Genomic DNA, 70,064 nt, shown 5'->3' on the forward strand with positions numbered 1-70,064 from the left:
GCAGGAAGGTAAATCAATATGAAATTCAAAAGTGCACAGCAAGCTTATTTGCTTCATAATATACCTGTGTACCTTTTTTAAATTATAGCATTGTGATTTTTTAAATTAGCCATCATTCTATCCTGATTTGTCTTACATTACTACCAAAACATAATCAATCAGAAATGAACAGAGAACTTGTTCATTCAACATTTATAACCACCATTCAATAATTCATATCTAATGAACCAGAAAATATTCTCCCTCGTGTTATAATTATCTTTGTATATGTCTTCTATTACTCTATCTGTCATCAGCCAATACACCTAGTGTAATACATTGAACACAGATATGCACCTATTTGTTGATGGAAAGGTTGGAAGGAGAAGGAAGAAGGGAGAGAAGGAAAGAGGGATACCCACTTTTGGATGTTTTCACTAATTATACATTCTCAAAAATATAAGCTTAACTGTAACTGGGCAGGGATATTATAAAAGATTCTGATTTTTGCAGTTAGATCATTAAAATTATTTCAGTGCTTCTGGATAAAATTTGCTTTTAGAAAAGTTGAGACTATGAGGGTAAATACTTTATCTCAGGGATAAGTTAATGTTATAGAAATATTTTCTGGTTTTCACATTCTAATATTTTACAAAGATGTTTGATAACCTCTAAATTAGATATGTTTAAGTATAGTTACTGTTTATGAACAATTAGCAATTTTTCCTGGGATGTGAAACCATTCCATCACTATTCAAATACTTTTAATTTTAACTTAAAAAGAAATAATATAAAGACCAATATTTGTGCTAATGATGATCAAGTTCTTACTTGATCGATCATAATTAATGCATTTTCACAAGATTTTTTGGGAGGGGTTCCTAAGATTTCAGGTCATCAAAATAAAGAAAGTTTTCTTTTCCTTAACTTTGAGGTTTTCTATCTTTGTTTTGTCTCACAACTCCAGCTTTGGCAATGGCATCTTGTGGTTAACCTCAAAGTGAGCATCTTTCTTATAGTTTCAACTCAAATTACATTTATGTTGACCAATCCCAAATCTTAATTTCAAACACAGTTGTTTTCTCCAAGCTCCAAATACCTCCAACTGCCTAGTCAACATTACAATTCAAAAGTAGTGTTATTTTCACTTAAAAATGAATTTAAATGCCAGTATACTTTTTATTCCTTATCTTCCTGTTTAAATCAGTGATACCCCATGTGACACATGCTTCAAATAATTTTCGACCCACCTACATGGTAACAATCACCTTTTCTCTAATTTGTGATGGAACTGGAGACTTTTCGGGGAAGAATTGCAATCACAGACTGGAAGACTTGTGATGCTTTAAGATGTGAAACTTCTTCCTGATTTAATGATGTGAAATGCAGAGTCAGTAAAAAGAAGCATGCTATTTAAAAGCAGAGCTCATTCAATTAAAAAATAAATAAATTAAAAAAATAAAAGCAGAGCTCAAGAACTATAATATGACCTGTTATCTTGTGTATCGAGTGACCCTGAATATCCAGGTAACTATCACTCAGAAGTTGTACCATATTTAAGAGTCAGCAGCAAGGTGCCACAAAATCCTTTTGTGTCTCCATCAGGATTTACCTGTGTCTCTGACAAAAGGTGAAAGATGACATCATTTGAGATACCGCATAAGCTAGTGAAGATTCAACCCTCATGATATACTTTTTCTAACTTTCCTAGCCTTACTTATCTGCTGTTGATTGTTGACCAATGTACTCCAGCTGATCAAATACTTATCCCTGAACATAAACTATTCCAAATGGTTTGGATTTTCTATATTTTCCCAGTATTTCCTGGAAAGACTAGATTTCTAGGATTCTTGGCATCTCCAGAGTCCCTGATGTAACTGGAGATGTAACTCGTTCAGTGAACAAAACCGATAAGTGTGAGATGCTTATAACAAAGCAAACATTCAAATTCTTATTTTCATTAGGTTTCCTAGGGTCCTATTTTACCCTACTTTTGGATTAACCAAAAAAAAAAAAAAAAATCAGTCTCATTATTTTCTGAACTTTCTTAGGTAATACAGTATCCAGTGGTGACTTTTAAGACACAAAATACAAACTAAATTTTTTTAACAAATGTCTAGTTACATGAAATAATCAACACTTTGATCTTCATTCACAGATAGTCCTTCAGTCCTTTTCCTCTGCCATACAGCTAAGGGAAGGGAAATGACCAGCCTCTCCCCTTTATCCCTCCTCCTCCCTTTCTACTTGCTACTTCTGCTACTTGCTACTTCCCTTGCTACTTCTGGTCTTCCAGGTTTGGGGCAGGAAGGATTGGAGGGTAGGAAGAGGGATCTGGCAAATCTTTTTTGCTTTGGTGGGCAGGTTTCATTCTCTGAGCCTGGAAGTTTGAAGAAGGCTGTGCCCTCTTTGAATGTGATTAGGTTTTTCTGGAGCCACCCTTCCGTACTCCACCTTGCCCTCTGTTCATTAGAGGGGCTCTCTGACTTGTAATTTCCTCTATTCTGGCCCCTTAGTCCTTCTGTAGCTCTTCAGATTTCAGAGGTTGAACTCCAGCAATTCTCTTCATGTTTCTCAGGGCTATGGGGAATGGGGATGGGGCAGGAAGAAAAGTAATTAAACCCTCTATAATCTTATTCCCACCTTGTCCTAGTCAACAGTCAATTCAGCCTTTGAGCAGGGGTGAAAGAACTGTAGAAAGATATTTTGAGATGAGACATTGAGGAAGCAAGAATTATAAGGGAAGTTTCAATTGCCCCTATAGAGTTACTTCCACTCAACGTATTAAGAAGGAAATACTGTGATTCAATTTTTAAACTTAAGTGCATGCATGCTCGGTCACCCAGTCATGTCTGACTCTGAGATTCCATGGACTGCAGCCCTCCAGGGTCCTCTGTCCATGGAATTTTCCAGGCAAGAATCCTGGAGTGGTTTGCCATATCCTACTCCAGGGGATCTTCCCCACCCAGGGATTGAACCTTCATCTCCTGCATTAGCAGGCAAATTCTTTATCACTGGGCCACCTGGGAAGCCCCCACAAATTAATTAAACATCCACTGTATTTCCTAAAAACTCTGAGGATCTGTGAAGCTGTTAAAAAATTCTAGAATAATTTTTCTCCCAGCAATAGGAAGACAGATTCTGCCTTTTTTGCAGACTTAGAAAGTAATAGTGAAGTGGAAAAACCCAAAGGTTTCAGTTTTATCCGTATTCACCCATAGCTGTGCAGATCTGACCTAACTTGCTCACTGGCAGAATTCAGTCTCAACCTCCATTCTATCTGTTACATGGCATTGTAAAGCTGAAATTGCCTAAGACCTTTAATTTAAATTCCAAGCAATAGTTTGGAAAATCCCACAATGGTCAAAAATTTTGGCAGCGAGAATGGAAAAGTGAGCTTTGTCAGGACAAAAGGACAGCTCTAACCCCTGAAAGTAATCAAACGCCCTTCAAAGAAGGTTTCTGAAAGTCAAAGCATGTCCTGGCTGGTTAGAGACTCCATTCCAACCAGTTCTCTCAGAAGGTTAAAATTACACCAATTCAAGATCGGAGCTTTCAGTGCAGGGTTGATATTGAAGTGTGATATTTAATTCAGTGGGATAGGATTTTCAGTACAATTAAATCCAAAGCTATGGTTAATGTGACTATAAAAAGGACATTTGGTTATCCAAGTACTGTGATTGAGAGAATATGTTTGTTCATTTAAGACATTCAAGATACTGATAAGTAAATTTGATAAGTGATTTGTTAACTGCAGAGGGGAGGGGAAGAGCAGGAAGAGGACTAGCGAAAGGCAAGAAGATTAGAGGAAAATTAAAGTGGACTTTTCATCTCTTTCTATAATTTTTCTTTGCTTTTTCATTTAAAAAGCCTTACAATGTGCCTATTCATGGCCTTACCAGAAACAAATGCATGAAGAGAAAGAAATCCAATTGATTTTTAATTGTTGACACAAAATTGAAAATTCAGAACAGTTTCTAGGAGAAATGTAAAACTAGTCAGATACTAATGTGAGCGCATTTGTCCTCTAGAGCTTGAGACGCGACAACATAGCCCAGGGAAGCGGAGCACATTAATCAGGGCCAGCATGTAGCCAACCAAGACCCCTAAGCAGCATGAAGTGGGTCTAGAAGACTACATGTCTGACTGAAGGCTGCATATGCATCTGCCAGTGGTCTTCTGTTATTTGACTACTGCTGTGAATTTGAATTTGTATTTCCTTTCCACTGTCTTCACATTATCAAAGTATTTATATCCATGCTATACATACTGTGGAGTTGGTGAGGGACAGGGAGGCCTGGCATGCTGCGATTCATGGGGTCGCAGAGTCAGGCACGACTGACTGACTGAACTGAACTGAACTGATACATACTGTCAGCCTATCGCTGTCTACAGTACTTCTCGCAAAGTAAGCCATGTTATAAGTAACTTAATGAGTTATTTAATAATGATGATTGGCAAGTATTTATTTCAGGATGCTCACAACAAAAACTGAAATCCTCATTTTTCAAAAAACTAGGAAGCTTAGTTTGTTCAATGAACTCCCCCACGGCCATTTACCCAACTAGAAAATGTCAAAGTCAGAAATTGAATATATACATGTCTTACTTCACTCAGGATGCATGCTCAAAACACCATGGCTCTTTTTTTTTCTTCCTTTGGAGCTGGCTTCTCATCCTCAATGCTTCCATAGCTCTACCTGTCCAAAGGGGAGTGTTCTTTTAAACCAATACTCACTACACTTTCTGTTCTTAGTTTGGCCAACTTCTGCTGCCCAGCTAGTGAACTGCATTTTTAAAGAAGCTTCTAAATTTTTAGAAGGGCAAAGCCTAATTCTATCAAATAACTTTCTATCTGGATGCATTAGAGCCAATGGGCAGGTGAAATATTGGGAACTAGATCACCAAAGTGGAAGGGAAGACCAGCTTCTCTTGGGGTCCCTCTCCTGTCTCATAACTGCAATTTGCACAAAGATAAATATTTCTGGAGGGATGATGATGACAGTGATAGGCAACGACATTGAAGAGAAAACTCTTCCTACATAATTGTTGAACATTTTCATTTAACATCCTTATTAGTACATGCTGCTGCTGCTGCTGCTATATCACTTCAGTCGTGTCTGACTCTGTGCGACCCCAGGGACACCTGTCCCTGGGATTCTCCAGGCAAGAACACTGGAGTGGGTTGCCATTTCCTTCTCCAGTGCATAAAAGTGAAAAGTGAAAGTGAAATCACTAAGTCGTGCCCAACTCTTAGCTACCCCATGGACTGCAGCCTAGCAGACTCCTCTGTCCATGGGATTTTCCAGGCGAGAGTACTGGAGTGGGGTGCCATTGCCTTCTCTATTAGTATGTAAAACTCAACTAAAATCTTTTTTTAAATTATATAGAGAATAGCATATATATGTTTCAAGCCAGGCAAATCTCCTATTAACAAATTTAATTTCCAGCAATCAAATAAACCATCTTTCTCAAAGCATCATCAAAAAAATCCAGTTGTCTTGTCTCAGCCATTTCATTAGCTGATGTCCAGAAATGAACTGATACCTTTAGAACTCTTATAAATATTGTTTGCAAAATATATTTTACTTGAGTGATTTTTTCTCATGACCTCAAATAACTTAATGACTCAACTGTTTTTCTTCATATAATACTGACTGCCTTTCTGCCAAAGTCAGAAATCCTTTCACCCTGTGACATGCTGCCTTCTACCCCTTGCTACCAAAACCTCCAGGTTCCTAAAACATCAATGTATCTTTTACCTAAACTTGCCCTTTGAGGTAATGCACACTTTTGAGTCATCTGTCTTTAATTTCCTTTGTCAGTTTTTCTCCCACTCTAGTTTCAGTTAAATATCACCTGGCATTCATGACATTACTGTGATCGTGATATTGTGAATGCCATCTAAAGAGTTTCCATATTCTGCACCTCCCCTGGAGATTACCTCCCATCTCCGGGAAACACTTTGGCCTCTGAGTTCTAGTTTCTTATGTCACTAATAGCTGACACTCATCCTGATTGAGGGAGTCCTGCCTGCCAGAAGTAAATGATTCCATTTAGGATGGAATAAAATAACTGTGTTGCTAATTATACCCACTACTTATTGAGTACTTGGTACATGCAAAGCAACCTGCTGAGTTCATTTCTTCCTCATGGTGATCTTATGAGAATGTATTCTTGGGACTTTCCTGATGGTGCAGTGGCTAAGATTTCATGCTCCCAATACAGGGAGCCAGGGTTCGATCCCTGGTTTGAAAACTAGATCCCACATGCTGCAACACCTGGGATGGCCAAATAAATAATTTTTTTAAAAGAATATATTCTTTTCCTTAGAAATTGTCAAGGTGAGGAATTAGGCACCAAGACACAAAGTCATTTGCCTACCATCACCAGCAAATAACAAAGTGGAGATTTCAACCCAGGCAGCCTCACTCCGGTGCCTGCTTGCCCAGCAATATTAGAGTGTCCATGGTCATTTGCAGGGATAGTACTGAGAAGGCAGAGTGGTGGGCAGCAAAGCAAATGAGAATGGATGGGCTCCCTGGATGAGCAGTGGGCTTCCTGGATGAGCAGTGTTCAGAGTGTCCCAGACTCCACGGTTGTTTGAAAAGGAAAAAAATCAGTATGAAGGGGATATCAAGGATGAACGTTTTCAAGACTGTAAATTCATTTTACTCAATCTCAGTGTGTAAGAATACAGGTGGCTACATAATTTCAGCTGGTCTGTGTAAATGATTAGCAAAACAACTCAAACCCATGGCCTATGGGGAAATTGCCAGTGTGGTTCCAGATGTTCAGAAGGTGTGCTCCCTGGACTAAGCCAGGCAGGGTCCCTTAGGTGAGTTAGTGCCATTCTGTGAATCACCCCCCAAATGTGTAGGCTATGTACTGTATTTTTATTTATTAAGCAACCATGAAAGACAAAGCTGCAGAGGATTCCCAGAGCGCCAATAAACAATAAAAGAAAGCCCAACTGTTGTTTTGTTCACGTTTCAGTTTTCCCACATGCACCTCTCCTCAAACTGCAAAACTGCTGTTCATCCCCATGTTGACTTAAATGAAAAGCAGTAATCTGTTGGCATCAGTTTCTTTTAGGAGCAAATAGCAATGAAGCTTGCTATTTAAATCTTCCTTCCATTGATGCACATGAGTATTTAAATTGCACAGTTAAAAGTAATGAGCACTTAGTACGATTTTCTGCCAGCATCAAACTGCTCTCTCCCATTATCTAAGAGAAGGTATTCCATTCCGAGCTTCTCAGATGAAATAGGAGAGACTTCTTACCTGTTTTTCTTTTTTATTCTAGTAATTCCTTGGTCCTCCCAAGTCTTAGCCCAGCTGCTATTAATTCTCGCATGCTTTCTTTACATGCTAAAGACCTCCTTGAAGCTGTCTCAGCAATAATGCTTTCTTCTTGCTTTTAAAAGAGCGGTCAAGATTAGTCAGTCCACAACATACGTGTTTTCTCTATCATTCTTCCTCCAAATCAGTGATAGTAATTTCTTCTGCTGTGAAATCCTTTATAAAATAGTAAAAAAAAAAAAAAAAAAAAAATTAGCATATTTTACTTGTAGCTCAATATGTGACTTGCTGTTTTGCCAAGCAGTGATTTCCAGTCAGATGTGTCACAGTGAAAAAAAAAAAATAATGATGACTTAAAAATAAGCTTGCTGATGTTTGATGACCCAGGCTTTGCAGGGTGGCTTCACCCAACCACTAATTCTCCACATTAAGAAGGACTGAGCCTCAAAGATCTCAGTGTCTATTCTTCAGTTACTGTGCTTTGTCTTCCCTCTTTGAACCAGTGAAGTCGCTCAGTTGTGTCTGACTCTTTGCGACCCCATGGACTGTAGCATCTAGGCCTCTCCATCCATGGGATTTTCTAGGCAAGAATACTGGAGTGGGTTGCCATTTCCTTCTCCAGGGGATCTTCCCGACTCAGGGATTCAATGCAGGTCTCCCGCATATTACAGGCAGTTGCTTTACCAACTGAGCTACCAAGGAACCCTTGGTCTTTGGGCTGGATACATTGTAACACGAGGTGGGATAATGGCCCATCCAGACCGGTGCCTGGAGTCAGTGGTTCGGTTTATACTGAACAGTGTCCATCTGGCTGATGGTCTGCTCTCTGTCCTACCTCCCACCACCCCAGGCCGTCCGGAGTGGGTCTTCCTCACTGTTTCAAGGAGTAACAGAGAACCCACACATCTCACAAGTTTCCTCTGTGAACAGATCTTCACCTAACATACGCTAGGATCTGCTCATTCTCAGGAAGTCCAGCCACTAACCCACCACACACCTCTCACTTGCCCGAAACGACTTGGTATTACACTATGGTATGCTTTTTTTTAAATAAGAAAATATTTTTTAAAACAGGAAAACCAAGTGTAAGTCCAACAGTAACTCACTGTTTTTTGGGATATGCTAATATATAGCATTGAAATGACATAAAAAAAGAAATTTGTGAGTTTTTAACAAGCAGTCAAGGAAGCTTGAAAATGCAATATATAAGTAATTTAACCAAACAATATTTAAGTAATTAAACCGAGCATTAGTCTGTGTGTGTGTGTGTGTGTGTTAGTCGTTTAGTCGTGTTCAACTCTTTGCGATCCCATGGACTGCAGCCCACCAGGCTCCTCTGTCCATAGAATTTCCCAGGCTAGAATACTGGAGTGGGTAGCCATTCTCTTCTCTAGGGTATCTTCCCACCCAGGGATCAAACCCATGTCTCCCGCATTGCAGGCAGATTCTTTACCAGCTGAGCCACCAGGGAGGCCCTCATGAGTCTGTCTATAACATTAAACATTAAATACAGAGAGGAGAAAACTTCTCAACTCTCTCAATGTAACTTGCCAACAAAAGAATTCATGTTGTAGTTTCATAAATTTTTTAACATTATTTCATATTATTTTTAAATATATGTCAAAAATATATATGATATTTAAAGAATGGTAAGACACATATCTTGGAGAAGGAAATGGCAACCCACTCCAGTGTTCTTGCCTGGAGAATCCCAGGGATGGAGGAGCCTGGTGGGCCCACACATATCTACTTAGCTATCATTGTACATGATCAATAGCCTTGCTATTCTGTTGATTTTTTATAGTTATATAAAAATATGAATGTTACTAAATAGTATGCTATTTGGTTTGTCCTAATTCCCTTTTTATAATGATGGAATCACACTACAATATATGTGGAAATTTGTGTGATTTTCATGTGATTTTCTTTTATTTCTCAATATTAACCTTTTGAGCTGCATGCATAAATTTGGGAATCTAATTTGTTTATTCTGTTCTTAGAAGGCAAAGAGTTGCTTCCAGGTTATTGCTTTTGTGCAAACGCAGCCATGATCATTATTGTACATATCTTCTGGTGCATATAGCAAAAAAGTTTCTTTAAAGTATATTCCAAAGAGTGGAATTGCTGTTTTTAGGTAATATACATATATACTTTAACTAGGTAAAGTCAAAATTTTTCCCAAAGAACTACTGGTTAATGAGATTAATGAGATTAACAAGATTAATGAGAACCTAATTTTCTGAACACCTATAATCTTAGATTTAAAAAAATAAAATTTTAAAAAAAAAGTAAAAAATAAATAAATAAAAATTATTCCAGAAGGTTGGGTGTCAAATGGCAACTAATTGTGATTTTATCATTATTCATCTGATTCCTAAGTAACATTTTTTTGTATCCTCCAGGAGTTGGTGATGAACAGGGAGGCCTGGCATGCTGCAATTCATGGGGTCGCAAAGAGTCGGACACGACTGAGTGACTGAACTGAACTGAGCCATTAATGAGTCCTCTATCCTGAACTGCACTTTTACACATTGTTCTATTGGGTTGTTTGCTTATATATTCAATTTTATATGTTCTTTACACTTTTATTAGCTACAGTTTAATGTGTGGCTGATATTGTGTCCAGTTTGCGTGTTTTCTTGCTCTGTTTTAATCTTACATTTAAGTCATATTGGTTCCAAAGAACCATTTTGAAAATTTTACTGGGAATACCAAGAATCTCTGGACCAATCTGGGGGATAACTGACAGATTTATGATACTGAGCTCTCCCTATCAATATACAGGGTCTAACTTTTCATTTATTTAGGTTTTCTTTGATTTCTTTCAGCTAATATCATTCTATTCTTCATAAGAGACTTATGCATTGCTTTTAATTTTATTCTTATGACACATTTTTGCTGCATTTGTATGTGCTGTCTTTTATTTAGCAAATCCTAAGCATTATTTGCTAATATATAAAAATAAAATCAACTTTAATACCTTGAATCTTCTGTTCAGCAACCCTGTTAAATCTCTTATGAATCCCATTGATTTTGGGAAGACTTTGGGTTTTTTCTTCCCTTTAAGATAAGGATGGTATAGTGGTGGATCCTGGAAAAGGCTGGGAGAAAAGAATACCCCCTTTAGATTTGAGATGTACGTGATTAGCTGTATAACACTGATATAGAGGAAAACGTGAACAAGGCAAAAGCCAGTCAGGTACCCTCAAACTGCAGAGTCTCTGAGGATCTTGTGTAGAAGATGCCTAGGGATTTTTGTTGTTGTCCATTCATTGTTCAACTTTGAATCAAACCATTCAAGAACCTCCTCCACAGATTTGTTGTTCTCTGCTATCTTCTGGTTCAAAAATTGTTGACTAATTCATTAAAAATGTATTTTTTTACCTTTTAAAGAGTAAATTAAATATAGTAGTACATAAAATAGACAAAATGATAGCATTTTAGGTGAATACAGCATGTTTTGAAAACATCTCTATGTCAAGTTCAATTTTGTGCAACAAATATTGATTGAGGGCTTTCTATAGGCAAGACTCTGACCCATTAAGAAAAGTGTTTGTTTGGTTATCCTGTGCCAGGAAAAATTAAGAAGACAGTAAATTTTACTAATATAAGCCATCAATCTCAGAAATAGAAATAACGCTCACCCCCATCTTTACTCTATAATAGGTTTATCACCCTGATTTATTGGATAATTGACTAATCCATCTTGCATATGTAGACAAGAATTCATCAACCTGAGATACTTAAATGTATTCATCATTGAAAGAAAACTCCAACTAGTTAGCCATTACGTCCTAATTCATTAGCAATGGTTATCACTCAACACTTCCAAGAGTTAAGTCATATAAAAGAAATGCTTATGAGAATTCTTTTTCTGACTCAACGAAAATTCTAACATTTTCCAATTCATGTCTAAAACGTGGAAATACAATGGTAATATTTAGCCTGAAAAGTGTTAGTTGCTCAGTTGTGTCTGACTCTATGTGACCCCATGAACTGTAGCCCACCAGGCTCCTCTGTCCATGGGATTCTCCAGGCAAGAATACTGGAGTGAGTAACCATTCCCTTTTCCAGGGGATCTTCCCAGCTCAGGGACTGAACCTGGGTCTCTTGAATTGCAGGTAGATTCTTTACCGTCCAAGCCACCAGAGAAGCCTAATATTTAGCCTGTGTGTGTGTGTGCTAAGTAGCTTCAGTTGTGTCCAACTCTTTGCAACACTACAGACCTAGCCTGCCAGACTCCTCTGTCCATGAGATTCTCCAGGCATCAATATTGGAGCAGGCTGCCATAACCTCCTCCAGGGGATCTTTCCAACTCAGGGATCGAATCCACATCTCTTACATCTCCTGCAGTGGCAGGCAGGTTCCTTAACCTAAATAGTTTTAGGGACATAATTTCTAATAGCAAGGAAACAAACCTTTGTAAGCATAAGAAATTTCTGAACATGTTGTAGATTTTCAATAAATGTTATTTTCTCCTTTTCCTCCTTGTGGTGTGTGTTGTGGGGGAGTAGGGAAGTTATATCTTTCAGAGGAGGTAACACTTCGAAGACTCAATTAGGTGTTAAGTATTTAAAATATTTAAAAGATTTAATGCTCTTCCATTTAGTTCATTTATTTGAGCTACTCAAGTCTTCTATACTTGCTACATCTGCTAGCAATACAAAAATATATTTATTTAGAATCAATGCAAACAATACTGAAATATATTTGGTAAAATTCCAAACCCTCCACTATTGCTACCAATCTTATTTCCCTCCCCAGAAGGAATAAAAGCAGTGTACTTTGTAACTTTAGAATATTTCTTTATGCGTTTACATAGATGGATTCATTGGAAGGATTGTTGTTGAAGCTCCAATATTTTGGCCACCTGATGCAAAGAGCCAACTCACCAGAAATGACCGTGATCCTGGGAAAGATTGAAGGCAAAAGAAAGAAGTGGCAAAGGATGAGATGGTTAGATAGTATCACCAACTCAACGGATATGGAAGGACAGAGGAGCCTGGAGTGCTGCAGTCCATGGGGTTGCAAAGTTGGACTGAACAACAACAGATTCATTCATAAATGGATAAAATGTTACATAATTTAGAATAACTGTGTTTCAGTATAAATGGAATCAAATATTTATGCAAAATTATTTTTATCATAATAATAGGTCTTAAAATGTTTCCATGTTTTATTTGAAAAATATAAATATGGAAACATTGCTTTTTCAGCTGCCACAGAGTAGTTTTTTTTATATAGTTTAAGATATTATCTAACCATTCACTTACTGATGAAAAGTTATAATATTTACATCAATCTATGAAAATGTTTTAGATCATCCTGGTGTGAATATCCTTATAGATGCCTCCTGTAACAGAAGTGAGCAAGTATGTACTACAGATACTTGGACATTATATTTTCCCTAAGGGAAAGAAAGGCCTAGAAACTACATACACTGTCCTGCAATCTACAGAACGCATCCAGAAGATTCCTTTAAATTCAGTTATGTGTTTCTCAGTATGTCCCTCTAGTCAGTTCTCATGCCCATGCACTCCATCTCTTTCCAGTTCAGTTAGCTCTATCAGACTGTGGAAGATTTGTTTTCTAGATTAAAACTTTAGCCATGATTTCTAGTATCCCAGGCCTGCCTGATGCATGATACAATCAATAATGTAGCTGGTAGGAAAAAACTGCTTAAATTTGGCTGAATTCAGGTTAGCTGATAATAAGCTATTTAACTCAACAATTTGTGCAAAAATGAATACATATAAGAACTCTGTTAAATATTTTGTTAAATATTGTGCAACCACCTATTGACCTTTGTAATATTGTACAGATCGTTTTCTAAAATGCAGTGTATATTATATCATATATAAATATTGATGCTTTGTCAGTAGAATTTATATAGCATTGGTTTTTACCTTACCATATTTTATTTAGGCTATTTTGTTTCATCTTGCTAGAAGTTTGAATTTTTCCTGTGTGTTAGTTTCTAAGCAAAATCTTTCTCTAATTTTGCAATAGCAGTTATTAGGCATTATCTGCTTATTTCATTATTTTTTACTTATAGTTCTAATCCATTCTTAGATAATGCCCACTCTTTCAGCTTTCATGGAGAAACATTGTTGTTGTTTAGTCACTCAGCCATCTCTGAATCTTTTGAGACCCCATGGACTGTAGCCCACCAGGCTCCTGTGTCCATGGGATATCGCAAGCAAAAATACTGGAGTGGGTTGCCATTTTCTCCTCCAGGGGATCTTCCCAACCCAGGGATTGAACTCATGTCTCCTGCACTGGCAGGCAGATTCTTTACTGACATTAGATTAACTCAAATAGCAAACAAAAGTGGCTTACTTAAAAAAAAAAAAAAAGAAACTTCTTAATTTTTTTTCCGCTTGTACAAAAAGAAAAACAAAGTCAGATAAACAGAATAGGCATAATTGTCTTTAAATTATTATTTTCAAAGTAGAAAAATTCTATCCTTCAAATTTCAGTTTTTTTAAATTAATGATTCATTATTGGCTTATTTTCCTATTTTTCCATATTTAAAGAGAAATGTATATTTTATTTAAAATAGAAAAACATAATTTTCTATTTCAAAAATACAAGTTTTTAAGCATTTTAAAATAGAAAAATATAAAAGGGAGCACAGAGCTGTATAATCTTACCTATCCAAACTATCTATTAACCTTTTAATTATCTGTACAAATTGCTTTCTAAATACAAAGTATGTTTATTATATATTATTTAAATATTTGTATCTCAGTTGTTAGCAAAATGGGGATCATACCCTTATTTTGTAACCTACCATAATTTATTCAGGCAATTTACCAAATGATATTTACTTTATTCCAACATCTTCATAACTTAAACAGAGTGTGCAGAAATAATTTTATTATGAATTTGAAATATGAAAACAAAAAGATTGAGACTAAGGTGAATTGATTGGTTAAATATGAAAGAACATGACTGAAATGATATTAAATATTAAAAGACAAAAAAGTAGAAAAATACCTATCAATGGAAAAGAACATGTAATGATTTATTAAGGTCTACAAAATGTCCCAAGGTGCACCAAATATAACTAATACTAAAAAAAAAAAAAAGCAGTGTCTAGGAATTCTCATTTAAAGCCCATCATCATTTCAGCCAAAATGACCTGCTGACCAACTTGCTTTTAACTAAATTGCTTTCAGCAAAATTATGTTCTATAAAATTGCATTTGTCCACACTGCTTTTTCTAAGCTTTTTTTTAAATTATTTTTTAATGGTCAAATTATATGTTGCTGTTGGGACAGATTTGGGAATCTAGAAGCCATTTTTCCCCTATGCTTAGTTCTTTCCTCTATCTCTGCATCTCTCTGTCTCTCTGATCATCTTTATCCTCAGATTTCATCATTGATCAATTTCTATCCCTGGATCATGAGATTTTTCCTGTGAATATAAATGCCATTTGAAAATGACCTTCTTCATACCAGACTTTGAGAAATACCCTTGAGTTATGGCTTTTTAACCACAGAAAATCTTAACTCACCTAGTTTTAGGATGTTCCCTTCAGTCCTTTTTCAAACGAAATTTCATGCCTCATGTTGTTATCTCTCCTTATAAGATAAAGACCAGGGCTTCCCTGGTGGTCCAGTGGATGAGACTCTGCCTGCCAATGCAGGGGACACAGGTTTGATCCCTGGTCCAGGAAGATCCCTCATGCCGCAGAACAACCAAGCCTGTGCATCACCACTGCTGAAGCCCATGTGCTGCAGCTGCTGAAACCTGTGCACCCAGAGCCTGTGCTCTGCAACAAGAAGCCACTCCCGTGTGAAGCCAGGCACCTCCATGAAGAGAAGCCCCGCTGGCCGCAACTAGGGAAAGCCCACATGCAGCAATGAAGACTCGGTGCATCCATAAACAAATACATATTTTAAAAATCCTTTAAAAAAAAAAAAGGATGAAGACTAAATATTTTAAGTGAACTCCTGAATAAAACATGGTGCTGTATAACCAACAAACAAATCAACTAGGCTACTCCGTCACTCACTGGAGCATTTTATAATAGCACACGCTTTCCACGTATACCAGGAACCCTCTATTCCCCCCACCTTCTGGCTTCATCCTCCAGTCCCCAAAGCTGTCTGCACAATGTTACTGCCATAATAACAATGCAATAGGAAAAAAAAAAAATTATCACTGTGCCAGTATTCACAGCCTTTCTCTCCTGAATTCCAAAGATTCTTGTTTGAAAGGCCATCTCTTGACTTCTTCTCTGTAGCCCCAATCCAAACAGCAGGCCGCCTGTGAGACTGCACTTTCCCAGTAGCTGTACCAAGAGCAAGAGAATGCTGAAGAGTCACAGGGCAGAGGGTTTGGTGACTGAGGTGTGGTGGACATGGTGCATGAGAGTGTGAGTGAGGCTTATGAGGTAGGGGGGAAACAAGTTAAACAGAGGAGCAAAGTGGCATGAAGGAACAGGACATTTTTACTTTTGTGATGTGTGGTTTTCATGAATGTATAATATTGAAAGAGGAGATTATATTTGAAAGCATTTGTGATAAAACCTCCTATGTCATGGACAGAGTGAAATGGCCTGGCTGGATTTGTTAAGAAGGTGAAAAGCAAAAATCATGCCTCAGAGCTTCTGGAGTCAGATTAGTGTTTCCTTTCAACATGATTTTGAGAGACTGGATCATGTGTAGACATGGCTTATAAATATCATCACCTGGTCAAGAGCAGAATAACATGTCCTGACCACTCTCACACAGGTAAAACTAGAATTAAAAACCATCCTCCACTTGATGACAAATTCCCAGGGATCACTCTAATACCAAGGGGCAAATCTGGCTCCCTTGCCATGTGTTTTGCTTCAGCCATCTAACAGAAATTTGCACAACAATCACCAACTACATTCCAACTCAAGTTTCTCTCAGCTCTATAACCAACCCATATCCTATTTTGCATTAATCCCTTTCAGCCTAACCACATCACACTCAGCATCTCACTTAAGAAGGGAATACAAATCTGTCATCTGAGCAATACTGAAGTCTTGCTAGAACATGAAGAGCTGCAGTGTTTAGGAAATTGCATTGTTCTGGAGAGAAAAATCTGAAAAATCTACAAATCTCTCCATACCTTATGGCATCCTTTCATCGCTCCCACGCCAAAGGGGACCAGAGCTCACACTGGCAGTATCGGGAAGGGAATAGCCCTGTAAATATATTAGATGTTAGGTTCAAGTGCTGCAACAAGATTTTTGCACATATTTACAAAAGAAATCTACCATAGTATAAGGCTACCCTCGAGAACTCATCTGGACCTACTTTGTAAACTCCCCGTATCTCTCACTTTTCCTTGTTACTGCTGTCTGTTATCACTCCTCAGAAGCATATCTTTATGTTTGCCCTTATTATTTGATTTTCAATATCCTGTCATATGAAAGTTGTCCTTAAGTTCATGTTTCCCCTAAAAATGCCTGTTTTGTTCACTGCTACATTCCTGGCACATAGGACAGTGTTGGTACGTAGTACATGTGCCCATTTGAGAGTGCCTGTATCCTATCTCTTCTTTACTCCAAAAGCTCAAACAATACCTGCTATGGTAGCATAAAGGATCTGCACTGATTTTAATCATCAGAGGAAAATACTCATAAAAATTCATAGTAGTTAAGTTAAAGATAGGAGAAAGTGCAGAAAAATCCTCTGTTAAGATAAAGAACTACGGCCAAATGATGTTTTGCTGTTGTTTACAATGCTCTTAGAGCTGAAGTTTGGAAAGAAACCATAACTAGTAATTTCAAAGAATGCAGTTACCTGTGTTAGGGTGGTCAGGAAAGGACCCTCTGAGGATCTTATTTTCATTAAGAGAACCAAGTAACAAGAGCAGAGAGCCATGTGCAAACTTGAGAGAAGATCATTCCAGGTATAAAAAGAGCAAGTTCAAAGGTCCTGAGGCAGGGGGAAGCTCAGCAAATTCTAATGATAGGGCCAGCGAATCAAGTGAAGATAGACCTGTGGGGAGAAAAAGCATCGTTAGAATTTGCCAGTCTGAAGATTATTTTCCAAATATTTGCATAATAATGTCTATGCTGATCTCAGCATCTCTAATTTTTTTTTCTTTTAAGCTTGTTACTTTCACCCTTTAAAAAAATTGTTTAAAAAGACTTACAAAGTTGCTTAACATACTCCAAGTTATCTGAAAAATTTTTTTCAACTTGAGTAGCAAGAGGAGATAAACACAATCTGTGAATTACCTGCTTGCGAAGGGCACTTAGAGAAAAAATGTAAAGAACATCTATAAATAACATTTATATGAAGAAGTTTTAAAAATTATCATTTTCCCCAAACCATTATATCACTCAACTACACAATTTTTGTTGGAACATAAGGAAGTGGACAAGAACAGGGAAGCTTGGAGCTTGAAAGTTAAGTTATAACTTCTCATTGATTGTTTCTAAGAGGAAATTAATTATGTCTTTCTTAATAGAGGGATAATAAGGGAAGTGGAGGTCTACAGAAGAGAGAGAAAAAGGCTATAAAATGTTTGATACTTGAATAAAGTATTTTAATTCCCAACTGAGAGTCCAGTGACAACTACCATAAAATCAGGAGGACCCAGTAAAGACGTGGAATGAGCTAATTTTACTCAAGAATGAGAAAAAAAAAATCAGCATGAATAATAATTGAAGATTAGAGGGAAATGTATTTAATACACTTAACTTTGTAAAAAAAAAAATTCTGACCTAAATTATATATTATTCATTTAAATTCACTGTATTTAAGTGCACTAGATAGTAATTCTCATAGACACTAAATATAGCTCTGTTAAGCACTCTTCGTGTTTTAAAAGAGTGGAAAAGGGACTTTGGTTTAAATCTCTCAGTTAATCGCCCTTATAGGAAGTCTAGAGGTTAATATGAGGACTTAGCTATCTCCACACACCAGGTGAATAAATCTGGACATTTGAAGTGTAATGTCCAGAAGATAAAAAATTTTTAAATCCTTGCATTGTAGCCTACAAAATAAAAATATTTTTAAAATATTAGTGTAAATATATCCAAAGTCTTTATAAATTTTCAGCTAGATCAGTTTTGCCAGCTGGTAACTTCAGAAAATGTTGGGAAACCCATCTAATAGAGGAGAAGGAAATGGCAGCCCACTCGAGCATTCTTGCCTGGAGAATCCCATGAACAGAGGAGCCTGGTGGGCTACAGTCTATGGGATCACAGAGTTGGACACAGCTAAGCGACTAACACACACACACACACATCTAATAGAGGCTTTTATGACTATGATTCCTCATCTTTGAAGCATTCTTTCAGTGAAGAATATTCTAAGCTCTATATTAGGTTGGAGGAGAAAGTTAATTAAATGCGTGAACTTTCCTAGATGGACTCAGATGTCACAGTCTATTTTTTTCATTGTTGGGGCCAGAGAGAAAGTCAAAAATGTGCTCACCGTGATAGGAAAAAGATCTACTCCCTCGAATTAATATTTTTAATACTGTTTATTACTTCCACATAGTATCAGTAACTGGTCTCCCAGTTTGCTTCCACATATTGACATGAAATACATCCCCATTTTACAGCCATTCTTTTACAATGTTTCTACCAAAAAGTGATATTTCTAAAAGGGCTGTATCTGGATTCTAGTGTTGGCAACAATTTAATTCGCCTTGTGATGTTCCAACTTCTACAGAAGAATCAGTCCCCTCACAAAGCATATTGCATACATCCAACACTAAACCTGTGCTAATTTTGAAGAAGAGAATCTCCTACTCAGATAACCAGTACTTTTACTCCCACGTCTCATTTCAATTCCTGTATTCTCATACTGCTCTTGAGTGCTCTCATATTTACTGTTAGCTGTCTGGTTTATAAATTGTAATGTCAGGCACAAAAATACCAGGCATTTCTCATGCACTTTGGGCTCCATTTAGGATCTTAGGATGCTCTTTGTAGCTGAACTGTGAAAATACTATTTGTAGATTTATAATGAATTTTGAGTTTTGTGGAATCATAAAAATCAAAAGTATTTACTCCATGGCCTGACTATAAAATTTGGTGGGTATTAATTTTTATATTTTAACTCTACATTTGACAAAAGTATACATTTATTAACAAGTTTCCAACAGTAACAGTGATACGGTGCATTTAGAATCTTTTTTCTGGATTTTTTTCTAGTAATGTTTTTTTTTTCTAGCTGTACAACAAAATTCTAATCCAATCCCCATTTCTTCTATTTACTAACAGTCAAATTTTCAACATTACTTAAACCTGGCTTCCTTGATCTGAATAGTAAGCATCACTGTCATAGGCCATTATAAAGATTCAATAACTGAATATAAAATAGATAACTAGTAAAGACCTACTGTGTAGTACAGGAAACTCTACTCAATACTCTGTAATGACCTATATGGAAAAAGGATCTTAAAAAGAATGAATATATCTATAAGTATAACTGATTCACTTTATTGTATAGCAGAAACCAATACAACATTGTAAATTAACTATACTCCAATAAAAAATTGTTTAAAATTTTTTAAAAATCTTGAGAAAATAAATAAGATACAAAGATGTAATGAATAGCACATGGAATATAGTCAGTATTTTATAATACTTTTAAATGGAATATAACTGGTAAAGATACTGTATGTTGTATCCCTAAAACTAATATTGTAAAGTCAATAAAAAATAAAGATTAAAAAGATTCAATGAGACATTATGCTCAGTAAACATTATTTTCCTTAATCTAACTTGCTGAAACTTTTTTATAATTATAAAAATCTGAGATAACGGGATTCACATGGAGTTGTAAAAAATGATACAGAAATTTCTTCTTACTTTTAAACCCATTTCCCTCAGTAGAAGCATTTTTCAAAGCTACAGTACAGATCACAGCCAGGATATAACACTGATGGAATCTACACACAGGTCTTGTGTAGATTTCCCCAGTTTATCTGTACTCCTATGTGTAGGTAGTGTGTATACATGTTTAAATTTTTATTTTAAAGTAACTTTAAACTTAAAAAAAAAACTAAAAGAATAATAGCAGGGACATTTTTTCTTTTTCCTAAATAATTTTAAGTTGCCAACCTGACGCCCCAAATATATTAAGTATGAATTTCCAGCAAACAAGGACAGTTTCACATATACAGAATTACCATCAAAATCAGGAATTTAACATGGATACATTATTACCATCTAATCTCCAGACTTGATTCACATTTCATCATTTTCCAAAAATTTCCTTTCTAGGAAAGGATCCAGTTCTGTTTAGTTGGCATATCTGTTAAGTTCAGTTCACATTGGATCTGTTCCTCCATCATGACTTACATGACTTGACACTTACAGAAATTGTAGGTAAGTTATTTTATAGTATGTCCCTCAATTTGAGCTTGTGTGATTTTTCTTCATGACTAGATTCAAATTACATATTTTGGGTAGAAGTATGAGAAAAGTAATACTGAATTATTCTCATTGCATTCTATCAACTTATAAGTAAGTTCAGTGCATGCCATTACTGGGGATATTAAACGTAAGTGCTTGACAAAAGGCATTTTCTTTCAGTTTCCCCAGTTGTAAAGATTTTCTCTTTTACCTTTGTAATTGATAAGTATTTCATGCAGAAGTGCTTTGAATCTAATATTGAATAGTAATATTTTGTGCATCATTTAACTCTCCCCAAAATATTTTACATGCATTGATGTTTTGGGCTGAGTTACTTATTACTCTGATGATTGACAAATCATTATCTTATTCTGTAGTTCTCTGTTACTTGGCATTCCTCTGTTTTTAAAATCTTTCAACTCTTCCATTTAGTTATTCATTCATTTATTCATGCATTCATATCTGCATGAACTTGTAGATTTCCATTTTATTCGATCGATTCTAATATATTGCTAGTATTTCTTATTTTAATGCTCAGGTTGTTCCAGATTTGACTAGTGGGGATCTCAAAGTAGTTTGTGTATCCTTTTGACATGGCTCTGTCACTAGGGGAACATTTATTTTCTGGCACATCAAGCTGTTCCTGACTCACTTGTTTCTTCCCTTTTTCAGCCCAGGAAATCAGAAATTCCTCCAAGGAGCTCTGGTTCCTTTTAGTGGAGAATGGTGTTTACAAAGGAAGATCTGAGTGAACAATATGCTCACTATTGCTATTGGGGTATCTCTGCTCCCAAGCTCGAGAGATAGACAGACCTAGGGTATATAAGGACTATACTATATAGAATTACATCATTTATCCCCACATTCTCCTTTCCTTCCTTTGTTCCTTCCTTCATTTTTTTATTTCTAATCTATTGAAAATTAAATTCACATGAATATTTCCATATTTAACACATTAATATTTCTATATTTCCAGCATCCCAGGGTTTATTCTCATTTTCTTTTTCCATACTGTAACTCCCTTTTCCAACAGCAATAAATCAGACTCAGCTTTTCTCAATATAAATAACTATTTGATTATTTACCTGCTTAAGTACTCAACTCATATCAGGGCCACCATCACCCTCCTCTTTATCCTCCCCATCTCCTCACCACTGATGCAGACAAACTTCCCAAGTTGCTTGGTTTCTGAATACCAAGCAGTGGTCTCCTGCCAGTGCAGGAGACACAGGTTCCATTCCTGATCCAGGAAGACCCCACATGCTGTGGAGCAACTAAGCTGGGGCGCCCCAGCTATTGAGCCTGTGCTCTGGAGTCTCGCGGCCCAAACTACCGAGCCATGCGCCACAACTACTGAAGCCTGTGCCCTGAGCCTGTGCCCTGCAACGAGAGAAGCCTCGCAATGAGGAGCCTGCTCACCGCAACTGAGGAGGAGCCCTCACTCACCATAATACATATATATTTTAAAGCCATCTATCAGGTATTTCCCACCGGGAAGAGGAAAGCTGGGACCCTGAGACCTTCTTCCCAGACTCTTTCTTTGAAGCTGTCCCTGAGGTTTTGGGGTTGGGGTGGGTGGATGTGTGTGTGTGTGTGTATGTGTGTATGCAGTCAGTTGCTCAGTCATGTCCAACTCGTTGCCAACCCCATGGTCTGTAACCCACCCAGGCTCCTCTGTCCATGGAATTCTCCAGGCAAGAATACTGGAGGGGGTTGCCATTTCCTTCTCTAGGGGATCTTCCCAACCCAGCGATCAAAACCATGTGTCTTGCTTCTCCAGCACTGACAGGCAGATTCTTTACCGCTGCGCCACCTGGGAAGGCCTAAGGTTTTGGTGGTGGTGACAGAGTATGGTGCCTTGGGTAGCAGCCAGAGAGGGTGGCTGGAGACCTGGGCCTGCTTTGTCTGTCTCTAACCCCAGCTCCTGGCAGTTTCTGGCCCCACAGCACGTGTTCAGTAATATTTGTGTTCAGCGTTAGGCTGACTGGAGTCTATAAGTAAGAATTGTTAACTTACCCAAATACACAGAAAGAGAAACTTTGTCTCACTTTGTGAGATTTGAGGCTTTGAGGTTATTTAGCCTCAAGGACGGAGAAGGCAATGGCACCCAACTCCAGTACTTTTGCCTGGAAAATCCCATGGATGGAGGGGCCTGGTAGGCTGTAGTCCATGGGGTCGCCAAGAGTCGGACACGAATGAGCGACTTCGCTTTCACTTTAATTAAAATAGAGTCAGGAAGCCAGAAGGGGGCGCCCTCCAGCCTAAAAGATTGCAGATCTCAACAGGAAGAAGAAAGATTTCTTCTTGCCTGGCAAGAGCTCAGCCAGTGAGAGACTATGGCAGCTCAGCAGGTGAAAAGCCATTATACTTTAGAACTCTCAGTTCCTCCAATAGACTCTATTTAGTACAGCTCTCTCAAGTGGAGAATCCCATGGACAGAGGAGCCTGGTGGGCTGCAGTACACGGGGTTGCAAAGAGTCAGACACAACTGAGCGACTTCACTTTACTTCTGGTTGCTATGAGTAGACTTGTGAGTGGTTCACCATTGCAATTCCTTGCTGATTCTGATAAAAACCCATTTTTGTTTTTGTTGGAGAAGTAATTGGCAGTCGAAGGTCAACACTCCCCATTTTGTGCTTTTCTGTCTCACATGTCGTGGACACCTAGCACCCTCGTGGACTCTCCCAACCTATTCGACAAGGATCTGAAACTCATTCACATATTGTAAATAAATAAAAGCCAGGGTTTTTTTTTTTTTTTCTCCCTTAGATAATGAAGACACAGAGACTAGGTGCTAAGTATTCTTTACCTACCTGACATCTTTTTTATAAACTGATGGCTTTCCTAGGCACTACGTTTGCCCTGCTTCTCCATCATGCTTCAAGTTGAGGTCATGGCTCCATTTTTGACCTGTTTATCTCATATCTGGTTCTTCCCTGTCCACGCTAGACCATACTCTTGCTCTAGATTGTATTCATAGCTGGTTCTTGCTTGTTAATAAACAAAAAGATAGAAAGAAATGACTTCTCAACTGCCCTGGGGAAAAACTAATCGTGGACTGGATGGCTGAAGTTTGGAAAACTGAATAGACAATACAGCCTTTTGTGGTCTTTCTGATACAAGTTCCAGGAGGACAGTGCACCCACTCGTCTGGCGGTGGATCAGAGTGCACAGGTCAGCAGCCTTGATGCCCACAGACCAAGGAGAGACCCCAGGGAAACCGTGCTTGGAAGCCGGAACACAGGCTCCTGTTGCCTGTGCTCACGGTTGAGGTAATCTCACTCTCAGATCTTCCGTCAGATTTTCTTTAGATTTTCCTTCCCCTATGGTTTCTCGGTGGCGAGGTGTTTTATTGAACGTCTGGAGTAGCAGCATAGGAAAATGTCATAAAAACGGAGGAAATTAAACAAAACATGCCCGGTAGGAGCTGAGCATGAACGCGCCAGTTCCTGTTCTTCATTGCTGTTCTTTCCAGATGTGGAGAGTTTTCTTGAAATGGAAGAAATAAAAAAAAGAATGTTTAGTGGTGTCTAAAAATATATAATTGGATTCGATGACTATTGTGCTGGAAAGGTGTTTTTCAGAAGTACTTCCTGGAGAGAAAAGACATACAAGAAATTATATTTTGGCTGGCCTGGCAACATGATTTTCCACCCTGAGGACTGCGACTGTTTTATCTGGCTGTCACCTTTTTGGCTTTGCTGACAGTTAACCCTCTGAATGGATATTAAGAACCGAGTGCCAAGGTAGCTGTTCAGTGTCTCCACCTCACCAGTTGGCTGGTGTTGCTGCATTAAAAAAAAATAAGATATATTGCTGTGGAATACAGAGGAATGTTTTCCTTATGGGTAGAACCTTCATGGAAATGTGGAAAAGAGTCACTAATATCTTTAAAGATTTTTTTTTCTTTAAGTTGCCTGAAATCTTCTTACCCCTCACTCAGTGCTGTTGACTGCGGTTTTTACCTCCTGCTGTTGACAGGGTTTACCCTTTTGGAAAGAAAGTCATTGTCTCAATAATCTTCTCAGTGGTTCTATTTTAATACCATTCATGATGAGTGATGATATTTCACTTGGTCTTTTTCCTCTTTCTAATTCCACTCACCACACAGTTTTTTCCTTACCTGAAGGGGGAAAAAGTTTTACCTTGATCTTTGAAACTGCTATTTCATGGAGTTGCACATGCTCTCAACAAACCTCCCAACTTTGTATCCCTACTGTTTTCTTGATCCTGTCATTTTCCAGCCCAAAGTCTGAAATGAAAGAAAGAAGTTCGATCAAAGGGAAGGGAGACAGAAGCACCCTGCTGCCAAGAAGCCACTTGGACATTTTCCTCCTCTTCAGAATGTTCCATTCATTCTCCCATTCATTTAGTATCCGCCTATTGAAATGTACTGGCTACAAGGTAGAGAGTTACACAATGAGGTGTTATTACACATTTGAGGTGTAAGGATCTACTAGACACATTCTCTGTCTTCAAAAATTTAAATTTCAGTAGGTGAGAAATGATACTTTTAGAATAAGCTACAGGCTGCAAGAGAAGTCCCTGTTAAGTGCTAAAACTGAACAAATGAAAAGATCTATGGGAAGCCTGAATCAGGGAATTACTATATTAATTTTGTTTTATGAATCAGGGAGTTATTTTATGGGGAAGTTCCATTTGATTTGGGACAGGAACACTGGTTGAATTTTCACAGGTGGAGATGGGGTCAGAGGAAAGGGACTCAAACAAGGATGAATGGTATATGAACATGACTGTGTTCAGGTAGGGAAAACAACAAAAGTTTCCCATGCCTGTATTGCTCCCCTTGATGGTTATACCTTTCATTTCTCATGTTGTTCCTTCTAGTTCTCCACCTTGACAGGGTCCTATGGAGCCAAGGAGAATGTGAAAACTTCCATGTGCCCCCTACTCCCCCCAGCCCAAAGCTGTCTGCTTAAACTGAAGTTTACACCCAATCCACTGTCCACTGATGCTTTGAGAAGGCAGTCGGGCCCTCTGAAAGCTTTTACAGTTTTTCTTTTCTTTTCTGATTACTCTAGTTGCATGAGACTCACTACTCTTGGAGAGAGTCTATTTTTCCTTCTGAAAACGCTATTACAAATTTACTTGTTACATGTTCATTAGAAACCTGATCTTCTTCTGCCCTACAATTCTGTTCCCAAAAGCAGTCACGCAATGAGAAAATCCTCTTTTGCTAGAGATAAACTCTATTGTCCTTATGTAAATTAACAGCAGTTTTCTCTCTACAGGGTAACACATATACAGAATGCTTCCTACCCTTTGACCCATGATTTGAAACATTGGATGGATTATCTTGTGTATTTACTTCTAAATTCCAAAGACTTGAAAAATACTTACTACAATAAAGCTCTTACAATTAAGAACGAATTACATGAACAGAAAGGAATACAATCAATTCCCTTGGCAAAACAAATAATAATGGCTTTATGAACATCTTTTCTTTATGATCCCTTCTCTTATAGAACCAGATATCTTGGGTTTGTAGAGCCTTCCCTCTAGAATGTTTAAAAGATAACATTGCAGTAATCGAGGAGGCAAGAGTGGCATGAATATTGTGTTTTCAGGAATTATTTAACCACAGCCTAGCTTTGAGAGCCTATTTTGTGAAGGGAGATAATGTCAGTTAGGACACTGGGGGAAACCAGTGATTGTCAAAAGTACCGTCGAATCTTTCATAAAAACAAAAGAGTGAATCTAAACTCAGAGACCAAAATCCAAAGTGGATCCAAGTTTTGCTTTGGCTCAGGAGCTCGTCTGAATCTCTAAATAAAACAAAAATAAACTCAACAGTTGTGTATTTCTCAATGGCTTGCTGACTAATGCTTGTTTGTTACCAGATATTTAGTCAAGCTGAGCCCACCTATAGAACATCCAAAATGCTTTGGATTCCTTGTTTTGTTTTGTTTTGTTTGAGTATAATTGCTTTATAATCCCCTCCCTCCTGAATCTCCTTCCCACCTACCCCCATCCCACCCACCTAGGTCATCATGGAGCACTGAGCTGAACTCCCTGTAAAGCTATGTCCTCAGCTGGCTAAAGTTTCAGACAAGTTCCTGAATACCAAATCTACTGGCCTTTTCTAAACCAATTCTCCCTATTTTTACAGAGTTGGACACCCTCTCTTAGAAAATCTAACCTCCTCCTGGATGTAAACATTATCAGGAAGAGGTAGAGAAACAGAGAGCTTCAATTCAGAAGTTGGATGCTTTTGAAATTAGTTGATTGATGATTTTTAGAAATCTTTTTACAAAAACTGATAGTCATCTCTCTCATTAAAATTATAAATTTGCTCTTCAAATTTAGCTCTATAGACCATTTGGAGTTTATTTTGTAATATGCTTTGAGGTAGTCTCAAAGTCATTTTTCTCTACATAGTTTTTCTAATGTGATTTAATAAATATTCTTTCCTTTACCATTGAGTTTTCATGCCAGCTGAAGTGTGTACCAAATTCTCACATATATAAGGATTCGCTGAACAAATCTATTCTTAATTCAATATCTATTTCTATGCTCATACCATATTCTTTTAATTAATATACTTTTGTGATGTCTTAATAGCTTTATTGTTGTTTAGTCGCTACATTGTGTCCAACTCTTTGCAACCCCATGGAGGGAAGCCCGCCAGGCTCCTTCTGTCTATGGGATTTCCCAGGCAAGAATATTGAAGTGGATTCCCATTTCCTTCTCTGGGGATCTTCCCTCAGGGAATCAAACCCATGTCTCCTGCACTGCAGGCAGATTCTTTACCTCTGAGCCACCAGGGAAGCCTTATACAATAGCTTTCTATTATTAAAACTGCCTAATTGTGAGCCATTGATCTTCAATATAATTTTTAGAATCAGCTTTTCAAATTCCCCAGTAAAATCTTGTAAGAATTTTTTTTAGCAATATTGAATAATCAATATCTACATTAATTTGGAGAGAACTGACACAAAACAATGCTGCTTTCCACTTATTTAGGTCTTCTTTAAAGTTCTTTAGTAGAGCTTTTAAAGCATGTATGTGTACATATAAGTCTTATGCTTTCTCTGTTAAATTTAAGATGTTCACATGAATGCTGTTTAATTTTCTATGTGTTTTAACTTGTTTTTACTGATGTAAAGAAGTGCTAAAGATTTTTAGCTTGCTTTAATTCTTGGAAATTTGCTGAATTATTATTAACATGAATTATTTTGTGTTGATTTTTTATGTAAGTGACCAGAGCATCTTCTGACAAGAGTTTGTACCTCTTCCCTTCTACCCTTAACTCTCTTGGTCCCTTTTTAAAAGTTATTTTTTGCATTGGCCAGAATCTCCAGCATCACCTTACCTATTTCAACTCCTGTTCAAATATTACCTTTTTTATCCATTTATTTAAGCTTGTGACTCCCACCCAAGATTCTTTTACCCCCTTCTTGGGTTTTCTTCATAATACCACTACTTGGACTTCCCAGGTAGAACAGTGGTAAAGAATCTACCTGCCAATGCAGGAGAAGCAGGTTTGACCCCTAGGTCAGGAAGATCCCCTGGAGGAGGAAATGGCAACCCCCTCCAGTATTCTTACCTGGGAAATCCCATGGACAGAGGAGCCTGGAGGGCTACAGTCCATCGACTCGCAGAGAGTCAGATACAACTGAGCGACTAAGCACGCACACGCTATTACCCACCGTTAGACTCAAATGTAGACAATTATTTGATTTTCTACTTCTTGTTAGAATGTAAGTTCTGTGAGGATTGGATTGTGTTGTCTGTTTTCGTTCCAGTGGAATCCTCAGTGTCTAGGAGAATGCTGGGAGGACGGTGGGTGACAGACAGGTATCTGTTGAGGAATAAATGCTGGGCAGTTGGAATGGTAGCGGGTATTCTTTCTTATTCCTTAAATCTAAAAAAAATGTATAACATATGAAAATTTCTAGTGAACATAGCTTTTTATGTAAAAAAAATACTTTATTCTAGTCCTAGTGTTCTACTAGTATGTTTATACTAAATGTTTAACTTTATCTAATAGTTTTGTGCATAAATTACAAAAGAGGCAGCATAAATAAAAAGATATTCTTAGGATCCAGTGAAATGAATATGATAACAGGAAATGTAGGTAATTCTGCAAATTGTTTATCCAAAATGAAAGTGAAGTTAATTCTATCCTAGGTGGACCTCAAAATTAGAAGGCAGAGAGGGCTATTTATGCAAAAAGAAGGCTCTTGATCACTGGTATTTGATAAAAGCCACTTAAATCCATATAACAGAGTCTGATGTAACAGTTAATACTGAGGAGTGGGCTGAGGAATGGTTTTACTGAGACTTTCTCATGAAAAGTCAAAAAGTTGTAAATTATAAAATAAGTTAATTTTACTTTTAATAAAAATAAGATTATAATATGTTAGTTCTAAGAATCAAATTAATCAAATGTTAGTTAGATGAATTGGGCTTTTATTTTTTCTCATAATATTATGTTATAGAGATATAAGATTTCATACTTCATTTATTATTTAAAAGCAAAGTTAAACCATTTATTATTTTTTAAAGAATTCTTAGTTTTCATCAATTTTCCCCATGATCTTTTAAAATTATTTGATGATTAAGTCATTCTGTTTTACTTACCCATTATGCATCAACTTTGTCTCCTTTCCTGTTCTTCAGTTATTAGCTGGGATAGACGGATGGGCTTTCATTTGTCGTTGGGTCTGTTGTGATCTGCTCCGTTCTTTCATATCACTTTTATTCACTGCGCAAAATATTGCATCTTTTACAATGGTCACCCTTTCACTTTGCAAAAGCTTTCAGTTATTTTCCATGTATTACTGAATATCTAACAACTTGCAAAACTACTCCCTGTCTCATGGCAAAGTCAGATTGTAATATTAAACCTCAAATGTAAAATCTTCCAGAGCAAGGATTTTGTCTGCTTTGTCTATAAGAGTCTCTTCCAAGACCTTAATGTGAAAACCTCACTTCCTACTTTGAAATCTACCCTACCTTCTATTTCTAGCCTCATTTAACCACAATTTCCTATCCTTTCTAATTCTAGTTCTCTGGAAAAATATACATACGTTAAGTCCATGGGCTAGAGTTTCTTGTAGTACTTACGGTTGGGGAGGGATTACTTGGTACTTTCTCACAGTTTCAATCCATCTTACAGAGTGGTCTCTATGAACCAAGAGAGAAGGAAAAGCTTCAATACTTTAAGGGCTAACTAATATAACCAAGGAATATACGTTTATATCTATTTGTTGTCTTCTGAGGGTAATAGCTTTACCACATCCATAACTCTATCTACAAGATAATCGATATAATATAAATGTTGAGTATGAAGTTATTCTCCTTTCCTCTGCAATCATCCCCTTTGTCCATTTCCACATTCCCTGTCTTCTGGTATATGACACGATGCCTGGCACAAAATAGCTTCTTAACGAAGAGCTGTTGAGTTTGTTGTTGTTTTTAGTCGCTCAGTCATGTCCAATTCTTTGTGACCCATGGACTTTAACCCACCAGGCTCCTCTATCCATGGAGTTCTCCAGGCAAGACTACTGGAGTGGGTAGCCATTCCCTTCTCCAGGAGATCTTCCCAACCCAGGGATCGAACCTGGGCCCCCTGCATAGTAGGCAGATTCTTTACCATTTGAGCCACCAGGGAAAGTCAAATATACTCTCAAGCCAGAAAACAAGTAATAGTTTGTATGTTTTTACAGAATTATATATAAATATTAGCTGTAATCAATTTCTTCATGCCACCATGAACAAATGCAAGTTTAGGTGTAAAAAAATGTCATTGAAGAGAGGAAGGATTCCAGGGAAAGTTTTGCACTTTATACTATGTGTTGAAGGAGGTTAATATTGTATAACTCGGTGGGGTCCATTTACATCAAGCAAGTAAATGACAGGCATATATATACATGGAATCGGTGATTTTTTTTTTAATATGGGCATGAATAGACTTGATTTTCTTATGATCAAATATGAACAATAGTGGCAAACTTGATTACCACTGGCTCTGGGAAAATCCAAGTCTTCCTACTAGATAAATGTACGGTGTATATAGTTCATTAGTTTGGTTGATTAGAACACAGCAAGGCCCCAATCAGAAGCTGAATTCCTGTGGTGATCAAAGTATCTCCACTGTATACCATGGCCAGCTCTTAACTCTGGACAACAAATCTGAGTTGGTGGCCTCAAGATGATCTGAATGAGAACAGGGTGCAGTTTTAAACTTGTCGAATCAATCACAGCTGTAATAATTGTCATTCTGGGCTATAAAGACTTTTCTGCAATCATCGTTAATCCAAAAGAACAAACAAAACATTAAGTAACCTTTTAAGTAAGGTACTATGGTAGGATTTTTCTTTGTTACCATTGATCTGAAAATAATCTATCAGAGCAGAGTGACATCTTTGTTAAAGTCTAATTTCTAACCCATTAAATTTGCTGTTAGGGTAAGTAAAATCAAGTCAGTTTTCATGTGCAAAATGAAAATGGCAGCTACATTATTGACTAGAAAACAAAGAATAATTTAGATGAATAAATTGGATCCCAAGCCCAATGTATACAGAAAATTTCAATCCAAGAAAAGAGTTACAATATAACGAGTCTTTTTCTCTTTTGCCTTCATGTAACACTGAAATAATAATAATAATAACATCAGTATATTTCCTTTGCTTTTGTTCCTGTTGCTGCTGCTGTTTTTTCTTTTGTTTTTAGCTCAACTGCAACTAGATCATTCTCATCAAGTAACATGAATATGTTAAATCCTGGTTATTTTACTCAAATGAAGAACATCCTTGCTGCCATTGAAAGTTTAATATGCTACAAATTTAGTATTGCTAAGCCAAGAAAAAGCAATAATCTGACCAATTATTTGCCATTGTTAGATCACTACTGTTTTTTTCCTGGAATATTGACAGGGGCTATAAAGATTATTAAACTTTCTGAAAAATATAAAGCAACATAGGGTAACTTATTTCAGGCAATTTTGACTATAAAAAGATCAGAAAGCCCAAAGGAAAAATATAATAAAATCTTAGAATAAAATTAAAATTTTTATAATAAAAATACTGAAATTTAAAACTTTACCATTATAATCACTATTTACAAATTATACTTAAATACTGAATTTTTATGACAAAATATTTGATCATTAATAATTTTCTACATAAATGTTTTTTTATAAGTGAGTGTGAGTTAAAATTTCAATCATTTCTGTTTAGAAATGTGTTTTCTTTGAAATTAGCCAATGTATACCAATCCTAGTAGAGTCAGTTACAATTTTTTTTTTTCCTGGTCTAGGATCACACACTGCTTTTAGTTTTTTTTTTTTTTTAATGTCCCTTCAGTCTCTGCAATCTAGAACAGGGCTTCGTTCCTTCTTTGTCTTTCATGGCTTTGGTATTTCTGAAGAGTATAGGTCAGCTGTTTTGTATACTGGCCCTCATTTTGAGTGTGTCTAATGTTTTCTCATGATTAGAGTCAGTTTATGCATTTCTTGGGCTTTCCTGGTGGCTTAGAGGGTAAAGTGTCTGCCTGCAATGCGGGAGACCCAGGTTTAATCCCTGAGTCGGGAAGATCCCCTGGAGAAGGAAATGGCACCCCACTCCAGTACTCTTGCCTGGAAAATCCCATGGACAGAGGGGCCTGGGAGGCTGCAATCCCTGAGTCGGGAAGATCCCCTGGAGAAGGAAATGGCACCCCACTCCAGTACTCTTGCCTGGAAAATCCCATAGACGGAGGGGCCTGGGAGGCTGCAGTCCATGGTGTCGCAAAGAGTCGGACACGACTGAGCAACTTCACTTTGACTTTTGACGCATTTGATGCAAGGGTACTGCCATAAGTGATGGTGTACCCTTCTCAGTGCATTGTATCAGGAGACCCATAAATGGAAACATTTTAAAGAAGAAACTTAATAATTGTGCCATCTCAATGAATAAGCTAGTTTCTCTTTCTCTATGAACATTTCCATAATTTTTCATACCTGTAACACAGAATGATAGAATTTTTTATTCTGCTTCCTTTTCCTACATTGTAGCATTTTTATGTTTCTGTAGAACTTTATAATTTTCACATAATAATTGTATAGTATGCTGCTAAATTCATGTGCCATCATTTAACAGGTAATCCATTCATTGTTGGGCATTCAGGTTGTTTCAGATGCTTCTCTATATTCTTTATTAAGTGAACAAAAATGATACATGTTGCACTGCTGATGAAGCTATTAGGTTCAAGTGAACAAAAACTTATGACAAAACGTTATGCTAACGTAACTGAAATTCTCTGTTCAAGTCTTCAGCAACATCCCCCGTTTTCTCAACCCACAGACTTACAGAAACGAGAGCTTTACAACCAGCAGGATTTGGCAGAGAATAAGGGTGGAACCAACTTGCAGTCATTCCCAATCGTAGAAAATAATTTTAAATGTAGACTGTGTCATTTTTCTTGATGGACTACAGAATAGCTTGGTATGTAAATGTGCTTAGGGAAAATGTAATTTACATTGGCTTAAATATGCTTAAAATTATTCTTTTTTTAAAAAAAGAACATTAGAAAAAGCTTAGATGGGAATTTTGCTCATGCGTTTTCCAACTTTTATGCTAGAAAAGAAGATATCCAAGAGAAATCTCTGCATACCTACGCAAGTGGAAAGAGAATAATGTTTGACACGGGCCAGTTATTGTGAATTATTGTGAATGCACCCGGAATGCTGCCGGGTGATCAGAAAGAGCATGATGATGCTCTGTAATGAAGCTCTGCAGATCCTCCATCCAACATGGGTCCTTTGGAAGATCTCAGACATAAAACCTTAAATCAGAATGCCAACCATCTTTATGCCCTGCCAGACTCCCAGGAGAGGAAGTTAGAGGGAAAGGATGAGAGAAGAAGGCTATTGGTGATCCCTCTTTAGGCTGCACTCTTGCCTAGGTTCACAGCAATTAATTGACTAATTAATTTCCAAAACTGGTCCAACCACCAGCTTGCAGAAGAGCCTGTGAGAGAATCATCTGCTGAGTGGGAAGGAAAGAATTCATGTAACTCTTGCTGGTTATATCACTGCTTAATTTGACTTCGCTGTATCTAGTCAACTCATTATCTTCTGTAATGGGTCTCAGAGGGAGGGGTGGGAATGGGTAGCTGCGACGCAGATAATACTGAATAGCAAAGACGGCAGACTATTTTCTGTTAGGCTTTTGCATATATCATATGCTTAAGAAGGAAGTATGTTTATCTTTCTAATTATGTTTTGCTTAGACTAATTTTCTTTTTAATTCCCATGCCAATGAAAAAGCTATTTCGTATTACATGGATAGTAGGCGAAACAGCCTAGGCTTTAAAATCTTCAAGATAAAACTGACAAAATTGGTAAACTACAAACCTGAAATATATTTTTTCTGAAAATGTGGCCTCTCCAGTGCCTCCGTCTGAGCCTTCAGTAACCAGACTCTTCACCAGACTCCCCAGTATGGCCTTCTTTTGTCTTCCTCCTCTTCAACCCTGCAGCCAAAAGGGAGCCCAGTGGTTGCAGAAGGAAGTGACGCTGGGTTCACACTGTGGTCCTGACTCACCCATAGTTGAGGTGCTGGAGCTGGGGGAGGGCTCACTACCCTCGCTGCCACTAATTCCTCAAGGTTTTCCTACTCTGCATCCAAGGGCCTCTGAGTGTGTTAACCTACTGAAAGAAAAAGCCCAGAGAGCGCAGTGCAAGTGGCAAGTTTTGGTCCTGCCCTCCTCCAACATAGCAATGCATCCACGTCTCCTCTCCCAGGATACCTCATCTTATCAGAAGTGACCCTCACTGTGTGTGCCTGCTCTCTCCCCAGTTTAAAGTGTTTAAATAAACTTTAGTTCTTTCTTTATTAAGGTCCTGTTGTTGATTCTCAAGAAACTTATCTTCTTTCCATAAATCCATCTTTTGCAAAGGAACTTGTTTTGTCTTTCAAAAGTATTGATGGGAAGCTGGGTGAGCTTCAAGAAACTATTTTGGAGAAAACAAAACACCAATACTTACTTTTTTTCTCTTTACATTTCTGTATAGTGGCGCAACTCTCCTTTGGCAGGCAATTGGTTGTCGCTCATCATCTAGTAGATAGGAGATCACTTACAAGAAAGTTTAGAAAGAAAAGCATCGGTATAAAATGTAATCTGTCATTTCAGTAGAGGAATTGTTTGAAAGCACATCTCTCTATACTAGTCTCCTGTTTAAAACCCTCCAGTGATCTACCATTCATGGCATTAAAACTCTATGTCTTATAGTTGCAAAATTTCCAACTGGTCTTTCTAGTTTCATCTGTGTGATGCAACTAGCCTCCCCTGCTAGGCTAATGCAAAAGTCTATTTTCCATTCTCCTAAGGCGTCATGTGTTCAAGTCAATATAATTTAGGATAATGTCATTGTTGACAGAACATGGGCTCACAGCCTGAATATAGGCTGCAGTCCCACATCCATCAACACATTTTTTGGGAGTAGGGGGGCAAACCTTATTATCCTTGAAAAAACAATACTGAATGCTCCACTCACCCTGCCTTTTCGGTCCATTTCTTTATGAATTCAAAAATAGCATAAAACTAAAATGCTGCCCAAATGCTTCTTGGGTGTGCAGTTCCCTGGGCTTGTGGTCATAATTAACATGAGTGAGAAGACTAACTACATTTCTCCTCTCCATGTCCCTTCCCTATGCCAAAGAGAAGGCGATTTTATTACAGATAAATTCATCTTTTTCCCTTTTTATTAATTTTTTAATAAATTAAAATTTATTATTTTTAAAATTAATTGACCTATAATAGTATGTAAGGTTCAAGTTACTACATAGTGATTCAGTATTTTTATACATTACAAAATGATCACTGTGTTTGTCCCCTTGGTTGCAAATGGCAAGATTTTTTCTTTTTTTAAGGGCTGAGTAGTATTTCTTCCTTTTACTCCTCACATATTAGAAAATCCTGTTGGCTTCTCTCCAAACTATACTCAAAATTGACATCTCCACCACCTCTCCTCCAGTCCCCCAGACCCCACTAAAGCCCCCTAAAGGTGCTGCTTTTCACTCCATTGCTCCTTTAAGGTCTTCCTAACAAACGAGTCAGAGTGATCCAGTTCAAATGTGAGTTACATTCCATCCCTCGTCACTGAGCACCCTTTAATAGCTTCCTTCCATCAAATCCTATGCTGAAACTCATCCTACAATGTGCAACCTCATCTTTCCTGCCACCTCTTCCATCTCATCTGCTTCATTTCCTGCTACTTTCCCTGCTCATTGCACTCCAGCATCAGACCAACCACTTTATATTTTCTCAAAACACCAAGCTCCACCATGGGCCATTTTCAATTGTTTAGAATCTTCCTCCAAAACTTCTTATACAATAGGATTTACTTATTTGTCATGCTCGCTGCTCATTTTTATTTCCCATCTGTAGAATGTAAGCTCCCCAAGGGCAGAATTCTTTGCTTTATTTACTGGTATATGTTAAGTAGCTAGCTAAATAGCTCAACACATTTTTGGAACTTCTTAAGGGTTGGTCATTGAATGAAAAACTATTGGCTATTATTGTTGATACTATCAATAACACAAGCTACACCTGTCTTTTCATACATACACAACAGTCACACAGCTTCATTTCTTTTTAGCATCAAACAAAGGACTCCTGTCACAGATTTAACATTTTTGAATATCAATCTTATAAGAATGAAAGAAAAATAATATAATTAATTATTTTTGTACTGGGTTAGTCAGTCAGGCTTACATAATTAAGGTTTCTCAAAAAATTTCTCCTTTTCTAATAAATGATAAAGCCTAACATTTATGTTTCAGGCTTTGTTTCTACTATAATTCAAATGGATATTTATCATCAGTATTCAGGGCATGTTTTATAGAAAAGTAATAAAAAATGCCTACTTAGACATTTCAGAAAGCCATTTCTGTATGACGAAAATTGCAGGCTCTTGGGGACTCAGTGAAATGAATGTCATTTTATCTATTACTGCTCCAAAGAGGGCTGGTTTGGTATGTGGAATCTTTGCACACACTCCTGAGGCATTCTGGTTTGGCATTTTTCTTTCCGAATAATCAGATGAGCCCATTTGAGACCATGGAGGCTATATGTTTGATTATTCAACTGTAGGCCAGGTAAGCACAGGTGTTGACAGTATGGGAATCCTACTGTGATAATTCCTGCCCATGTTAGCCATGGTTTTCCCATCATTGCAATGATGTTCAACTGTGTAATCAGTTAGACTTTAACTCAGTTCAGAATTAATCTAGAAGTCTGAGCATTTCTCTAGTGTACCACTGCTGAGGATTAGCCAAAGCTGGATTCTAAATTCAGAGATCAGGAGCAACGGAGGAGAGAAGGGGAGCATAAGGAAGGACTGCCAAAATAAAGGTTGGCTTGCATGAGTATGTCTGCTTTATCCCCTTCACAGCTATAAAAATCTGGAAGACCAGTTTATTTTGGAAAATCAATCTTTAGTATACATCACATTTTGGAAAAAAAAATGGTTTATATAAAAATGTCTATACCAAAGTTGCCATGGTATACGTTACAAGTGCATATATATTATGTATAAGGAGAAAAATAAAATCTGCTTTGTATTTCTACCTTTGGGACGACTCCAAAAACCATTCCCCCAAGCATAGGCTATTTGATCTCCACTTTGTTTTGCTCCTTTTGGAAGCAGTGAAATTTGTACGATTAAGATTTAGAGACGTCCTCAGGTGGTCATGTGCTAGAGTACTTTAAGGACCACTGTTCTACGTTAGTTAGCTATTCCTCTGGGTTTTGTTTCTTTAAGTGGGAAGCCATCCTAAATATAAAACAGAGAAGAGCCTCAGTGTGGCCGGCTCACTTTGGTTGAAAGAACCTAAGCCCTGGATTACGTTGCTTGGGTTCAAATCCCAACCCTGCCACTGACTAACTAGACAAGACTGGAAGGTTACTTAACCTTTCTCTGTAAGGATAACAATAACACCTTCCTTCAGGGATATCTTAGGATTTAACTTATTTTAAATAATGCTGTATTTGTCTGCTTAGGCAGCCCCAATAAAGTACTGCAGACCATGTAGCTTAAACAACAGACACTTATTTTCTTACAATTCTGAAGGCTGGAAATCCAAGGTCAATGTGTTAGCATAGTTGGTTTCCAGGGAGGACTTTCTTCCTGGCTTGCAGACAGCCTTCTCATTGCAATCTCATCCAGCCTCTTCTTTGCGTACATACACTCCTGGGGTACCTTCTTCTTCTTAGAAGGACGCCAGTCTTAATGACCTAGAGCTCCATTTTTGTGAGCCCGTTGTAACCTTATTACTTTCCTGGTAGCTCAGATAGTAAAGAATCTGCCTACAATGCAGGAGACCCAGGTTCGATCCCTGGAATAGTGAATCCCTAAAATGGCTACCCATTCCTCTATTCTTGCCTTGAGAATTCCATGGACAGAAAAGCCTGTCAGGCTACAGTCCATGGGGTCACAAAGAGTCGGACACGACTGAGCGACTAACATTCTCTTAAATATTTCTAGTCAGTAAGGATCTATTTATAAAAATACAGGACTCCTAGGTGGCCCTGCTCCAAATACAGTCATAGAAGGGTTTAGGGCTTCGGCATATGAATTTTAGGAGAAGACAATTCAGTCCACAGCGACTACATATACGCTATCTGGCACATAGTAACTTCACAATAAATACCAGCTCTTATTTTGTGACATGCTTTTACTTTTCTTTCAGATGTGTATGAGTCCTACTTTCCACACTTACCACTTTGGTTCCTGAGAAATCCAGTTTATAAGTAGAGGCACATTTACATGAATCATCCCCAATGATTGCATTATTTAAAATGACAGGGAGTGTAGTTCTGAGATGACTTGAAATGCAGACATATACACCTGTCCCATTAATTTATGTAAATTTATGTAATTTTGTAAAAGACACCTGACTGTCATCTCCTACCGTATGCCATTGCTCAAAGTCAGCAGACTGTGGTCTGTGGGCCAAGACTTGCTTTTGTGTGTCACGTGAGCTAAGGATGTTTTCTACATTTTTAAAGTGCGGCAACACACACACACAAGAAAAACATGTGACTAAGACTTCATGTGGTTCACAAAGTTGAAAATATTTACTATCTGGCCCTGTACTGAAAGAGATCGCTGGCTCTGATACATGGAAGGAGTTTAATTTGAGCCCTTCAAATACATTCGTTTCTTGTCATGTGAACACCTTGGCTTTTCTCTAACCTGAGCCAAGTCTTACTAGTTACTCCCAACATATTCTCCTCATCTTCTTTATTTCGGGGAGGTGTATTCTACAGTCTCTAGCATGTCTGACCAACTTCGCAGAAATGTACCAGGCATTCACATTCTCCTGGTTCTAGCACCCACTGAAGGCCTCAGCAGTGAGCAAGGACACTAGAGCTGCTTTTTCTGTTTGTACCTGATCAGACTGGAGCTCTTATTTCTGGCTGCTGTTGTCCTGCCCATCTGTGAAAACTCCTTCCCTTCTGCTGTCAGCTGGGAAAAGAAAACAGAAATCACTACTGAAGAACACTTCGTATCTATCGGGTTTCATCAGATTCTGTTCATATGTTAGGGTCTTTGATTCTCATAACTTTATGACTATACTTAAAAACAGGAAAAGCTAGAAAAAAAATTTTGTGAATTTCGAGTTAAGGTTGCAAATTGAAATACCTCACTGGCTCGTGGAATCCAAAGAATACATTTATTAAAAGTTAGAAGAAGGGACAGGATAAAATTAGGCCAGAACATCCCTTACCTCTTGCTTCTGCTTCAGTCTCTCTCACATGGCAGTAGCTTATTTTCTTATAGAGACTTGGCCTTTGATCATCAACATCTCCTAAACTCTATGTGTCATAGCTTCCCGAACTAAAAGGGGACTGGATCATTCAGTTTCAGTAAAATACACACACACACACACACACCCCCAAAATCCAAGCAAACAGAAAACCCAGAAAGGATTTTTAATTGGCTTGATTTAGATCACATATCCATTCATATACCAGTGAAGAGGAAAAAGAATTTTAATTGGCCAGTTTGGATCCTGTAAGAACATGGAATCTCCCAGTTTAGCACATGGAAGTATTTCCTAGGAAAAGAAGAGTTCCTAGCAGATAATAGCAATAGTAATATTTTGGGGTATCTAGTAAGCCAGACACTAGAATAGATATTTGCATGTGTTTTTAAAAGAAATTTTTGTTTGTGTGAAATAAGTGAAGTGAGGAGATATCAAATGATATCACTTATATGTGCAATCTAAAATATGATACAAATAAACTTGTTTACGAAACAGAAATAGACTCAGACACAGAAAACAAACTTATGGTTACCAAACAGGAAAAGGGGATGGGGAGATAAATTAGGAGTTTTGGATTAGCAGATATAAACTATTATATACAAAATAGATAAAAACCAAGGCGCTGCTTTATAGCTCAAGGAACAATATTCAATATCCTTTAATGATGAAAAGAATATGAAATATATATGTAACTGAATAACTTTGCCGTACACCAGAAACTAACACAACATTGTAAATCAACTCTACTCAGTTGAAAACTTTTTTAGAAATACCTTTTTTCCTACAATCCCAAAGAAATTGAGAATTAAATTCTTTATCAATATTGCCATAATATATAATTGGTACATAAAATTTTTGCCTTTAGAAAAATGTACAATTACAAAATCAAGATTTATGAAATTATTAACCTTTGGTAGACATTTTGTCTTTTGCTCATTTTCTATAAGTCTGTTTGTCCAAGTCAGAGTTTTTTTTTAAATGGAACACTTTCTCAGAGTTTTAGGCAGCCTGCTGCTGCTGCTAAGTTGCTTCAGTCATGTCTGACTCTGTGCGACCCCATAGACGGCAGCCCACCAGGCTCCCCCGTCCCTGGGATTCTCCAGGCAAGAAGACTGGAGTGGGTTGCCATTTCCTTCTCCGATGCATGAAAGTGAAAAGTGAAAGTGAAGTCACTCAGTCGTGTCTGACTCTTAGCCACCCCATGGACTACAGCCCACCAGGTCCTCTGTCCATGGGATTTTCCAGGCAAGAGTACTGGAGTGGGGTGCCATTGCCTTCTCCGCTAGGCAGCCTATTACCCCATTTTACATAAAATGAAAAAACAGAAATGCCAAAGTAATCAGAGTCTCATGGATGGATGCTCTCTAGACAAAGAGTTGTGGTTTTACAATCTTGGCTGCCCACTATAATCACCTGGGAAATTTTAAAAGGTGCTTATGACCTGACCACGCCCCCAGAGATGGTAATTTAATTGGTCTGATTTAATTACCTGGTACAGGGAGTGTTAAGAGCTCCCTAGGTGATTCTAATGTGCAAGCAAGACTGAGAATCATGGCGCAGGTGGGTACTGATTAATTCAGGGTCAGTTGGGTGTGTCTGTGGGGCTGGGCACTGGAGAGAAAGACTTTCATAATCGGTCGACTCTCCAAGCCAACTGAGTCACTTGCCACCAAGTGAACTGGCTACAGAGCCTCTGAAGACTGGAACCAAAGCATCCAATTCAGCTGGACTTTGCAATATGGTGAGATTTTTTTGCTCTGGATAGTTACTTTCACTTTCAAATTTTTCTTTTTCTTAAAAATCAACCCAAATGTTACCTTTGCATTTTCCTAGTGGCAAAGATCATACCATAACAGATATTTTATGTTATTGACTATATTTCTTATGTATTTTGCTGCTACTGATGAAGCAAACGATCACAGAAAGATTAAACACACATGAAATGACCTGGATAACATACACTGTAGGTACAGTGGCTTTGCTCTTGTGTCTGATTTGCGTGTGTCTCGAGATTCAGTATTATAGGGAAAGAATATTTCACTTGAACTACAAACTATAAACGGAAATTGTCCTTCAACTGGAAATAGTCAACCACAATGGGATTTCAAGGGGAAGATTTAAGAGCAGCTTCAAAGAAGTCAGAAATTTAAGGACAAGAAGATGCTGATGTGTTAGGAAAGTCTACAATATTTGCTTCTGTGGTTTTGAAGATGTAAATAGAAACAGCCATGGCAAAGAACTTCTATAATTAGCTTTCATCCTGATTCCAAAAGTTGCTTATTATAGAGCTTTTAATAGTATGTGAAAACCACGGCTTAAAACTCTTGGTTTGAATTTTCTGGCGCTTTAATGAAAAAATTAGTATTTTCAAGCTTGGGGGGGGGTGTTTCTCTAAAGTCATGTGCTAAGCAAGTAAAAGTCTTCTGTTGCCGAAAGGTTTTGGGGGGAGGGTGGATGCCCTGGTAATTTTCTCCTCCCCGGACATAGTTTTCCTAAGAGTCAGAGAATGCATTTAAATCAGAAATGAAATGAATTACTAATCTAAACTGTGGGTGTAGTTATGGACAGACACTGGTATTTAGACCAAACAAATGTGCTCTTTAAACACAGTGATCATACCCAGTTGTTCTTCCAAAACCACAACAGAGAACGATCTTGCTCAGTTAATCATACCTCCCTGAAGAGCCACCACCTCCAAGGGTGTCTGTGTTCAGCAGCAAGATGGAGTGACCACATCCTACCTTGAAAAGCGAACCCTCCTCACTATCCCTCAATCCAGACTGCCAGGCAATATCAGGTCCATCTTGTGAGCTCACCAGATGTGCTGTCTCTTGTTTCTCCACACTGCTGAATTCCTTGTAGGTCTAAACCCTATAGGATTTAGGTCAAATCTGGAGAAAGACTTTGAATAAGCCTCCACCACCTCCAACCAGATTTTATCCACATGCAAAGTAAACCAGGTGGGAATTTGTGTACTCATTAAGTTGTGTCTGACTTTTTTGCAAACCCATGGGCTGTAGCCTGCCAAGCTCCTCCATCCATGGGATTTCCCAGGCAACCATACTGGAGTGGGTTGCCATTTCCTCCTCCAGGAGATCTTCCAGACAGAGGGATTGAACTCGTGTCTCCTGCATTGCAGGCGTACTCTTTACTAAATTCTGTCTGTAACTAAAAGAACACAGTGTTATTGGTGAGTGGTCAAGGAATATTTATGGCATTCTTGAGCTCTATTCAACATTTTGCTGAGAAGTTTCAGGAAAAAAAAAAAAAAAAGAAAAGCAATGGTGAGTGATGGAATCAAATAAGTGAATCACGTAAAACTACAATACTTTTTACAAACCAGGGGAAAAAAATTAGTTCTGGATTAGTCTCTCGGATACCACATAGGGAAAATCTAGCCTGGCACACCCCCTAATTTGCAGAAATGGCAGTGAATCTTGGCATATACCCTATAGAAATTTGTCAAATAAGATTAGTTATGGGTTCCGCCAAGAATTCAGGATGCTGCTTGATGATCACTGTGGGATTCTCTTGGACGGCCTTGAATCCATCCAATACAAACTGAAAAACTTGCAGCAATGGTGAAATAAAGAACCTTTATTTCCCAAACTTGTCTGTCGAGAATTTTTAAAAATTATCCATACTTATAGCCCTTCCCAGAATGTCTGAATCAGAATCTCTGGTGGTACATATTTTGAAAAAATATTCATAAAAGTTTCAGATGAGCAGCAAAGTTGAGCATCTCTGAATTTAGGTGAACAGAAGGGATTAAGTTTCCCACAGGAAACTAACTAGCTCTTCTAAGGGTAGACGGACTAAAGATTTGAGGGGATTGTTCCAGATCATCTCAGCAATCCTTTCAGGGGAACTCAAATCATTCAAGATGTTCTAATGAACAAGACTGGTTACAGAAAGGAGAAAGGACACTCTTTAATGGTAAGAAGTCTTTGAACATCAAAGAACTGTACACTTGAAAGCATTATTCCAATCAACTTTGTTCTGCAAGAATTAAGTTTGGAGATGACTTTTATTTTTGCTGTTTGCAAATTTTACAAAAAAAGAGTAACACTTTCAATTAGACAAACTTCTATTCTCTGTAATATACCATTCATGTAAATATATTCCTGTTTTTATATTTGTCATATCTCATTCTCAAGAATGCTTCCCTTAGAAAATGTTTACCAAAATATGATCCTACAGTTCATAATTAAATTTTGTACAATTTCTTTGATGAAAAGGAGTATATATGAGAGAAGTTTGGACTAACACTTATTGATCTCCTCATATGTATCCATTTAATTATGGACTCATTAGTATTCTTCTCATTTTACTGTTGAAAAAAATTGAAGTTCAGATCAAGAGTCATCTCCAACACTGTACAGCTGTTCAGTTATAGTATCAGTATTTAAAACTCAAGTCTGGCTGATTCCATAGTTCCTATTTGCCAAATTGCATTAAACCAGGACAATCCATAGAGAATTAGGCATCTTTCTTATTCCTTAAAAGCATGTCATTTAATAATTCATTTGGAGGATTAGTCTGTATTCACAGCATGGCCATAAACATTAGACAATTGGGAATCTAATAAGACTTTTTCATCTTTTCTATTTTCCAATTTTTCACGAAGGAGTATATAGATACTTTAAGGAATCATTAAGAGGATCTAATTTTTAAAAATATACTGTCTTCCTAACCAACTAAGAAACAATACAAAAGATTAAAGTAGGTGGAGACCAAATTTTTGCCTTTATTGTGGACAAAGTTTAGGCTGAAGGATATGACTTAACTCAGGAGGAAAGTGGGCCTCCTATAATTGAATTCCGGTTTGAAACACTTATTCAGGTACAGGCAACCCTCAGAACACTGGAAGTTTGAAGGAACAGAGTTAAATGTATACTTTCTATAGCCAGGCTTCCTTTTAAGAGAAAATTCTAGATTTCTCCAAACTCACCAATCAGATGAGCTGTTCCACTGGCAGTGGAGAAAGTCCAGCGCAACTACGCCTATGGATCTCCCTTCAAATGGGGTGTGTGTGGGGCTTGGGGTGGGGGTTGTGTGTGGGGGAAATCAGAATTTAAAAAAAGAAAAAAAGTACGTCTCCTGGTCAGAAAACTGTAACAGGAAGTTTTTCACATGCTTGATAAAAATATGTAAGGACACACCCAAAGTTAAACTTTATCTGCTGAGTCAAAGGAAGAAGCAAAAGGCTAGCAAAACAGCTCCCATATTTTTTTACAGACCAGTTCACTGAAGAGGAAGACGAAAAGCCTCAGGTGGAAAATCATTTAGTATCACTGTTTTGCTAGGTACTAATCAAGCACATATGAAAGTCAAGGGTTTGAGGTGACAGAAATACTATCAGAGAAGTTAATAATTAGGATATTTCTATTATACTTAAAAACGTCTTGCTTTTTGTTTCCTCCATCTCTGTGGTAAAAATTTGCCCTAAATTTAGGTATCTTTGAGGACACATTCCTCACCATAAGTCCTTGGTTGTGTACTGAGACAGAGAGACTGCAGAAAGACAGCCGTATCCACATTGTTTTGGATGGTCTTTCGATTCTTCTTTAGTCTGTTTGAAGAAATATTCCCATCAGTTAATATTCGTAAAATGTGGGGTACTTGTTCCGCTGGTGGTTCATTTATACCAGCACACAACAAATGAATTCATAATTAATGTAAATTAAATGAGTTAAATAATTTCTAACAATTTCTTTCTCTTCAGGAGTTTTTAATTTATCCTTCAAAATGATGTGTAATAAATATGAAGTCAGATTTCTAAATAATTTAGGCCAACCTTCCTACCCCATTCTCATAAAAAGTTCTTCTATGAGATTCCTTAAATTTGAGCCAATATTTGTTCGATATAACATCTCAAAAATCAGGAAAATACTAGTGCCAGAAGGCACTGGGTCTTAACACCCTAATTTTGTAGATAGGGAACCTGGGACTTGAAAAGATTAAGTGATATAATGAAGATCGCAGAATAACTTCTTTAGTAGAGCAGAAACTGGAGTTAAGTCCCTCCAACCCCTGAAACAGCTTTTCAACGCCAGAGGACTTTATTTTTCAATTTACTTTCATACTACTAATGTCGAGCTTAAAAATTCTATTTCCTAGGGCTTCCCAGGTGGCTCAGTGGTAAAGAATCCACCCGCCAATACAGGAGACACAAGAAAGTGGGGTTTGATCCCCGGGTCAGAAAGATCCCCTGCAGGAGGAAATGGCAACTCACTCCAGTATTCTTGCCTGGAGAATCCCATGGAGTCTCAGAGAGTCAGACACGGCTGAACACGCATGTCTGACCAGGATGGTATTTCTCAATCCTGGTTGCTTTGTTTTGAAGTTTAATTTGATAGTACCTTTTTTTGCTTTAAAATCTGGTGTGATTCTACAGGAGGAGGGAAATGTTCTTTTATTGCTTTTATTGTTGCTTTTTATACTGTAATATAAAAAAACTTAAAAATATTTAAATCGCATGATATCAACGTTCTTAGAAAACCATTTGGTTTATCTCCATTCAGCTCTAATAGTCAGTTCTAACCTCATGAAGGGTCTGCATGTGCACTTTCCACTGACTAAACATTTCGGTGCTTGGCTTCGGTTTCCCAGACTTGGTATTTCATTTGGATTTGACTCCCATCACCTGCATTTTGCAGGGGTTCCCTTTGCAGTTTCTAACAGTACATGTCAGATTGGGAGAAATGTCCCTGCCTGTTTATTACATTAGAAGATATTTAAGTGCATTTCCCAAATAAGATGTCCTGTTTTGACCTGACTGCTGCCAGTAACTTCAAAATCTCTGGGGATGACCAAGTCTGTTCTCAGAGGTTCTCCTTGGAGTCTGATTGTGTAAAACAAATCTGCTTCTTTTCCGGACGCACTTGGAAGTCTCTCTTTTGTTCCCACTTCATTTAAAAACATGTTCAGCTGCTCCACACCAGAGGAAAACATTTCTGTTTTACCCAAAGATTTTTGCATCCACCAAGGTTAATTAGATAGATTTGTTGTCCAAAATTTGAAATCGGGTTTTGTGCCTCTTAGCAATGATTTCCATCAGCATAATGCAGTCATCATACTTTTCCAACACAAAACATATGAATCAGGACATAGAAATTTCTTGATGTAAACTGTAAAACGCAATATCAGGTACCATATGTCTACGCAGTGGGAAACAACCGATTCCAAAAGAAATGAGCCTAATTTTCTGACCCACTGGTGTGAGAGGGACTGGACTTGGATGAGGTACAAAAGAAGCCATCTGAAGATGTAGCGTGCCAGAGGAAAGGGACATTTTGATAATGCTGCCCTGCTCAGGAGCACATCCACTTTGATAGGAGACCCACTCTGATGTGAGCACAGAAGACAGAGTGTTGGAAACGGACCTGTTCTCTGGTCATTTTCCTCCGGCTCCTCTCACAGCTGCAGCAGCAATATCCCGTGTACTCCAGTGGAGAGTTCACCAACAACTTCTCTCAGGACAGGGAAAGTTGGAGTCCTCATCTAGGAGCCAGATTTCCTCTGGATTAAAAAAAAAAAATCATATAATTGAAATAGGATTACATGTTTAGTGTTGAAGTATTGATGGATGGCTTTCTTCCTTCTGCATGTATGGACAATCTGAACTGCAGTTTATACATGGTCTAAATGTCTCTCCTCAGCCCATTTTGGTCTTTTCACAACCTTCAGCCAAAAAAAAGAAAAGAAGAACAGGATTTCTCAGGAACTGTTAAGGAGCCAAAAAATATGCTAGACGCATTAGATTTATGCCGGATGTAGGATCTAAGAGAAACAAGAAATCCAGGAAAAGTTTAAAAATCAGATTGAGTCTAAAAGGAAGCAGTCTCTGGCGTGGCGCCTGCATGGATAGCAGGAATGATGCAAGGAGGGCTGTAAGTCACTCATTTCCCAATTAGACCTGATTTTCCCTGATGGCACCATAAACCCATGTCTCCACACAGCAGTAAAATTCATATTCCACTGATCAGTCAGGTTCTTTATTGCTGATTAGGTTTCCTGAGTAAGTTCAGTAGTAGCCCTAATGAAATAGCTTCAGATTTGATGGATGGAGAGAGTTGGAGCCTTGTTTAATAGTACTGTTTCAGTTAAGACCTTCACAATTCTTGCCAAATGGAAACTGAAATAAAATTTCAGTATATCGAACCTGGCCCTTTTCGTGACAGACAGGTTATTGGTTCTGAAGCACCACCAAAATAGCAGCATCATATGGGAATGACCAGCACGTCTGGACTGTGGCCCCAATCTGTCCAGAACTGTTCACTTCATTCCATGGTGAAGAGTTTCCTTTCCTGTAAAACAGGAACCAGAGATCTCCTCCAGGTGTAACCACTATGGTCCTGAGAACAGGACAAAACAAATGTTCTAATCACATTGAGTCTGGTTTCCTTCATGAGAATGCTTCAGCCAAAACAACCACAATTAAAATAGTGTGTGAGAAATGAGATTTGGGGTACCACTATTTATCAGGCAAAGCTATGGTTTTTCCATTAGTCATCTACAGATGTGAGAGCTGGACCATAAAGAAGGCTGAGCATTGAACTTTGGTGCTAGAGAAGACTCTTGAGAGTCCCTTGGTCAGCAAGGAGATCAAACCTGTCAATCCTAAAGGAAATCAACCCTGAATTGTCACCAGAAGGACTGATGCCAAAGCTCCAAAACTTTGGCCACCTGATTCAAAGACTCATTGGAATGACTCATTCCAATGACTCCTTGGAAAAACCCTGATGCTGGGAAAGATTGAAGACAGGAGGAGAAGGGGATGACAGAGGATGAGATGGTTGGATGACACCATTGACTCAGTGGACATGAGTTTGAGCAAACCCCAGAAGAGAGTGAAGGACAGGGAAGTCTGGCATGCTGCAGTCCATGGGGTTGCAGAGCTGGACATGACTGAGTAACTAAACAACAACAAATTTATCAGGTAAATGGATCAAATGTCTTATGGGCATTTTGGATAGCACCATACATCAAAGACCTATTGGCATGAACTAAGCATCTAGAGGTGTTCAGGCCAAGACCAAATATCCTATAAGGGGAAAGGAGAGGAGACAGGCAAACACTGACTTGAAGTGGGGAGGCTGGACAGCAGGCCCCTAGACCAGTTTGCACAGAGGACATGATTAAGAGAAAGCAGCCCTGTGTCCCTTCCACCGCCGTTACAACCAGGACGTCACTGCTGTGCAGAGAGGGGGGTTAAGGGCAGCATGCACAGCTCTGAGGGTACTGGTCCCCCCACAAGGCCTTCACACATGCAATATAGGCAGAACTCTGTTCTGGCCGTGTTCATCTTCCTCCATGAAATCCTCTTTCTATGTTCTCTTCTCTCCACCACACAAAACACCCTTACGTTAGTCCCAAGGAAATCAGTCATCCCCACCCCAACCAGGAACCCAGACTCCTAATTATCCACTTCTACTTATTTACTATAAAACATTCCATTCAGAGATCCTATGCCAGTATGTATATTCATGCAATTTTAATAATCTGCCCATGAGAATATGAAAAATGATCTTTAACCTTCCAACTGGTGGATGTTTACATCCTGAAGTACTTCCTGTGTTCCCAGGAGGAATTCTAATTTGTAATATATGGAGATGGTACGTCTGAGTGGTGGCTTTTATGGTACCAGAGGGCCATTCATCCAAACTCCCATAGGGAATGAAACAAAGAAATTAACTTTATTTATCTCATTTCATCTTCACAAATTAGTGAAGCAAGCTTTATATATATATAAATACTTTATATATATATATATATATACTTTTAACTTTTTATAATAGACTGAAATTCAGAAAAGTTTCAATGACTTGCCCAGAGCTTAGTAACTCCATGTTCTAAACACTCAACATGTTTTTGTACTTTATTTCAGAATTCTTAATATGAATATTCAGAAGTATTAATTTTGAAGGCAAATTAAGAGTATTTTCTGTGTATGATAGTAGAACATGGGACTGTTATTCCTAAAGAGCAAGTGCTTTTAGTCTGGAAAGACTTGAGTTTGAATCCCCCTAAGTTTGATCTGAGATTAAGGGAAGGGTCTTCAGATGTTCTGAGAATCACTTTTGTCTCTAGAGAAGGGAAACGGAAGTTTAAATGAGTTGGTGTATTTAAAGACCTTGTACCAGTAGACACAATCCCTTTTTAATGTTTCAAATTTTTGAAAAGTAAAAAAAAAAAAATCCTGTCTTTGGAAAATAATACTTAGATTTCTAAAAATTATAAAAAGCTGTTCACAATTGTTATCATAAGGGCCTACTTATTATATCTTCACTTTTAAAATGTACCAGTTAGAGCAATTTTTAAAATTATTTCTTGGAAACCTACCACATAAACACTGGTGTTAAAAAAAAAAAATACATTGCTCTATAATTGAGAAAGTGCTCCTGAATAAGAGAAAAAGATGTTATAGTAATAATACAGGACACTGAATTAGTACTACAGAATTAGAGTGTCATAGACCTAGAGGCAGAAGTTATAGCTTGGTAGCCAATTCAATGGCTGGTTTAGACCAATCTCACATCTCAGAAACTGAATTAAAGGAAGTGATTAGTCTACTTTTTCGGGTTTTATTATTGACAGCCTTCAGATAATATTTTTTATTCATTTATTACCATTTTATTTTATTTATCCCCAAAAGGAAAACTAATGCTGAAGGCCAAGTTAAGAAAAGATTTTATAACAAGGCAGTTTTCTGTGACTGAGCCCCTCAGTAGAAAAAAATCACAAAAGTGAACTGGATTCAGGCAAAGAAAGGAAGAATGAAACAACGCGGCATTTGGAAAGTAGGAAATCCTGCGCACGCTTCCTGGGGAATATAACAAATCCCTCCTTTCTCTCTCTCAATATATGTAAAAACATATACAGAAAAATAAACAATGCTCTTTGCCCTCTACTGCTGACTCCGTTCTGAGAAACAAAACCAGTAAGATACACACACACATATGTATGTATTCAGAGTGGAAGGGGAAAAAGTATTTGTTCAACTTTACTGAGGTTTAATTGTCACAAAAAATTGTAAGATATTTAAAGGATACATCATGAAAGCATTGCTCCCATCTAGTTAATTAGCACACTCATCACCATACCTATTTACATATTTACCTGTTTCAAAATGTTTTATTTCTCTTATAGCTGAACCTCTGTTCCCTCCTTTTACCAACCAGTAGAAAAGCAACCACTTTCCTACTCTCTGTTTCTACGAATTTGACTTTTCAAATTTTTTTCAGATTCTACATGTAAGTGATCACATGTAGTATTTGTCTTTTTCTATCTGGCTTATTTCACTTAGCCTTCAAGGCCCACCTGCTGCTGCTGCTAAGTCACTTCAGTCGTGTCCGACTCTGTGTGACCCCATAGACGGCAGCCCACCAGGCTCCCCCGTCCCTGGGATTCTCCAGGCAAGAACACTGGAGTGGGTTGCCATTTCCTTCTCCAAGGCATGAAAGTGAAAAGTGAAAGTGAAGTCGCTTAGTCGTGTCCGACTCTTCGAAACACCATGGACTGCAGCCTCCCAGGCTCCTCCATCCATGGGATTTTCCAGGCCTATGTTGTTACAAATATCAAGATTTCCTTCTTTCCTCCTGGCTGAATAATATTCCACTCTGTGATATATCACACAATGGAATATATTTACATATTCCACATCTTCTTTATCTACTCACCCATTGACAAACACTCAGGTTGCTTCCATACCTTAGCTGTTGTGAGTAATTCTGCAATGAACGTGGGAGTGCAGATATCTTTTGGTATCCTGTTTTCATTTTCTTTGGATGTGTACCCAGGAATGACTTACTGGATCATAAGGTAGTTCTATTTTTCATCTTTTGAGGAACCTCCATACTGTGTTCCATAGCGGCTGCAGCAGTTTACATTCCCATCAACGGTGCTCAAGGATTCCCTGGAGAAAAGGCATTTTTGATGATAATTTTTAATCAGATCATACCATATATGAAGCTAGTCATCCCTGGAATGTCCCAATTGAAGAGCCCATCAATTTCTATATAGAAAAATAGCACAAGTGATCTTCTGAACCCAGATCTCCCGCACTGCAGGCAGATTCTTTACCATCTGAGTCACGAGGGAAGTCTAAGAATTCTGGAGTGGGTAGCCTATTCCTTCTCTGGGGGATCTTCCCAACACAGGAATCAAACTGGGGTCTCCTGCATTGCAGGCAGATTCTTTACCAGCTGAGCTATCAGGGAACATAAATATTCCTAAAAACACTGAAGGTGTCTAAGTGAGAAAACCATTCATAAAGGCAAAAATAGCATTCAATACACATACCCCTATATAAATACTACCTCTATATCTGAAGCTGCTGAAAATTCCAACCAAACAGGATAGGTACCCCTAGGCACCAGAATTGTTTCAATTCCTTGTTTTCCATAAGAAAGATTTTATTTCCCCGGTTGATCAGAGAGCATTCTTGGAGAAAAATCTGTTGATATTCCCCTTGCTGAGTTTTAAATAGCCTGAGTATGTGTGATATATCTTTTGTAGTGAGTACTTTAGAGAAAAAGCATTGCTTTTAAATCTCATGCATGCCCCAAATGTAATGTGAAATAAATTCCACTGTGAATGAGCTCCTGCCATGTCTAAAAACTGAATTGTAATATGCAAGTTTCTCCGAGACAGGTCATTTTTTTGTGGTCTTAAAAGCAGCAAAGCTAAGAGGACTGATAAATTTTAAATCTCTCTAGCAGATTTCATGTAAAGCAGTAAGTTTACATCTCTATGCAACTCTAGTAGCAAAAACATGAGTAATTCATTCTGAGTCTTCCCTGGGAATTCAAGCCTGTTCAATTAACAGGGTATATTTTACTCAACATAGGAAAGAAAGTTGTGAATAAAAAATAATAATGATACCAACAGCCTTGAGTCTGCCCTCCAGGAATTTCTGTTTCATCTTTGAGATGAACCTAGGGTCAGAGAGTGTAGTCTCTCAATTTTTCCATCTTATTTTTGGCATTCTTCTGAAACTATCAGATTGTAAATAAAAGCTCCAAATCAGGGCTTCCCTGGTAGCTCAGTGGTAAAGAGTCTGTCTGCCAATGCAGGAGACATGGGTTTGATCCCTGATCCGGGAAGATCCCACATGCTGCGCAACAACTAAGCCTGTGTGCCCCAGCTATTAAGCCTGTCCTCCAGAGCCCAGGAACCGCAACTACGGAGTCTGCTTGTAACTACTGAAGCCCATGCTCGCTAGAGCCCACGCTCAGCAACAAGGGAAGCCGCAGCAACCAGAAGCTCGCACACGGCAACAAAGGGTAGCCCCCACTTGCCACAACTAGAGAAAAGCCCAAGCAACAGCAAAGACCCAGCAAAGCCAAAAATCAAGCAGTAGGAAATGTTTATTCAATTAACATTTATGGAGATAATGTTTTTAAAAATCTGGGAATCGATCAAATCACTATTTGGGGGTTCACTGCTATAGGAAGTAAAGAGCTGAAGTTCCCTTCGTGATTCTCTCATCCCTCAAGGGTGAGGGGTCTTTTTTGAATTCTCAAAGAACATCTTACCTTCCCTGGAGACCCTTCTCAAACGCAATAGGAACCTAATTAAATGGCAATATCAGCCATTGTTTATTGAGCAGATACTACATACCAAACACTTCACTCGCTTTTCATATAGTATCTCTCTTTATACATCATTATCATCATTCATGTATCATGTTCCTTTCATATATCGTCTTACCACACCATAATCTTTCACATACAGGTCTTGTTATTTCCAGCTTAAAGAGCCTGAAGATCAGTATGTATCTGTTTAGTTGCTCAGTCATGTCCCACGCTTTGCGACCTCATGGACTATAACCCACCAGGCTCCTCTGTCCATGGGATTTCCCAGGCAAGAATACTAGAGTGGGTAGTCATTTTCAGGGGATCTTCCTGACCCAGGGATTGAACCCGTGTCTCACACATTGGAAGCAGATTTTTTTTTTTTTTAACCATCTGAGCCACCAGGGAAGCCCAGTGAAGTTAATTAACTGAACTAAGGTCACAGGGTCTTTAAAGGAGCCAGATTCAAACCCCGAGCTGTCTGTCATCAAAGCCCGGGTTCTTTCCACTCCACTGTGCGTTCCTGAAAACGTGCCTCCAGGGCCTCATACTGAAGCTGTGAAGTAATACATTAACACAAATACAGTCATAGCAGCCCTGACTGGCTTTTTTCTCCCTCACCTCAGATCATTCCGCGAACTACTAAAGTGTAGTCTGTAACCTGAGAAAACGTCTTCCCAGAGGCATTTCACCTGCAATCACCAAAGATAAGAAAGCATTCCATATGCCACGCCACTTTTAACTCAGTCCACAGAGGTCAGCCCTTCACTGTTACCAGAGTTTCACGACTGAGCAGAGGGGAAACCAGTGGACCAAAGGGACATTCATCTAACAGATAAGACTTGCAAAAATCAGCTCCCAAGTAACAGTCATGTACCATGCACTGACTGCTATGCATGTCCTGTACCAATTGAAATATGCAAAATAAATAGTTGAGCACACAAACTGTTTTCCCAAAAACAAGTCTTTTGCAAATGCAAATTGAGGTCACACAGGCATGAACTGTAAAATAAGCGTTAGGACATTCATGTTTTATCTCTTCAGCTCCAAGAACTTCACAGCTGCTCTTAATGGGTGCATGAATATTTTACGTGTGTGTTTTGAAAGTAATGTATTACCTTTCTTAAAATTCTCTATAAATGGCAGATTGTGGCAGAAATGTTTTTCTCAAACACCTAAGCTTTCCTAAAACACTGAACCTTATTCTCAGAACCCAGTGTGCTAGAAGTGAGGTAAGAAAGTGTCATTTCTTCCTAAAAAGAAATGTATCATTTCTTTCAAACATAAGTGTTTCCCTTTAAAGTAATTTTATTGGCCTCTGGAAAACATTTGTATAAAACATTACATTTTATAGATTTTTAAAAATTTGCTTTCCATACTCTTATCAGTTATATGCCATTGAAACTGACTGAGCAGCTGTATTGGTTAAAATGATAGAATAAGAATGTATCAATACCCTGTAATGACCTATATGGGAAATGAATATTTTAAAAAGTAGATATATATATATATCTGACTCACTTTGCTGTACAGCAGAAAGTAAAACAACAGTGTAAATCAACTGTGCTCCAAAAAAATTTTTTTAAAAAGAATGTATTATAGTGTTAAATTCCTCTATAGTAAGCTATGTGTTTTTTAATTGTGGCAAAATACCTGTGACATAAAATTTGCCCTGTTAACCATTTTTGAGTGTACAGTTAAGTAGCACTAATTACGTTCACATTCTACTTAATCACCACTACCTATCTCTAGAACTTTTTATTTTTCAAAACTGAAACTGTACGTATTAAATAATAATGCCCCATTTCCCCCTCCCCAGTCCCTAGAAACTACCATTCCATTTGTCTCTATGAATTTGACCTACTCTAGGTACCTCATGTAAGTAGAATTGTACAATATTTATCTTTTTGTGATGGATCATTTCACTTAGCACAATGTCCTTAAGTTTCATTCATGTTGCAGCGTGCATCCGACTTTTCTTCCTAAGGCTGAATAATAGTTCATTGTATGTATATGTCACATTGCATCCACTCGTTTGTGGAGGGACACTTGGGTGGCTTCCTTCAGCTATTGTATGTAATGGTGGTATAATCATGTGTGTACAGACGTCTCTTTAGGATTCTGCTTTCATTTCTTTAGGTCTATGCCAAGAAGTAGAATCGCTGAATCATATGATGCATGCTCAGTTGCTTCAGTTGTGTCCAACTCTTTCAACCCCATGGAATATAGCCCGCTAGGCTCCTCTGTCCAGGGGGTTTCCCAGGCAAGGATAGCAGGGTGTGTTGCCATTTTTTTCTCCAGGGGATCTTCTCAACTCAGGGATAGAACCCAGGTCTCCTGCATTGCAGATGGATTCTTTACCAATTGAGCCACCAGGGACTAACCCCTATTAAATACATGACTTGAAAATATTTTCTCCCAATCCATGCATTGTCTTTTTACCCTTTTGATTGTGTCCTTTGATGCAGTTTTAAATTTTTCATGCAGCACAATTATCTTTCATTTTTGTTACCTGTGCTTTTGGTGCTATATACAAGAAATTACTGCCAAATCCAATGTCATGAAGATTTTCCCCTAAGGTTTATTCCAAGTTTTATAGTTTCAGCTCTCCCATTTAAGTTTTTAAGCATTTTGAGTTAATTTCTGTATATGATATAAGGTAGGAGCTCAATTTCATTTTTTGCATATGGATGTGTGTGTATGTGTGTGTGTGTGTGTGTGTAGGCCATCAATTCTCATTATTCATGGAAGTTTTGTTCTACACAGTCATTATAAACACTGAATTAGGGAATACTGAGCCATTGCTCTAAGAGAAATACAAGATTAGTCTCCTGAGAGCCTGTGGTCACATTTTTGTCAACTAATCAATACATAATCTTGTATTATGTGTGTTTCTGTTTAAAGATACCCTATTCAATGTACATTGTTGATTTATTAATGTTGAACTCAGAGCCAACAGCACTGTGACTCATGGCTGAATGAGGCTTATCTAACATACTGATTTTCTCTATAATATAAGCCCTGCTCTTAGGAACACTAGAATGCACTTCAGCACAATGTTTGGGGTGATTTTAAACAGAAAAATCACCAACGAAAAATATAAAAAATGAGGAAAAGGTGGCACTAAATGGACTGTGAAAAGGACACTTGTGTCCAGTACAAGAGCAGAAACATGAAGGCAGAGAGTCACCTTGTTCCACTTCACTTGGGCACTCGTGCACAGACTGACTGTTTTGCTACTCTGCCTGGTTCTGCAAACGACCATGGAATCCCCACATGTATTGATGCGGGGATTACAAATACATTTTAGTGGGACTTCCCTAGTGGTCCAGTGATTAAGAGTCTGCTATCTAACAGAGGACACAGGTTCCACCCCTGATCAGGAACCACATGCCATGGGCAACTAGAGAAAGCCCACACACCACAACAAAGACCCAGCTCAGCCAAAAATAATAATTTAAAAACACACACGTAAATACATTTTAGTGAGTAAGCAAATTTGAAAAAATTGAATCCATGGATAATGAGAACTGTGCAAATATGTATTTCGAATTTGCTTCAGAAATCCTTCTCTCTCTGACATCCACTGAGAGAAAGAACTGGATACACATACGCTCCGAGAATGATATGTATGTGCTTAATCTTTGTTCCATATCAAGGACTCTGATATAATTCAGTTAGGTTCCTCCTCCCCCCCGAGAATTAACTTACCCTCTCTCACCCACAAGCACCATTTCAGAAAGCATTGAGAAAAAGATGTTCATTCTAATTCTGAAATTATACTCTATGTGGTTGTTTGATCCAAATCATTGACTTTTCTGAAGACAGGTCACGTTGACTCAAGTAAATAAATACCTGTCTACTGGGGAGATAGATGCACCTTACTAGCAAGACCCAATGTCCTCAAACACTTGACCAGGTGACTCAGATACTTCATCTGGCTCCAGCGTAGCTTCTGACAGGAGGAGACACCCCTCTCTAAAAAATGTACTAACCAAGCAAGAGAAGATATTGCATAGAAACCAGGAATGTTAGGTCCATGAATCAAGGTAAATTGGAAGTGGTCAAACAGGAGTTGGCAAGCAAAAACATCAACATTTTAGGAACCAGTGAACTAAAATGGACTGGAATGGGTGAATTTAATTCAGATAACCATTATATCTACTACTGTGGGCAAGAATCCCTTAGAAGAAATGGAGTAGCCCTCATAGTCAACAAAAGAGTCCAAAATGCAGTACTTGGGTGCAATCTCAAAAACATGAATGATCTTTGGTCGTTTCCAAGGCAAACCATTCAATAGCACAATAATCCAAGTCTATGTCCCAATCACTAATGCAGAAGAAGTTGAAGTTAAATGGTTCTATGAAGACCTACAAGAACTTCTAGAACTAACACCCAAAAAAGATGTCCTTTTATCATAGAGGACTGGAATGAAAAAGTAGGAAGTCAAGAGATACCTGGAGTAACGGGCAAAATTGGCCTTGGAGTACAAAATGAAGCAGGGCAAAGGCTAACAGAGTTTTGCCAAGAGAACGCACTGGTCATAGCAAACACCGTCTTCCAACAACACAAGAGATGACTTTACACGTGGACATCACCAGATGGTCAATACCAAAATCAGATTGATTATATTTTTTGCAGCTGAAGATAGAGAAGCTCTATGTAGTCAGCAAAAACAAAACTGGGAGATGACTCTGGCTCAGATCACGAACTTCTTATTGCAAAATTCAAACTTAAATTGAAGAAAGTGGGGAAAACCACTAGACCATTCAGATAGGACCTAAATCAAATCCCTTAGGATTATACAGTGGAAGTGACAAATAGATTCAAGGGATTAGATCTGATAGACAGAGTGCCTGAAGAACTATGGACAGGGGTTCACGACATTGTATAGGAGAGAAGTGAGAGACAAAGGAGAAGAGGAAAGATACACCCATCTGAATGCAGAGTCCTAAAGAATAGCAAGGAGAGATAAGAAAAGCTTTCCTCAGTGATCAGTGCAAAGCAATAGAGGAAAGCAATAGAATGAGAAAGACTAGAGATCTCTTCAAAAAATTTACAGATACCAGGGGAAATTTTCATGCAAAGATGGGCTCAATAAAGGACAGAAATGGTATGGACCTAACAGAAGCAGAAGATATTAAGACAAGATGGCAAAAATACACAGAAGAACGATAGAAGAAAGATTTTTATGACCCAGATAAGCACGATGCTGTGATCACTCACCTAGAGTCAGACATCCTGGAATGCGAAGTCAAGTGGGCCTTAGGAAGCATCACTCCGAACAAAGTTAGTGGAGGTGATAGAATTACAGCTGAGTTATTTCAAATCCTGAAAGATGATGCTGTGAAAGTGCTGCACTCAATATGTCAGCAAATTTGGAAAACTCTGCAGTGGCCACAAGACTGGAGAGGGTCAAGTTTTCATTCTAATCCCAAAGAAAGGCAATGTGAAAGGATATTCAAACTACCGCACAATTGCACTCATCTCACACACTAGCAAAGTAATGCTCAAGTAATGCTCAAAATTCTCCAAGCCAGGCTTCAACAGTACATGAACCGAGAACTTGTTCAAGTGGGTTTAAAAAAGGCAGAGGAACCAGAGATCAAATTGCCAACATCTGTTGGATCATAAGAAAAGCAAGAGTTCCAGAAAAACATCTACTTCTGCTTTACTGACTATGCCAAAGCATTTAACTCTGTGGATCACAACAAACTGTGGAAAATTCTTCAAGAGATGGGAATACCAGATCACCTGACCTGCCTCCTGAGAAATCTGTATGCAGGTCAAGAAGCAACAGTTAGAACTGGACATGGAACAACAGACTGGATCCAAATTGGGAATGTCAAGGCTGTATACTGTCACCCTGCTTATTTAACTTATATGCAGAATACAACATGCAAAATGGCAGACTGGATGAAGCACAAGCTGGAATCAAGATTTCCAGGAGAAATATCAATAACCTCAGATATGCAGATGATACCATCCTTATGGCAGAAGTGAAGAAGAACTAAAAAGCCTCTTGATGAAAGTGAAAGAGCATAGTGAAAAAGCTGACTTAAAGCTCAACATTCAGAAAACTAAGATTATGGCATCTGGTCCCATCACTTCATGGAAAATAGATGGGGAAACAGTGGAAACAGTGCCTGACTTTATTTTTTGGGGATTCCAAAATCACTGCAGATGGTGACTGCAGCCATGAAATTAAAAGATTCTTGCTCCTTGGAAGAAAATCTATGACCAATTATGTAAAGTTTAAAAATAAAAAAAATAAATAAATAAAAGCATAAAAAAAAAAAAAGAAAAAAAGAAAATCTATGACCAACCTAGACAGCATATTAAAAAGCAGAGACATCACTTTGCTGACAAAGATCAGTCTAGTCAAAGCAATGTTTTTCCAGTAGTCATGTATGGATGTGAAAGTTGGAATATAAAGAAAGCTGAGCACCAAAGAATTGGTGCTTTGGAACTATGGTGTTGGAGAAGACTCCTGAGAGTCCCATGGACTGCAAGGAGATCAAACCAGTCAACCCTAAAGGAAATAAGTCCTGAATAATCATTGGAAGGACTAATGCTGAAGTTGAAGCTCCATTTGGCCACCTGATATGAAGAACTGACTCACTGGAAAAGACCCTGATGCTGGGAAAGATTGAAAGCAGGAAGAGAAGGGGACAATGGAAGATGAGACAGTTGGATGGCATCACCGACTTGATGGGACATGAGTTTGGGTAAACTCCAGGAGTTGGTGGTGGACAGGGAGGTCTGGCGTGCTGCAGTCCTTGGGGTTGCAAGGAGTTGGACACAACTGAGTGACTGAACTTTTCTGAATCAAGTACTGTTAGTTTTTTTCAGCTTGGCTCTAAGGGGTGTTACTGTAAATGGATGGGACACTGCATTGCTATATTCACTTTCCTTGAACCACACTAACCTAAGGTTGCACATGGGGAGTCCCAACAATTGGGAAATACTACTAAGATCCCATTCTCCAAGAATTCAAGACTGAGGGCAGTCATGGGCCTGTGGTGAGTCCAAGTTAAAGGTCAGCTCATGGAGGCTCAGCTGACTTCTCCCTGCTGAGACCTCCTTCATGCCTTTCCATGGAAATGAGTTGATTTCATTCAAACTAAAATAGGCTTTTCTGTTATACTGCATATTTCTAGCATTCACAATGAATGTCAGTTTATGTCTATGTATGTGTACATACTTTTATACCAATAGATATGAAATATATTCATATCATGTGTCCATTATTCCTCCCTCACTGTGTCTAGATATCAGGATTTAATCACTCCTTTATTTGAGACTTGTATCTCCTTCAACAGAAATAGACTGTGCCTTCTGGTGTTCCTGTGGGTTCAGTTGTGTCTCCTAAAAGATGCATTCAATTCTTAAACCCCAAGAGCTGTGAAGGCGACTTATTTACAAATAGAGTCTCTGCAGATGTGCTCAAGATAAGATAAGGTCATACGGGATTAGAATGGTGTCCTTATAAAAAGAGAGAAATGTGGACACAGAGGCATTGACACCCAGGGAGAAGATCACAAGAACAGAGAGACCAAGATGGGAATGACGCAACTGTAAGCCAAAGAACAACAAGAATCGCCATCAATATCAGTGGTTAGGGTGAGGTGAGAAAGGATCTTCCCCTAGAGCCTTCGGAGTCAGCATGGCCCTGTCAATATCTCTATTTCCAATTCCCAGAACTACTGGGTTGGCCAAGAAGCTCATTTGGATTTATCCATAAAATCTTATGGATAACTTGAATGAACTTTTTGGCCAAGCCAGTATATGCAAGAGGGCTTCCCTGGTGGCTCAGACAGTAGAGTCTGCCTGCAATGCAGGAGACCCAGGTTTGATCCCTGGGTCAGGAAGATCTCCTGGAGAAGGAAATGGCTACCCACTCCAGTATTCTTACCTGGGAAATCTCACAGACAGAGGATCCTGGCGGGCTATAGTCCATGGGATCGCAAAGAGTCGGACACAACTGAGCAACTAACACACACAATATATGAGCGAATAAGTTTTTTTTTTGTTGTTTAAACCATCTAGTTTGTGGTAATTTGTTAGATCAACCCTAGCAAACTAATACAGATGTCTCTTCTGGAAACAGTACTGCTTGTATAATGCTTTGTTTCTTTCATCTCGGGGAATTATTTCTTAATTAAATGCATCATAGAGAACATCTATCTAATTTTCTGAGCTCCAAGACCATTATTTGTTGCAGATCACAGAGAGATAAAGGGGAAGAGTCAGAAGAATAACACAATCTCTTGACTACTTGATTTGTGTTTCTTTGTAATGCACACACTTGCAAACAAATTTTAAACAAATGGTAGAAAGAACAAAAACATAATTCTTTATCATCCTGTCAAGCTACAGTTATAGATTTAGCAGCAATGAAGAAATATATTCAGAGCTACAGGAGCTAGTGCTTCACTGTGCCAAATGTACATTAAGATTCGGCTTGGTTCAATCAATAATTTTTAAATACAACCTATCACGCTGTCTTGGATTTTGCTCCTTATCATAATAGCACATGCAATGGGATTCAGACCTGCATCATTTAACTCGTGACTCTCACAGATTAAACATTTTCTACCTTCCGGGACTTCCTAGGTGGCTCAGTGGTAAAGAACCCACCTGCCAACGCAAGAGATGCAGGTTGGATTTCTGATCTGGGAAGATCCCATATGCTGCAGAGCAACTAAGCCCATGCCCCACAACTACTGAGCCTGTGCTCCAGAGACGGACCCCCAACTACTGAAACCCACACTCCCTAGAGCCCATACTTCACAAGAGGAGGCACTGCAATGAGAAGCCTGCACACCACAACTAGAGAAAGCCAGCACAGCAATGAAGACCTAGCACAGCCAAAAATAAATTAAATTATATATATATATATACACACACACACACATCTTCTACCTTCCTTTTCCCCAATGTACCCCTCACCCACATAACATGCAAACCTACAGTAATGCTTAGACCTTGACTGAAGCATTAGGTGTATGTAAAAAATCTATACATCTATGTATTTCCCAGGGAATAAGACCTATTTCTCTCCAAATTATTATATATCTACAGAGCAAATACTGACAAGGCAAGGCTCAGCATCAAAGATAAAAGGTGAGGGGGGATATGCTATCCTTGGTGACAGCAAGAAGCACCATGTACCATCACTTCACAAACACAGATTTCAGAGCTTGTTGGTCATTCTGTTTTCCTAAAACTGAACAGTATATCTTATTTCACAAGACGGATCGGAGATAAAGTTTGAGTTCTTTTATTAACAATTTAGATCAGCAAGTTATTACTCTCATTCACCTGTTAGTAGGTATACAATATTTACTTTTCTGAATGCCAGAGTGTGACATTGAATTTTCTTCAAAATTACTATTTGATTTATAGTTCGCTTCTTCTTGGCGAACTGTCTTCAAGAATTATGGTTACCTTCAGAAGAATTCAATCAAACTTATTTTACAGTGCCTTACATTTTTAGTTATCAAGATTCATTAAAATTCAGTACCACCTGTCCTTTTTGGTATTGCATGTATGGTGGGATTTATTTTTAAATTAAATTTTTTGTGTTTCATTGCTAGATATGTACCAGTACTCACTGACAACATGTTTTTTTCAGCCATACAACTTCTTCAGTTTTGGGGTAATATTACTACATAACCAAGCTTTGCAAATTCTTTCTGGTTTATATATAAATATATATGCATGAATATGTATATTCAATACATATTTATATATGCTACTCTATTTTAAAAGTGCTTTAAAATTAGTTCAATATATGCATGACAAAAAGTTCTTAATATCTTTTCAAAAAATTATCCTTGTATAATTAAGAAACATCTTGCACTTCAGCTACTCTTTTTTTAATTTTATTTTTTTTTATTTTTAAACTTTACAGAATTGTATTAGTTTTGCCAAATATCAAAATGAATCCACCACAGGTGTACATGTGTTCCCCATCCTGAACCCTCTTCTCTCCTCCCTCCCCATACCATCCCTCTGGGTCGTCCCAGTGCACTAGCCCCAAGCATCCAGTATCGTGCATCGAACCTGGACTGGCATCTCGTTTCATACATGATATTATACATGTTTAAATGCTATTCTCCCAAATCTTCCCACCCTCTCCCTCTCCCACAGAGTCCATAAGACTGTTCTATACATCAGTGTCTCTTTTGCTGTCTCGTACACAGGGTTATTGTTACCATCTTTCTAAATTCCATATATATGCGTTAGTATACTGTATTGGTGTTTTTCTTTCTGGCTTACTCTGTATAATAGGCTCCAGTTTCATCCACCTCATTAGAACTGATTCAAATGTATTCTTTTGAATGGCTGAATAATACTCCATTGTGTATATGTACCACTGCTTTCTTATCCATTCATCTGCTGATGGACATCTAGGTTGCTTCCATGTCCTGGCTATTATAAAGAGTGCTGCGATGAACATTGGGGTACACGTGTCTCTTTCCCTTCTGGTTTCCTCAGTGTGTATGCCCAGCAGTGGGATTGCTGGATCATAAGGCAGTTCTATTTCCAGTTTTTTAAGGAATCTCCACAATGTTCTCCATAGTGGCTGTACTAGTTTGCATTCCCACCAACAGTGTAAGAGGGTTCCCATTTCTCCACACCCTCTCCAGCATTTAGTACTTGTAGACTTTTGGATCGCAGCCATTCTGACTGGCATGAAATGGTACCTCATAGTGGTTTTGATTTGCATTTCTCTGATAATGAGTGATGTTGAGCATCTTTTCATGCGTTTGTTAGCCATCTGTATGTCTTCTTTGGAGAAATGTCTATTTAGTTCTTTGGCCCATTTTTTGATTGGGTCATTTATTTTTCTGGAGTTGAGCTGTAGGAGTTGCTTGTATATTTTTGAGATTAGTTGTTTGTCAGTTGCTTCATTTGCTATTATTTTCTCCCATTCTGAAGGCTGCCTTTTCACCTTGCTAATATTTTCCTTTGTTGTGCAGAAGCTTTTAAGTTTAATTAGGTCCCATTTGTTTATTTTTGCTTTTATTTCCAATATTCTGGGAGGTGGGTCATAGAGGATCTTGCTATGATGTATGTCAGAGAGTGTTTTGCCTATGTTCTCCTCTCCCTCCCTCCCCACAGCGCGACTGAACAAGTGAGCCTAAAAAAAAAAAAAAAGTGTCCTCCACTGTCCCCTTTGTGTCAGGACGGAAACCAGACACTGAAGAGACCAGCAAACAGAAGAAGCCATAACAGAGGGAACCGCCTTGGAAGCTACAGGCCATAGATTAAAACCCTGTGGTTACTACCGACTACATAGGAAGGGGCCTATAGATCTTGAGAAATATAAGTCAGACCAAGGAACTAGCCAAAAATGAACTGAACCCACAATACTCACAACAAAACCAGAGAAAGTCCTAGATATATTTTTACTATTTTTACGATCATTCTTTCTTTCTTTCTTCTTTTAATTAAAAAAAAAAATTTAAGTCCTCTATTGTTCCTTTAATTTTCACTTTTATAACCTATTACTTTGCAGAAAAAAAAAGACCTTATTTTTTTTTTCTTCAGCAAACTTCATATATATATATTTTTATAATTTTTTGACCTTTTTTTTTTCTTTTTTTTTCTTCTTTTCTTTAACATTGTATTTTTGAAATTCCAAACTCTACTCTAGATTTTTAATTTCAGCTTTTTGGTATATGTTATCAATTTTGTACCTATAGTTTTTTTTATAATTTCTGTGACTCTTTTTTTTCTCTGTTTCTTTCTCTTCTTCTTTTATATAACATTGTATATCTGAAATTCCAAACTCTACTCTAGATTTTTAATTTATGCTTTTTGGTATTTGATATCAATTTTGTACCTGTATTTTCTTTATAATTTTTGCAACATTGTTTTTGTTTGTTTGTTTGTTTCTCTCTTTATTTTTCTTCTTCTTTTTTTAACATTGTATTTTTGAAATTCCAAACTCTACTCTAGATTTTTAACTTTTGCTTTTTGGTATTAGTTATCAATTTTGTACCTATATTTTCTTTATAATTTTCACCACCTTGTTTGTTTTTCTTTGTTCATTTTTTCTCTCTTTCTTTTCCTTCCTCTTTTCTTTAACATCATATTTTTGAAATTCCAAACTCTACTCTAGATTTTTAATTTTTGCTTTTATGTTTTTGTTACCAATTTTGTACCTTTAAGAACCCAATCTTCAGGACCCATTTTTCACTAGGGAGCGAGATTACTGGCTTGACTGCTCTCTCTCCCTTTGGACTCTCCTTTTTCTCCACCAGGTCGCCTGTGTCTCCTCCCTAACCCCTCTCTACTCTACCCAACTCTGTGAATTTCTGTGTGTTCCAGACGGTGGAGAACACTTAGGGAACTGATTACTGGCTGGATCTGTCTCCCTTCTTTTCATTTCCCCCTTTTATCCTTCTGGCCAGCTCTGTCTCCTTCCTCCTTCTCTTCTCTGTATAACTCCGTGAACATCTCTGAGCGGTCCAGTTGTGGAGTGCACATAAGGAAGTGATTACTGGCTAGCCCACTCTCTCCACTATTGATTCCACCTCATCTCATTCGGGTCACCTCTAACTACTCTTTTTTTTTAATTGAAGGATAATTGCTTTACAGAATTTTGTTGTTTTCTGTCAAAGCCCAACATGAGTCAGCCATACGTATACATATTCCCCTCCCTTTTGAACCTTCCTCCCATCTCCCTCCCCATCCCACCCCTCTAGGTTGATACAGAGCCCCTGTTTGAGTTTCCTGAGCCATACAGCAAATTCCCATTGGCTATCTATTTTACATATGGTAATGTAAGTTTCCATGTTACTCTCTCCATACATCTCACCCTCTCCTCCCCTCTCCCCATGTCCGTAAGTCTATTCTCTATGTCTGTTTCTCCACTACTGCCCTATAAATAAATTCTTCAGTACTATTTTTCTAGATTCCATATATCTGCATTAGAATAAGATGTTTATCTTTCTCTTTCTGACTTACTTCACTCTGTATAACAGGTTCTAGGTTCATTTACCTCATTAGAACTGACTCAGATGCATTCCTTTTTATGGCTGAGTAATAAATCAAATCCCTTATGATTATACAGTAGAAGTGAGAAATAGATTTAAGGGCCTAGATCTGGTAGATAGAGTGCCTGATGAACTATGGAATGAGGTTCATGACATTGTACAGGAGACAGGGATCAAGACCATTCCCATAGAAAAGAAATGCAAAAAAGCAAAATGGCTGTCTGGGGAGGCCTTACAAATAGCTGTGAAAAGAAGAGAAGTGAAAAGCAAAGGAGAAAAGGAAAGATATAAGCATCTGAATGCAGAGTTCCAAAGAATAGCAAGAAGAGATAAGAAAGCCTTCTTCAGCGATCAATGCAAAGAAATAGAGGAAAACAACAGAATGGGAAAGACTAGAGATCTCTTCAAGAAAATCAGAGGTACCAAAGGAACATTTCATGCAAAGATGGGCTCAATAAAGGACAGAGATGGTATGGACCTAACAGAAGCAGAAGATATTAAGAAGAGATGGCAAGAATACACAGAAAAGATCTTCAAGACCCAGATAATCACAATGGTGTGATCACTGACCTAGAGCCAGACATCCTGGAATGTGAAGTCAAGTGGGCCTTAGAAAACATCACTATGAACAAAGCTAGTGGAGGTGATGGAATTCCAGCTGAGCTATTCCAAATCCTGAAAGATGATGCTGTGAAAGTGCTGCACTCAATATGCCAGCAAATTTGGAAAACTCAGCAGTGGCCACAGGACTGGAAAAGGTCCGTTTTCATTCCAATCCCAAAGAAAGGCAATGCCAAAGAATGCTCAAACTACGGCACAATTGCACTCATCTCACACGCTGGTAAAGTAATGCTCAAAATTCTTCAAGCCAGGCTTCAGCAATATGTGAACCGTGAACTTCCTGACGTTCAAGCTGGTTTTAGAAAAGGCAGAGGAACCAGAGATCAAATTGCCAACATCCGCTGGATCATGGAAAAAGCAAGAGAGTTCCAGAAAAACATCTATTTCTGGTTTATTGACTATGCCAAAGCCTTTGACTGTGTGGATCACAATCAACTGTGGAAAATTCTGAAAGAGATGGGAATACCAGACCACCTGATCTGCCTCTTGAGAAATTTGTATGCAGGTCAGGAAGCAACAGTTAGAACTGGACATGGAACAACAGACTGGTTCCAAATAGAAAAGGAGTTCGTCAAGGCTGTATATTGTCACCCTGTTTATTTAACTTATATGCAGAGTACATCATGAGAAACGCTGGACTGGAAGAAACACAAGCTGGAATCAAGATTGCCAGGAGAAATATCAATAACCTCAGATATGCAGTTGACACCACCCTTATGGCAGAAAGTGAAGAGGAACTCAAAAGCCTCTTGATGAAAGTGAAAGAGGAGAGTGAAAAAGTTGGCTTAAAGCTCAACATTCAGAAAACGAAGATCATAGCATCCGGTCCATCACTTCATGGGAAATAGATGGGGAAACAGTGGAAACAGTGTCAGACTTTATTTTTCTGGGCACCAAAATCTCTACAGATGGTGATTGCAGCCATGAAATTAAAAGACGCTTACTCCTTGGAAGGAAGGTTATGACCTACCTAGATAGCATATTGAAAAGCAGAGACATTACTTTACCAACAAAGGTTCATCTAGTCAAGGCTATGGTTTTTCCTGTGGTCATGTATGGATGTGAGAGTTGGACTGTGAAGAAGGCTGAGCGCCGAAGAATTGATGCTTTTGAACTGTGGTGTTGGAGAAGACTCTTGAGAGTCCCTTGGACTGCAAGGAGATCCAACCAGTCCATTCTGAAGGAGATCAGCCCTGGGATTTCTTTGGAAGGAATGATGCTAATGCTGAAACTCCAGTACTCTGGCCACCTCATGCGAAGAGTTGACTCATTGGAAAAGACTCTGATGCTGGGAGGGACTGGGGGCAGGAGGAGAAGGGGACGACAGAGGATGAGATGGCTGGATGGCATCACTGACTCGATGGACGTGAGTCTGGGTGAACTCCGGGAGTTGGTGATGGACAGGGAGGCCTGGCGTGCTGCGATTCATGGGGTCGCAAAGAGTCGGACACGACTGAGAGACTGATCTGATCTGAATATTCCATTGTGTATATGTACCACAACTTCTTTATCCATTCATCTGTTGATGGACATCTAGGTTGCTTCCATGTTCTAGCTATTGTAAGTAGTGCCGCAGTGAACCATGGGATACATGTGTCGTTTTCTATTTTGGTTTCCTCAGGGTATATGCCTAGGAGTGGGATTTCTGGGTCATACAGTGGTTTTATTTCTAATTTTTTAAGGAAAAAAAATGCTGTCTTCCATAGTGGCTGTATCAATTTATATTCCCACCAACAGTGCAAGAGCGTTCCCTTTTCTCCACACCCTCTCCAGCATTTATTGTTTGTAGACTTTTTGATGATGGCCATTTTGACTAGTGTGAGGTGATATCTCATTGTAGTTTTTATTTGCATTTCTCTAATAATGAGCAATGTTGAGCATCTTTTCATTCAGCCACTCTTAAACACTGGGAAATTGATAATTTCAATAGTCTGGTGGTGGTTTAGTGGCTCAGTCATGTCCAACTCTTTGTAACCCCATGGACTGTAGCCCCCCAAGCTCCTCTGTCCATGGGATTCTCCAGGCAAGAATACTGGAATGGGTTGCCATTCTCTTCTCCAATAGTCTACAGCTATGCTAATATGGTGGCTACTAAATTTAAATGAATTAAAACTCGATAGAGATGAAAATTCAGTTCCTCAATCACAAAAGTCACGTTTCTGGGGTGTTCACTAACTACATGTGGCTAGTGGTTACCTTATTAGTGTGGCTATACAGGATTTCTATTATTGCAGAAAGTTCCATTGGAGAGTTCTGGCCTATAGCATTAAAACGTAGAATTTAAAGTTAAAAAAATAAATTTGAAAAGAATATGATTATGGCTTACTTACATATGACAAAGAATAGATTTTTAAGACTCTAAAACAAAGGCCAAAAGAAAAGGGAAAATAAAGGATCTACTTTTTCCATTTATTTCAATCATTTGCCTGCTTCCTATCACAGGGAGTGATAATCCTTAGTTGCTTAGAGTGTTCATTTCAGTTAGGGATTTAGCTGGCTTTCTGAGAATATCCAGGTCTAATTCTAAATCTCCTGGTACATGAGATATATAATATGTGAACATTATATACAGTCACATCATTCATATTATAGATGAATGTTAGATGGATATAAGGATACAATATATTTAACTTATATGGTAGCATTTATGTCTTAAAATTCTATGTATTATTTTTTAAATAATGACTTACCATTATTATCTGTTAATTCACATTGTACTTTAATCTTTATATAAAGTTTTAATCCACACCTGGAAAGAGGAAGGAAAAACTTAAGAAAATTCACACAAAATAACACCTCTGCTAATGAAAAATATTTAAACAGAGTGAAAAAGCTAAATTTGGGCCCTCATTTAAATTTTCCCTTCTTGTCATTCATTTCTAAGTTTTAGTTTCAATGTGACTACTAGATAAGAAAAATGAATAAAGCACACCTTTAAAGATCATTAAATAATATGTCATAAAAATTGCTCAAGGTCAAAGCTCAAACACCATAGGGAAAGAGCTGCTGGCTCTTCAGGGAACCTCTGAGTAACAACCAAAATAATCGTTTCAAAGATGCAGGGGTGCCTCCAGCCAAAAACAGGAAGAAGGTTTTCCTACAGAGATTATTGTTGTAATGGTGTGTGCTCCTAGGAAAGAGATGGACTTTAATAATGTAACAAGTCTGTCAAAACCCCACAGCAATGTCCTTTGGTGTCTGGCCAGAGAGATGTACTCTCTCTAACACTGGAAATGCTACTCCCATCTCTTTCCCCAGTCATTGAAACAAAAAGTTTCACTTCACTGTTTCTCAGTGGACAATTCTTTGTTATAAAAATTAAAAACAGGACACAGAACATGTTCAAGTGGGAAGCTCACTAAAGTTATGTGAATTTAACAGTACAGGCTATGAAATTGCTTCAGCCTTATGAGAATGCTCATTCAACCACCTTGCAC

General features: G+C 38.1%; 1 long non-coding RNA gene across 2 annotated transcripts; it reads right to left on the minus strand.

The window, feature by feature from the left end:
- Positions 1-16,120: 16,120 nt before the first annotated feature.
- On the minus strand, positions 16,121-39,839 carry LOC102389840. Of its 2 annotated transcripts, none has more exons than XR_006640704.1 (9): positions 39,042-39,839; positions 34,634-34,704; positions 34,001-34,119; positions 29,731-29,788; positions 29,245-29,368; positions 28,311-28,525; positions 23,454-24,892; positions 17,066-17,263; positions 16,121-16,464 (listed from the first exon to the last, which is right to left on the minus strand). It is a non-coding gene; the product is annotated as an uncharacterized LOC102389840 (long non-coding RNA). The 2 variants fall into 2 exon arrangements; XR_006640703.1 differs by having other exon boundaries at positions 34,634-34,722.
- Positions 39,840-70,064: the final 30,225 nt, after the last annotated feature.

The sequence above is a fragment of the Bubalus bubalis genome, chromosome 1 (assembly GCF_019923935.1).
Source record: "Bubalus bubalis isolate 160015118507 breed Murrah chromosome 1, NDDB_SH_1, whole genome shotgun sequence".
Lineage (NCBI taxonomy): Eukaryota > Metazoa > Chordata > Mammalia > Artiodactyla > Bovidae > Bubalus > Bubalus bubalis.